This window comes from Pollicipes pollicipes, unplaced genomic scaffold (genome assembly GCF_011947565.3).
Source record: "Pollicipes pollicipes isolate AB1234 unplaced genomic scaffold, Ppol_2.1 Scaffold_6686;HRSCAF=7923_pilon_pilon_pilon, whole genome shotgun sequence".
In the NCBI taxonomy this organism is placed as follows: domain Eukaryota; kingdom Metazoa; phylum Arthropoda; class Thecostraca; order Pollicipedomorpha; family Pollicipedidae; genus Pollicipes; species Pollicipes pollicipes.
This window is the reverse complement of record NW_023596921.1, coordinates 47,672,960-47,745,048: the sequence shown is the minus strand read 5'-3', so window position 1 is coordinate 47,745,048 and position 72,089 is coordinate 47,672,960. Positions and strand designations below refer to the sequence as shown.

The 72,089-nt window shown below is 49.2% G+C and overlaps 1 protein-coding gene and 1 long non-coding RNA gene across 2 annotated transcripts; both read left to right on the top strand.

Annotated features, from left to right (window-relative positions):
* The first annotated feature begins 32,390 nt into the window (after positions 1-32,390).
* On the top strand, positions 32,391-41,454 carry LOC119107196 (uncharacterized). Its single transcript, XR_005095220.1, has 3 exons — positions 32,391-32,475; positions 33,068-33,216; positions 41,389-41,454. It is a non-coding gene; the product is annotated as an uncharacterized LOC119107196 (long non-coding RNA).
* Positions 41,455-42,355: 901 nt separating this feature from the next.
* Positions 42,356-66,326, top strand: LOC119108451 (tyrosine-protein phosphatase 99A). The gene is made up of 12 exons (XM_037232022.1): positions 42,356-42,361; positions 42,695-42,859; positions 44,308-44,496; positions 46,039-46,155; positions 46,723-46,774; positions 53,314-53,495; positions 53,723-53,894; positions 54,956-55,074; positions 55,348-55,488; positions 58,853-58,992; positions 64,889-65,024; positions 65,804-66,326. The coding sequence occupies exons 1-12, from the start codon at positions 42,356-42,358 to the stop codon at positions 65,954-65,956; spliced, it is 1,572 nt and encodes a 523-aa protein (XP_037087917.1). The 3' UTR covers positions 65,957-66,326.
* The last annotated feature ends 5,763 nt before the right edge of the window (positions 66,327-72,089 follow it).

Below are 72,089 nucleotides of genomic sequence, written 5' to 3'. Positions count from 1 at the left end.
GTCGATCTGGTGCCCGGAGGGGTGACTCAGTTTTGCATGCTAGAAGTAGATTTTCTTGACTTCTTCGAGAATTTCAAAGGCCCAAGTTTGTCATGATTTTAGACGTGCTTCTGAAATGTTGTTTAAATCTGACGAACAGCAATTTTTAAAATTTGTTTTACTTGACAACAGAAAATGTATCACTGCGATGTTTTATCTGATGAAAATGTGTATACTTGTCATAGTTTCATAATTTATGACGATTTTTCAACATATCATTTATGCTTTAGGCAACGAAAATACATTTTAAGTACGAAGGTCTGAACAGACGAGAAAAGGCTGATCGGGGCCAAAATGCCTTGACGTATTTCCAACCGTGCATGAAAGAAAATGTTATCGCTAAGTACGCAGTTATATATATATATATATATATATATATATATATATATATATATATATATATATATGTGTGTGTGTGTGTGTGTGTGTGTGTGTGTGTGCGTGTGTGTGTGTGCGTGTGTGTGTGTGTGTGTGTGTGTGTGTGTGTGTGTGTGTGTGTGTGTGTGTGTGTGTGGTGTGTGTGTGTGTGTGTGTGTGTGTGTGTGTGTGTGTGTGTGTGTGTGTGTGTGTGTGTGTGTGTGTGTGTGTGTGTGGTGTGTGTGTGTGTGTGTGTGTGTGTGTGTGTGTGTGTGTGTGTGTGTGTGTGTGTGTGTGTGTGTGTGTGTGTGTGTGTGTGTGTGTGTGTGTGTGTGTGTGTGTGTGTGTGTGTGTGTGTGTGTGTGGTGTGTGTGTGTGTGTGTGTGTGTGTGTGTGTGTGTGTGTGTGTGTGTGTGTGTGTGTGTGTGTGTGTGTGTGTGTGTGTGTGTGTGTGTGTGTGTGCTGAGCATAGCTGTTTTGACCCAGGCTTGGCAAGGCCAGGCCAGGTTTTGACCCAGGCCCAGGGCAATAGAGCATGTTTGTAACCGGAATATCGATGCACCACTCTCTCTTTCGTTCAGGCTGTTCAACAACGAGGAATAATGCGTCAGTGTTGTCATATCTGCATTCACATTGGCGTACACAGCTCATATATCTTTTTTTTTGTTAAACATGGAAAAACATACATGTCTTGTCGGTAAGCTTTGGGAAGTATTTATTCTAAGGGGGTAGGCGAATGAAAACTTTCTCTGAAGTTCCTCTGCTGCTCAAATTCCTACAAAATCGCGCAGCATGTAGGGTAAACCTACTTCTTCAGAGACGAGGATATGGTTCCAATAGCCTCTCCCCCATCCCACCCGCGCACAAACACACGCTCGCAAGCAAGCACACACGCACGCACGCATTTACACTGCTTTATCCTCAGTGTTGGGGCGCGCGTCGAATATGATGCTCTTCAGGCGCGTTTTTTTGCTACTCTTTAGACTGCGGCAGTCGGCTGGCAGCCTGCAGCACGTGCGCTGCAGGCTTCAGCTCGAGCCTTCGCATCGTTCCCCGAAATGAGTAGCATTCGTTTCGAGAACAGGCGAGGCAAGTTTATTGCACAGTTTGCGCAGAAACGTACTCAGTTGCTTGCCAAAATATCCTACACTTTCACCCGCGAAATTCTGACTGGTGTTGTTCCCACAAAGGACAAGGATGCCACGGATTGTTTCAAAGAACGCGAGGGGATGCAAAGCACGTGTTCCTATCGTCTGTGCGGCCATATCTTAACGTTTTGCGTGTGCTTGCCTGTCTGCACCACTATATTTGTGCCCGCTGTGACCCACATGCTTCAAAATGGTGTGTTTATCCTAAGCCAACACGCTCTGGAACCTGCCTGCCCGGCGTTTCATGGTGCAGGCCCTGGAGCAGCGCCGAGCTTTACGTACGCCCGGAACCGCTCGTCCACCTCTATAGAGGTGGGCTGGCGGCCACCAGCCAACCACACGATTCACGGCGAGTTCACCGGCTACCGTCTGACGTACCGGCGGGCGGAGCCGAGCCGCCGGCCGGGACCCGACAGCAGCGTCGAGCTGCACGACGTGTCGGACCGGGTAAGTTCACCACCCCCCCCCCCCCCCCCCCCCCCCCCTCTATCGCAGCAGGCTGTCGTCAGGATCGCCCATCTGCACGACGTCTTAGACCGGGTAAGATCACCGCTCCTCCCTCCCGTCACCGCAGCAAGCTGTCGTCAGTAGTGTCCAGCTGCACAACGTCTCAGACCGGGTAAGATCACCACTCCTCCCCCCTCCCGCCACCGCAGCAAGCTGTCGTCAATAGTGTCCAGCTGCACAACGTCTCAGACCGGGTAAGGCCACCACTCCCCCCCCCCCCCCTCCCGCCACCGCAGCAAGCTGTCGTCAGTAGTGTCCAGCTGCACAACGTCTCAGACCGGGTAAGGTCACCACTCCTCCTCCCTCCCGTCACCGCAGAAAGCTGTCGTCAGTAGTGTCCAGCTGCACAACGTCTCAGACCGGGTAAGGCCACCACTCCTCCTCCCTCCCGTCGCCGCAGCAGGCTGTCGTCAGTAGTGTCCAGCTGCACAACGTCTCAGACCAGGTAAGGTCACCACTCCCCCCCCCCCCCCCCTCTCGCCACCGCAGCAGGCTGTCGTCAGTAGTGTCCAGCTGCACAACGTCTCAGACCAGGTAAGGTCACCACTCCCCCCCCCTCTCGCCACCGCAGCAGGCTGTCGTCAGTAGTGTCCAGCTGCACAACGTCTCAGACCAGGTAAGGTCACCACTCCTCCTCCCTCTCGCCACCACAGCAAGCTGTCGTCAGTAGTGTCCAGCTGCACGACGCCTCAGACCGGATAAGGTCACTACTCTTCACCTCTACCATCGCAGCAGGCTCTCGTCAACAGTGTCCAGCCGCACGACGCCTTCGCCGTGCCATACCATTGCATCGTCTTAGATCAGCTGTCAGTCACACACCAGTCACATATAGCCTGGCGGTCGCCCTACACACGGTATCATGTTACGATGACCCCATCCATGTTAACCACACCCATGGCGGCCCCCTTTAGCGCAGGACCATGTATCCACGTATGATGACCCCATCTATGTCAACCACATCCCAACCACATTCAACACTTCATATCCTTTTGACCCCCCCCCCCCCCCACCGCCATGTCGGTATAACCCACCGCCCGGCTGCGTCGGCCAGCCAACAGCCATCGCATGCTGAGGCGCGGAGCTGCCACCAGCTGGGGTCGGTCTGAGTCCACGTCACAACAGGCCAGACCGCGCTTTATCGGAGAACTCCTCCGAGTCGGAGCTGGGTTTCATCGCGCAAGTCACCGCGCGATGCATCCGCTGTAACAGAAGAAGCGGCGCACTGAACTGGGCGGCGCTGTCGTTAAAACGGCGATGGTGCGATTGCCAGGGTGATGCGTCCCAACGGCATGATGGATTGGGTCGTGCTGCCCAACCGATTGGACATGGGGCTGATAAACGACAAACGGCCTGATATATTCGTCTGTGGAAGGAGAGGATAAGGAACGCTCGGGGACAAATCGGCGGCTTTATCACAGCAATGACCGTTCGGCAGACAGCTGGTAGCGTGAAGGTCATTCACCCCCAAACGGCACAATATGGAAACCCGTGCTAGAGTGTCTGTTTTGCCCCTTCGATGGTAGTGCTCCATTGAATACTGCCATGCTATGTATACTCTCTATGCTATGTTCTATGCCATACTATGTATACTCTCCGCTATGTGTACTCCCGTGCATGTCTCGTGACCATGGGCGTCAGTTTGTATGCACATTCTTTGTAAACTGAGGTTCCTCTCCAATACTGACTCTATCCTCTCAATGCTCTCAGGGGCCCTGCCCTGAGAGGGGCTGATGGGCCAATGAAATGCTGCCAATTTATCTGAACCGCTGGTACACTGGGTACCTTAACTCCTCCACATGTTAGGCCAACCTCCAAACGTTGACAGTTTTTTTTCGTTATATAACACAGGTAGATCAGGACAAATAGACTGCAGTATGCACAGGGTGGCCAGATGTAAGCTGACTGACACCTTCCTCAACAACAGCAAGTGTATTTGTCGCCCAGTTGTACATGCGATGGCATTTGGCTGCTTATCTAATGATAAAGCACGACCGGTGGCATTGAAAGCGACAGACTCCATCCCAGACAGTTGCCCATCCGTCGAAAAATGACTACGAAGGATGCTTCAGATGGCCCCACGGCAAACCAGGCTGGGCAACAGCTGAACCTTCAGCGGGGGGGGGGGGGGGGTGCGGCGTCCTGTCGATCTTAACAACCCGAATACATCCCATATCATGTCTGAAGGCGGGCTGGAGTTCTTGAAGATTCACCGGCTGGTCCATGTGGACGTGGTTCTTTAGTGTACCCCGCAGCATGACGTGCCGTGGCGACAGATCGGACAGGTGGTAAGCCACTCCAAGGTAGTCGTTGGCTGATGCCCGCTCCAGAGAACTGCTTCTCCAACGAATCTGGAGAAGCCCGTGTCATGTGCGGTGTCACCTCACCACCTCGCTCCATGAACAAATTTTGTCTCAACATTCTTATTGGATCGATTTTTGGAATAAGAGTTTACGCCAAGCACAGCTGGAGGTGTGAGCCGTGACGTCACCTCCGATCGTGAAATTCCAGTTCAGTGGCAAAATTTTGTTGTGGATGCTAAACGCGTCGCAATGCCCGGCACGGTCAAGCCCGCCCTCTGACCTTATACGACATTGAGCTGCCACCGGCAGCAGGCCATCCAACTCAAGCACCAACGGCGGGCGCCAATACGACCCCGATGCGCCGCCACGTGTAGGATGGGAGGCTGGCGCTCCTGCCCACTGAGCTAAGAGGGCAAAACAAAAAAAACGCATTAGCATACATTTGTAACTGTGAGTCCTATACTGTCCACAGAAGTACGTGATTTACGACTTGGAGCCGTATACGCGGTACGAAATCACGCTGCAAGTGAAGAACCCGCAGGCACTGGGTCCGCCGGACTCCATTGTCGCATTCACCGCGCAGGGGGGTGAGGAACGTTGTGGCGCTGCTTACATATCCGCCAGATATAGCTCCTCCTTATATCACAGTGAAACTTATGCGTTGAGTTGAGCAGGAGAGTTGAGCTTATGTGCTTTCGTTGTATACAAGCGTGCTCTGCAGATACGTCTGAGCCAGTTACCGTAAAAGGATGGACACTTGCCACTTGTCTGATATATTTATGGCTTGTGTATGATGTATATATATATATATATATATATATATATATATATATATATATATATATATATGTATATTAAATATCACACACACACACACACACACACACACAAACACACACACACACACACAAACACACACACACACACACACACACACGCCCGCAAGCCCGCCCGCACGCACGCACACATGGACATGCGTATTATATATATATATATATATATATATATATATATATATATACATATATATATATATGCATATATGTACATGCATACATATATATATATATATATATATATATATAAACATTGACATCTTGTGACAACCACATGGCAACAGGCTTACCGTCCCAGAACTGACCGGCTTTGTGCTCTGAAGGCTTCGCCATGTGAGCTGCTGCAATGGCTGGCTGTCTGTGTGGCAGTGCCGGTGCGCCCGGAGAACGTCACTCTCCTGTCAGTGGGGGACCGGAGCTTGACTCTGTGTGGCAGTGCCGGAGCGCCCGGAGAACGTCACTCTCCTGTCAGTGGGGGACCGGAGCTTGACTCTGTGTGGCAGTGCCGGAGCGCCCGGAGAACGTCACTCTCCTGTCAGTGGGGGACCGGAGCTTGACTCTGTGTGGCAGTGCCGGAGCGCCCGGAGAACGTCACTCTCCTGTCAGTGGGGGACCGGAGCTTGACTCCGTGTGGCAGTGCCGGAGCGCCCGGAGAACGTCACTCTCCTGTCAGTGGGGGACCGGAGCTTGACTCTGTGTGGCAGTGCCGGGGCGCCCGGAGAACGTCACTCTCCTGTCAGTGGGGGACCGGAGCTTGACTCTGTGTGGCAGTGCCGGAGCGCCCGGAGAACGTCCCTCTCCTGTCAGTGGGGGACCGGAGCTTGACTCTGTGTGGCAGTGCCGGAGCGCCAGGAGAACGTCACTCTCCTGTCAGTGGGGGACCGGAGCTTGACTCTGTGTGGCAGTGCCGGAGCGCCCGGAGAACGTCACTCTCCTGTCAGTGGGGGACCGGAGCTTGACGCTGACCTGGTCCCCGCCGCGACGACCCAACGGCCTGCTCCAGGGCTACAACGTCTACTGGAGCAGCGGCGGCCAGCCGGCGCACTCCCAGTCCATCGCAGCGCCTAATGCTCGCCAGTTCACGGTGAACATGCTGGGTATGTACGGTAATGGACAGCACCGCAAGCACCGTCCAACGGCTTAAACCGTTGCTCTGGTGTGAGGAAGGGAGGGGTCGATGCGAACCCTCTTCATAGCCTTACGTCTTCTGAGGGCATCTCTCCGGCATGTCGTGCAATGCTGCTGTGCAAGTGGTCGGCAGCCTGTCGGGTATCCACTGCTTGTGTTCTGACACCGAAAACGCATTTCTATCATTTCTGGCTTCCAATGCGGCGGTGTTTCATAAACACACCGCGCTCCACGACCGACGTGGGCAGAGGGCGGCAACTAGCGAACCTCCTGATCGTTCGCAGTGAGCCAGGACTTTTACATAAAATAGATGTTCCATATTTGAAGACATTGAAGGAAACACCAGACACTTTAAGAGAGACTCACTTATAAATATTAGTATGTTTTGAAATAACAAGATCGGTCTAAACAACAATTTTGTTTTTGTTTTTAGCAGAAATGCTTCTTATATGACATTGTTTGATTGCGTCATGGAACGTTTGCATGACGTTAGTGTGCTGACAACTAAGCGTGCGATATTGTCACCTAAACACTCACCTGTAACACTTCAAACTCGTCGAGAGATGGCAGTGGCGGTGCTAGAAGTGTCCATGTTGCCAAATATCGTTGCATTCTCGTGTTTTGGACATTTCTCGTGGTGTTATATCATATTCATCCGTGATCTTGAAACGTTTTCTGGCATTCACATACTTGCCTTTCTAGCAATCTCATTTTTAGCAATAAAGTCTCAAATCTCGTTTTTGTAATAACTAGCAACTTCATATATCATGCAGCACAAAACGTGGTTTTGATTGAAACTTGCACGGCTTGCCCATTGAGTATCAGCTGACGTCCATTATGTCTGAAAATTGTGCTCACAAACGTCAAACCTAACCGGCTCGACGGTAGTATTTTTAGTGGCCTTGAACGCTGCATGAGCTATGGAATGGCAGGCTTAGGATGACGTTTTTATGACGTCATGCATGCTAAATGGTCTTGAAATAGTTCACGCAAACATGATCTTAAAACAGATATTTTGGGTCAAAACTCCATACAAGTGTGAAACACTCACTTTAAAGGGAATGCTACACATGTAAGGCTTTGAGGCAGGCACCAGACGTAATGGAAAAGGTCACTTGCAACTTTTGGTGTGCTTAAGCCCAAAGTACTGCCCTAGATAGCAAATCGCTCTGTTGTAAATATGCTCCTCGATGGGCGATCGGTATCAAGGCCGGTGCCAGACTGACTGCGGCAGAATTATCACTTTAGCGGATACCCTGATTTACTTATGGTACTTCAACTCGCCGTTAGGTGGCCTGTTGATACGTGCGTTTAAAATAACCGACGATCGTTATGTGCGCGACCAGAAATGTTCGTTGTGTTCTCGTGGTATATTTTTGTGGTATATGTTCTGTTGTTTTGTTGTTGTGGTATATTTGTGGTATATTTGTTCTGTTCTGGTATATTTTGTTCTGTTCTGGTATATTTTGTTCTGTTCTGGTATAATGTTCTGGTATATTTTTTCTTGTGATTGCATGTTTTTACTTGCATTTGCACTTTTTGTTACAGCGCTATTTGAAGTTGTTCAATGCCCAGCCTCATGTCCATCATAAGGCCTAAGAACTGCCCAAATGTCTACATTTTGTATCATTGAACGAGGTTCGTGATCAAAGCTTACATTTAGCGCATTAAACTGTTCGACGACAAATTGCTGTCGGTTGTTGCAACGATCCGTGCTGACGCAGTCCAGACCCAAGTACATCAATGGCCATACTTTTCTTGACCTCGGACATAGTATAAATATTGAGGAAGCCGATTAGTGTAAAGCTTCTACACAGTCCTGCATCACTGGGTGATTTCTGATTAGTCGGTGAGAAAAAGTCTGTACAAGCTCGCTTGCACCTAGTTCACAAACAGTGGCTTTGGAGTCTTAAGAAACACTAACTGTAAAAGGTAGGAAGCCTTTGAAAATGGCTTTCTCAGTTCAAAACCCCATACACGTAGGGAACAGTACCTTGAACGAAAAACATATCCATGCAACTCATGTGCTACCACTTAGTGTGACTTCGTAAATATTGATACGTGAATCTGTAATAATGTGATTTGTAGGAAAAAAAACTAACCTTTTTGACCTGGCAAAGCAAGATCAAATATTAACCTAACCACACGAAACTCGTTGCCCATCGTGAGATCTCGTTGGGATCAATTAGTTTGAAAACGGCAGAGCCTCGCATCGAGCCCCCCTCTTCATCAGTCTGCCTTATGACGGAGTGCAAATTGAAATCAGGGTTAAGTCATGGCCTAAACTTATCATTATTGGCAGCGATTTACCGGCCGTTAACCGGGGGAAAATCCGCCTCCCACCCGGTTCAATATTCGCGATGGTTGAAAAAGGCCTTGAGACGTCGTCACAAAGCTTTCAGTACCTGTCAGCTGATGAGTTTTACATCTTGTACTTAAATCACAGCTGTAAGATTATAACAGATCAAGCGTGAGCAATGTCAGAATTACGTCATTTTTGCCGATGTTGGGGAAAAGCGCATAGCCGTAGATATTGACTCAGAACCCGAATGAAATAACATATGTTACATCTGGAAAGGATAATGTTAGACAATTAGACTATCATTCATATGCCGTGTCTTTTTGTTGTTTCAATTTTGCACATTGAAATATTGACATGTCAAATAACAAAAATATCGATGAATAATACACTCAGCATTTGTTGGTTTCACACTCAAAATTATGAAAACAGAGAATAAGGTGCCCTAGCCACGACTGTGAAGGATGCCTGTAGCACGTTTCAACCATTATCTGTAACAATGACTGAGTTATGGCTAGAAATGCATCACAGCGCATATTGGCCGCGCCCAGTTGGGTTCAGACCCGACCCGCGGCGGCGGCGGCGGGACTCAGGTCTGCCGCAGCAGCGCGATGACGGGGCGGCGGGACTCAGGTCTGCCGCAGCAGCGCGATGACGGGGCGGCGGGGCTCAGGTCTGCCGCAGCAGCGCGATGACGGGGCGGCGGGACTCAGGTCTGCCGCAGCAGCGCGATGACGGGGCGGCGGGGCTCAGGTCTGCCGCAGCAGCGCGATGACGGGGCGGCGGGACTCAGGTCTGCCGCAGCAGCGCGATGACGGGGCGGCGGGACTCAGGTCTGCCGCAGCAGCGCGATGACGGGGCGGCGGGACTCAGGTCTGCCGCAGCAGCGCGATGACGGGGCGGCGGGACTCAGGTCTGCCGCAGCAGCGCGATGACGGGGCGGCGGGACTCAGGTCTGCCGCAGCAGCGCGATGACGGGGCGGCGGGACTCAGGTCTGCCGCAGCAGCGCGATGACGGGGCGGCGGGACTCAGGTCTGCCGCAGCAGCGCGATGACGGGGCGGCGAGGCTCAGGTCTGCCGCAGCAGCGCGATGACGGGGCGGCGGGACTCAGGTCTGCCGCAGCAGCGCGATGACGGGGCGGCGAGGCTCAGGTCTGCCGCAGCAGCGCGATGACGGGGCGGCGGGACTCAGGTCTGCCGCAGCAGCGCGATGACGGGGCGGCGGAACTCAGGTCTGCCGCAGCAGCGCGATGACGGGGCGAAGGAAGCCGTTTGCCAGTTTCACACGCGAGCCGACGACTGGCGGCGGGGTTGAAGGGTATCAAGTTGCGCCGTCAGCAAACTGGGCCGTCGAGAGTAACGCGAAAATCGGTCCAACCGCTTATTTACCATTATTTACCATTTGGTCATCCATTTGACGTTGAACTCAGGCTGTTTACGAACAAGCAGTAGCTCTTGCTCACTTGTCTGATAGCCATAATTGCAGCTAAGCTCTTCACTTCGTGGTTAGATGGTTCAAATATGATGGAAATAGATGGACCAAAATCAACGTACAGACCAAGGTTTCAGCTCTCATTTGCACGGCACGTCACCTGGGCTCTAGGCCTGGTGCGGCGCACGTAACATTTGATACATTCCCAAGCAGCACATTTGATCAGGGCGTACTGATTACACACCGTGAGATACGCCTCTAAATGAAATACGTTGTGGGAGCGGTCATTTATTCCAAGCGACATTTTTAAAATTTGAGTCTGACCTTTGACCTTGATACACAATAAAACTTAAGTTGTTTTGTGGTCTGAGACCGCGCGCCACGGTGCTACCGACCACGATTTAATTTTTTTTAGCTCCGCCCGGCCGTTCTTGAAATAATCAGGGTGGGAGGTGAAATCTGCCCCCCCCCCCCTGGTCAATGGTGTGCCGCTGAAGAGCCCAGTCAATGATGGATTAAGACGCAAATATACTGAATATATAAAAATATATTGGGAACGAATTCCACCAAAAACCCTTAATGTTCTTATTATGTGTCCTGGATGGGAGATGCTGAATGTTATTAGATGTTTGTCAGACGAAGAGGGAAATATGAGCACATGTAGAATTAATTTGAATATCAGCCTTAGTCCAACGGAAAGACACTTTTGATTCGTCAAAACTAGCAGCAACTGAAAGATGCATCAGGTTTCTTGATCTGTCATCATTGTCTGCCTTGTTTAGGTTGGCAATATTCATCGTGAACGTCAATTGGCATTGTTTCTTTCCACATTTAACCAGCAAACGTGACCAGATTAGTGGTACCGACGGTGATTAAGGACTTATTTCGTGTATGTCGGAAGCATTATCAGCAATACACTGATGAAATAAGACCTGCCTGAAAGCGTGAGTGATTTCTTTTTATTTGTCAATGACCTTCTTCTAATCCAGTTCCTTATCCCAATCATGTTCCCTTCTCAACGACGCTTTGGGCTGTTCCTCTAAGGCAATGCGTCTTCCAACACCAATACCGTCGACGAATTGAGGAGACATTAAGTGCGGCTGCTTTTCATTGATCGTCGTTACGAAGTTGCTCCAAAGTTATCGGGTGCAAATTACCGATCAAGAAGTTGTCGTTCTGTAATGGATCTGGAGACATTCGCGGCCGCCGCAGCGTCTAAAACACGATGTCACATCTGCAGTTGTTAGCGGATTTCGCTGTTTGCGCCTTCCACGCGCTGTTTGCGGATGTCCAGTGTGCATCGCTGCGGTCTCTTTAAGTCAGACCGGGTTTGCCTTCACACCTACCACGCATTATGCAGTCACTCGCAGCCATCTGGCTGCAATGTAATTTAGGTGGATTGGAGGGAGCTCTTGATAGCGGTCAGGAGTCCCGAATGGAGCTGCTGGGAAGACAGACTTTGTCGCGCGCGCCACGCATGTCGAATCGGGCCGACGTGAGCTCCTTATCAGCGCTGCCCGGTCCGGGTCGAGGCCGTCGCTTGAGCCCCCCGGCAGCACCCGCTGGAGAGCATCACTGATGGTACGGACCATGCACAGATCCTGCCATTGGCGTACTTCAGGCCTACAGAGCCGGACTGGGGGCACAAGGTGTAAAAGGCGTCAATTTCGCCTACGGAGCGGGACGGCGAACAAGCTGCATTTCGTGAGGTCTATTTTCAGAAGGCATGGCTTACAAAGCTTACGTTCAGTTGGTCTATTCTCAGAATTCCAATTTTCGAGACGCCCATTTTCCGATGGTCTATTTTCAAGACGGCATATCGTTGAACCTTTTTAAAACCGTCCATGAATTGTGTTACTGATTAATGATTTTTGAACCATCTTCTTGGTTGCGCACTGATTACGCTGGGCGAAGCCCCCATTGCCGTCGTCATTACGGCTTTTCAACGCACTCAGCTGCTAAGACCGTAGCACGTCGCCTGTCTTTCACCCTGGCAAGAAAGACAGGCACCTCTGGCTTCCCCAGACGTGCAGCTGGACCATCACACCACCCGCACCCTACACCCCGCCCCTGGTTACGCTGTGTTGAGCTCAACATCGCAAAAACTAACAAACGCTTGGTCTCTCATTGAGGCAGACATGCGAACCAAATAACGGTGTGTTCCATGCGGTAAAGGGGAAGAAAACGTTGCAACTCGTCTTGCACGATGTAACGATCCGAAACTCGAAAAGCCACCTCGTGGATGCTAATCGAGCAAACAAAATGCAAACAAAATACTCTCAGGTTAGCAGACTTGAAGTAGGCTTTCTGATCCCATGCCCGTTGGTAACAAGCCCTCTGAACGTAAAGTCTTTGAAAGGCCTTTTGAACACAACCCTAAAGAAAATGTTTATCTTGAACGCAGGTCTCCCGTAATTAAGACTTTGCAGTTTACGCTTTCTGAACGAAGGCTTTTTGTATGTTGACCTGAAATGACACATTTCGAAGCTGTGCGTCGTTAATGTAGATCTTCAGAACAAAGGCCTTTACCAAACAAGCTCTGTGAACGAAGCCTCTCCAAAAAGGCTTTGTGGGAACATATGTTTTGAAAAGAGGCCGCTGAAAATAGGCTGCCGTAAATATGCGTCTCGAAAATCCCTTGCTAAAAGTAGAATTTTTCAAAATGAGCCCGAGCTGGCCACTGTGGACACGATGTGTATGAACAACTTCACTAAAAGCGACAGAGCCGGACCAATAGAGCGCGTTGTGGTAACGTCACCCACTCGTGCAGCGGGACCAAGGGTGTGACGTACGTCAGTGACGGCACCATAGCCCGGAGAGCCGGGTCGGTCGTGTAATTTGTTTCAGCGGTGCACACGTCCTGTCGATATTAAAAAGGCAAAAGTGGAAAAAATGTGTTGCAACGCTGCGAAGTGAGAGAAACGTTCGTGATGGGATGCTAGGGCCGCGAAATAACAAACTTAAACAACATGCGCTGCGGATGCGCGTCGAGTTGGCAGCGTAGTCGTAAGAGCTATTTAAGTAAACTTGAAGACCAATGGACAACGATATAGGGGAAGGTGAGCGAACCGCACGTAATCAAACTTTAACACGGGCCCGGGTGGCCGGCTAGATACCCTTTGCTCGGGTGGGGGGTGGGGGGTCATTTTGACCCCCCACCCGAGCGCGTGTTAAGCACTTTCAAGTGTGCGGCTCTGGTCAGATTTCCACCACTGGTCACCCTGAAACTAAGTGCTCTCAGTTTGAAATAAAAGACATTCTGTTTAGTCTATCACCGTCAATGACGAGCAACAGACAAAATAGTACACAATGAGCCCTAAATGACTTTTTAAAAAGAGTTTAGAATAAAATCTCGGTTTGAAATAAAAGGCATTCTGTTTAGTCTATCACCGTCAATGACGAGCCACAGACAAAATAATGCGCAATGAGCCCCAAATGACTTCTTAAAAAGAGACCATGCACAGACCATTGATCTAGTTCCAACAAAATGTGTCAGGGCAGAAGGTCTGAACTGTAAGATATTCCCACAATTATGCCAACAAGCAGGTTTCTCCAGGGATTTTGCCCATTGTCTCCCCAAATTTCGGGGGATGGGGGTAGAAACGGAAGAGTATGTGTGTATGAGTGAGAGGGGTTCATAATTTGTGCTCCTCGACTGCATGCTGCACCTCTTTGTGCCCCGCGACTGCCGCAGGTTGCCGGCCTGGTGCTGGTTCGAATCCAGTCGTGTCCATGGAATGCCCGTTATTCAGTACACAATAAACCTTGCGCGTGAGACCTTTGCGCTTGTGTTTGAGCGTGCCTAGTAGTAAGCATGCGCCACGAGACTTCACAACATTATTGACGCTGCGCAATGCAGACAACCAGAGGTAGTTTATTGCATGCATACCCAGTGCAGGTAAAATGACCGGTAGCGTGAACGAATGTACGCAAGCGATTAATCCTTGTCTTAATTCGCCGTTTTTCATAACGCGATCTGACAGAGGTATTGATGCGACCCCGTACCGTTTCCGAACTAAGAAAGATAGAGCCCAGAGGAAAACACCGATGGATTGGAAACAAATGAGGTCTAGCGACTGGTAATAAGTTTTTGGATGTTAGTAAAAATTCACCCACTATGTCGGGTTAAAGGTAAAGGTTTCCTGAAAATCAAACATTTTCAACTTAACATGCTCATACGTGCTAGACCACGCCCCATATCGGCACAAAACCTAAACCTAAAACCTACCACTGCTCGGCCCGCCGTCCGCGGTCCACAGCATCGTCGGTTGCCGCCCGCCGCCCGCGCCGGTCGTAGATCGTCGTGCAGTGCTCCCCCAAAACCGCCGTTATTCCAAAACGGAAATGCTAGGAATACGTCACTAGCGTCAAGACACGAACAATGAATTTCCCATCGGCCACTGAAAATTTGGGCACGACTGCGCGGCATGCCGCAGAGGTAACCTCAGAAAACTTTAAACGATATGAGCGGGAGGGGGAGGAACTCACATCGACGAACCAATTACACCGATGGTTAAGCTGTAGTAAAATGCGGTAAAACACAGAGCGCAAACCTATAGAAGCATTGCGCCCAGAGGGGCATGAACCTCACAACCAGGGGAATACAGGAATTGTTATGTGTGGAGAGAGGAAATCACTGGCCAGTGCTGGGTAAAAAGAGGAGGAAGAGGGAGTGCGTGCAAGAGGCGAGGCTCGTTCTGTAATTGGGCGAAAGCTGAATGAAGCATATCTGTCTGGAATTTTGTTCTTCGAGTTCTCGTTTTTCCTATCCCATCATGTGCAGTGCTGTGCTGTGCTTTTTTGAAAAAAAAACTGAAAAAAGAAAAATTGAGCCCCCTCAGTCATGACCTTCGGGTCAAATAAGGTCAAATAAGGTCAAACGCTAGATTGGTGTCAAAATGCCCCGGAGCTTCCCATGAAACCACCGTGAACCTGGACACCTGTTCAAGGCCTAGGGTTACTGGTGCTAATTTAGGGCTAGTGATTTTGTTGGACCTTTCGACGGTCATGGTGACCAAAATGATTCAAGACTGTTTTGATTTTTGCATTTGATTAAGTGTCAAGGATTACGCTTGGCAGTACGTTGCATTTTATGTTACGTAAAAACAATATGTTGACCTTGGTCGTTAGTTCAGGCCAGTGACCTGTTCTGACCTTTAGGAAATCCATGAAATGTATATACTGCAGCTTTTACAGGTGTAAATAAGTTAAAAACGAGTGCAATAAATTACGTCATGCAGCAAGCTCCAAAATAATTAAACATGTTGGTTTTTATCTTGCTCTGACATTTATACTTGGCCCTAGGTCAATATAATTTGTTAATTCAACTGTTGTGTTGCCTAAGCAACTATCTTAAAAATATACGGCTTCGTCTAACACTCCATTGTGTTATCAGATTGAGCGCTTCCCTAGAAATTGTCTTCAATTAAAAAATGGCCTGATTTTGACCTGCCGTAGGTCAGTGACTTTACAAGTTACATCTAAATTCTTGGCACCAAATAATTAAAACTTAATTTTCTACAGCTGTGCCGAATTTGGTGCGGGTACACTGCGTCGTTCGGAAATCATTCCCCAAAAAACCTGCGGTGGGTGGCTAATGTGACCCCCACCCGAGCGTGTGCTAATCAGGTTGATCAAGATTACTTGACATCATTTATTTTGCGACTCCCTGTCTTGTTCTGTTTCTGTTCTGTTTTGATGATATGTCTACAGCACGTACGTCTGTCATGCATGCCACTTCTTTGCTAAATGCGTATTTACTATGCGTGCCTACCTTGCGTTTGAGACAGTAGTTGTTTGGTAGCACCGAAAAATTTCCCTAATTTGGTAGCTCACAAACACATTTTTTCAGGAGTGTCGTAATGACATGCCCACGGATATATCCGTGCTTCAGTGCCGTCACTGTGGCCCACAGAAAACTATGTAACCGGGTGGGAGCACGGTGTAAATTAATGACGTCACTGTGACTGAGAGCCAGGTCGGGATTACAGTCAGCCAGATCGTAATAAGAGAGTCAGTGAATTCACTGTAAGCTATCAAGGGTGACCAGGAGTGCTACGTGAGACAATGGTGTCACTGAGGATCGCTGGTACAGGGCGATCGGAACTAAGCTATTAACGAAGTTACTTATGTTTTCAGAAAAGTGGTGTGCTCGGTGGGTATTATTGAGGTCATTACGACCTCCTTTGAGGCCATTGGAAATTACAGAGCCAAACTGAGGTGCACTGTGAACCAATGATATAAATTGGATCCAGAGCCCGACACGGAGTGCAGCGTGTCAGCGAGTTGACCTGGGCCCACAGAGCCCGACACGAAGTACAGCGTGTGGCTGAAGGCGGTGACATCGGCCGGCGAGAGCGACCGGTCTTTTCCCTGGATGGCTCGTACTGACGTGAGCGGTCCGGGAGCTCCCGTCATCACCAACATCACTTGTCCGACTGTGACGTCATTGGGTCTGCAGTGGCGTCGGCCCAAGCTGTTCTACGGGTAAGGGCTGTACTGCTGTGACTAATCGGTGTGATATTCAGTCACGAAACCCAAACTCAAGGGCGTTGTCAGAATTTTTTGTCCGTGGGTCTTGAGACTTGTACATGACTCTTTGAGAACGTATCACGCTGATTTTTTATTTCTGGCGGGAGCCTTCTTCAGTGAAAAACAAAATGTCCGGGCCAATGGGGAACCCGTACCCCCCAGCTGTGCCTCTTCTTTGACTAGTCCCCTGCTCAAAAGTTGCTATGGGCTCCCCCTTTTTTCAAACAGTTGTACTGAATATTCTGTACTGAGGCCCGCTGGCGATGAACGCTTCAAAACCAGTGTAACAGGTGAGCCAAGACCGATCGTTCGAAATATCAGCAAATGCGTCTGCTTAGATGTTGACAGCAATATCATAGGGCGCATGGGGGGGGAAAACTGGCCCAAAATTGTTGCAGTTTACTGGCACTTGTTATCTTTATTGTGCTGTTGCGTAACGTCCGTTATATTGCGAGAAAGGCGGTCCCTGGGGTGATATTCTACGCACATCTTACCTTCTGCCCACTCGGTGAAGCTGCTTTTTTCCCCAGCTCGGTCAATATGTACTACCTTCTCTACCGCTCTGAAGAAAGCCGTGGCTTCGTGGAGCGCATGGTGCCGGTGCGTTCCAGTCGCCTCCAGTTCTCGGTGAGACAGCGGACGGAGCGTACTGACACGGACTGAGATTGATGACACGGCTTGGGAAGCGAAAAACGTTCTTTTCGGTCATGGTGGGCCGTAGGAATTTTTACAGCGTTTAAAAATTTCGCGTGGATCCCACTGGGGGACCACAACAGCGCTGGGGAGAGCATAACCATCTCCAGCAGAGGTGGAGAGCTCCCCACGGGCACTGGAGGGAAAACGTGAACAAAGACATCATTGGAGCAAATCTTAACGATTGTTGAGGCACGGGAATGTGCGTTACACTTGTCCATACAGCACGCTAGGTGTGCCAGAATCATGCAATGACCTTTGTCGACATGTGGTAGCACTACACGCTGTTCAGGCAAGCTCTCTGTTGGCCCTATCCTGGACTGAGGGGAGGCAGATTCCTCCCCTCCTGAACTCTCGAAAACCACCGTCTCGATGAGATCTGCACTCTCCAATGTATTCATATGTTTGCCTTGAAAGCTACCGTGGTAAACATACATGACTCCAAAATATCACAGGTAATTTTAACCCAAGCAGGTTTTATGTACATGAGCTGATTTCGATGCAACCAACGTAGTTCTACGGGCAATAATTTCAAGATATGTATCATGTGCTGATGTTTTAAAATTGGAAATCATGACTTTAAACTGATCGTGCAAAACGGGATGATAACAAAAATTGTCAAAACAAGTTACAATTGGCATTCAGATGTAACGAAATTCGAAAGACGAGAGATATGAGACTAGCAGGGAAAAGGTCTAAGAATCCTTAACAACTTGATTGACAGAAATGGTTTGCTGATGAGTTTCAGACAATTAAGATGTGTTTATGGTATAAACGGTATGCTGTCGGATCCCTTGGGGCCTAAGAATAGAGAGCAGGGTCAATGGGCTCGTGCTAAGAAAGAAAAACTGCCAGCACCCATTATTCCTGCAGCAATTTCGTTCATTTCGTCACGCTCCAAAACGGTAAATTATGTACATATCGTACTTGTTAATAACAAATTTCAGGGGCCTGAACACGCGTGGGAAGACAAGTGGAGAGAACGATATGGCGACGATATGTGCTGTTATTATGCATACCGGAATATTTTCATACTGCATTAAGTTCATCGTACAGTGCGCTGCACTATTATAAAGTGACGAGGACCTATGCCAAGATGTGTGTGTAGCCATATCTGTGTCACATTGGTATTGCAGAAAGCAGTGGCTGTCTGCAGTGCAATGATATTAGGAAGACCACTGATCACACATTTTGGGACTGCCCGACAGTTCTACGATTTTTGCAAGAAATGAAATCCTGGTTATTAGAAAACAGTATCATCACGGGTAGACGAATCATTAGGCTTGCATCTCAATAGTGTTATATCTATTTGCTTGAAAGAGACAGACGGATGGAAAAGTTGGTCGCGACGCTTAATGGAACCTTCACACAGTATGAAAGGAAATGGACAAACCTGAGACGGCAAGGTGATGTATGAGATGGTTGTTGAGGCTTCTTTTCAACATGTTTGTAAAACGACGTAAAACGAACGACTTGAGGAACTGCAGCTGGTTCCTGAGCTGTATATATATATATATATATATATATATATATATATATATATATATGCATATATTGCGTATTGTAATGAGGTAGAATATGAGCCTAGATACATCATGATGCATGATATGACAGATATATGTATTGAGGTAAAATATGGGCCTAGATACATCGAACTGGCTACAAATCGCGAGATCTAGTTCAGACAAATTCGATAGACTTTCCGCGGGACTCTCATCTTTCTTAGGTCAGTAACGGTAGGGGATCACATTGACCCCTCCCCCATCTTCTGAAAAAACGGCGGATCGGGGAGAAGGTTAACCGTTGCAATACGCGGAGGCATTCAAAGTCTCCCCCTGCTTGCAAATGTCATTGCATGCAAATGTATAGGTTAGCTCGTGAAAACTGATGATGCCGCTAACTCGTAAGGATCGACATGATGAGACAACCATTGTCAGTTGGGAGCGCTGGCTCCATGCTTATTACAATGAGCAGACATAGCGTCCAATCGGATGCTGTCAGTAGCCGACTAGCCAATCACGCGATCCAACCAACAATGTCATGGACGGATTAGCTGTGCAAAAGATGATAGTCCTTTCAAACGGCTGATAACTGATATAGACAAGCTTAAAAACACCGTAACTACGTAGCAATAACAGTTTCAGTGTCAGAGGCCCGACATGGGCGACTCGGCTGTAAAGTTCAAGCATGACACTCTGGGCCTGGCGGTCCTTGAAAACCAAACAACTGAACAAAACTGCATCTGGTTAGCTACGTGCAGCCGCCAGACATTCCGACTAAGGTTATAGAGGTCAGTGGTTAACGGGATGCTCTACGCGGTCAGCCGCTGACCTCGGGGCCCCTGAATGGGTGCGAAACCCTTGCTCCTCACGGGAGACCCAACGGGCAACTGGTCAGATCCCAACGGGCAACTGGTCAGATCCCAGCGGGCAACTGGTCAGATCCCAGCGGGCAACTGGTCAGATCCCAGCGGGCGACCGGTCAGATCCCAGCGGGCAACTGGTCAGATCCCAGCGGGCAACTGGTCAGATCCCAGCGGGCAACTGGTCAGATCCCAGCGGGCAACTGGTCAGATCCCAACGGGCAACTGGTCAGATCCCAACGGGCGACCGGTCAGATCCCAACGGGCAACTGGTCAGATCCCAGCGGGCAACTGGTCAGATCCCAGCGGGCAACTGGTCAGATCCCAACGGGCAACTGGTCAGATCCCAGCGGGCGACCGGTCAGCGGGACCCCGTAGTTACCGGGCAAGCTAAAAACTCGACCAAAGATCCATCAGCCAGTGAAAGGTGAGTAGAGGGCTCACTCCATGACCTTAGCGCATACTCTTCCAACGGGGAATACACCAACTGCCTCAGGTGGCCACGGCAGCAAATCGGCTGAACGATACCCTGTCGCGGCCACTTGAGGCCACCACGTCCTACGTCGATTAACTAGGAGGAAGGAGAAAGAGATATTTCAATATTTCCTAATGTACTCGGCGTCGAAAATGAGCGCATTCAAACTTGAATCCAGGGAAGTATGGGTCCTATACCCTTTCCCGATCAAAAGTCATACCGATCAAGAGAAGTAAACTCAAAATTACCTGCTGGTGCTAAGTTGCAAGGCATTATTACGGCACAGCCTATATCTAACAACAAATTAAGATATCCAACTGCAGATAAATAAAATTCTACAATTTCTGTATTTTTATAATCTTGATTTTTTAATGCTAATTTTTTGAAAGGTTTTGTCACTAAAAAAGAATGAAAAACATAAGGCTTTTTAGTTAAAAACATGAAATTTTATCCTTTTTTACATTATTATTGTTCAATACAATTTCCTACCACAACACTTTTTTAAAGATCCTACAATTCTATAACAACAAAGTAATAAATATCTAACTGAAATTAATTCGTGTACATGGAAAATAATTTAAGCAAACAAGCACCAGGATTTTATTTTGTTTACACTGCTCACAAGGGTTTCGATAAAGGCATGTACTGAAATATTAATATATCTTTCTCTCCTTCCCCCTGGCTATTCAACAAGCAATATAGCTATCAGTACTGTCTCATGCAAAGCGTTTGAAACGCAACATTTATGCAACGGTTTGCCTAGTAGTTGAGTCCTTCCGTGCTGGTGATTGATATACAAGATGCCATATTAAATATACAGGCATGCACCACAATAAAGTGCATCCCGCAGGGACAAATGTTGCGGCCCACAGCCTGCAGGTAATCTCAGAATATTGTGTGAGAATTAATTATTTTGAACGACGTATTCTGATCTGGAGAAAATCGCTACCAAACTAAACTAAACTACAAAAATATGCATTTGCCCCGCGCCCCCCCCCCCCCCACTAGTCACTCATCGTCACGCTCATTACCCGTGATCTTGCCGGGCAGTATGCGTCATTCACTTTACAGTGAGCGTGCTCGATGCATTTCTAAATTACCTTATAAGAACTACAGAATGGCTTTGGTTTGTGATATTTGCGTCATGTCGCATACCAAATTGTAGCTCTAAACGCAATACAGCTGATAATTTCATCCATAACACATGTTGAACTTACGAACGCAATGCAATAAGTTAAAAACCGATTGTGCACGTGATTCCATTTACCTACCTTCCCCTATTCCCGGAACCTGTTCTTGTTCACCGGCCGCCACTAACGAGCCGGACCACCCGCCCTAATCTGTGCGTCGGGTCGGGTGACCCTTCAGGTTTTACGCCCTCCTCCCCGCAGGAGGCCACCTTTGTACTGGCTGATCGACTAAAAACGACTGCCTCCGACAACATCAGCGTGCATCATAGGGAATACACTGATTAAGGAAATATTAGTATATACCGTGCATGAGTCATGATGGAAATCAGATGGGAATAAGCAGGGAGATGTCAAGAGCAAAATCGGATGGAGTCATTTAAAGAGCGGTGAGAACCCGTGCAGAATTGGGTTAAAAATGAAGAAAGGGCAACCCGACGACAGGAATGAGGAAAGAGCACGGAGAGGCTGCTTACACTTAGCAGCTCGAGCGACTTAACACGACTTACTCGACGGTGAATCGGTGGAAGGTGGGTAGTTGAAAATAGGTAGGAAAACTGGAAGTTGAATGAAACATACCGTTTAAGAACTCCATGTTGCAGGTGACATAAAACCCTCTGTTTTTCTTTGGTGGCGCCTCTGCGCAAACAATGTATCGTTTCCTTCTTACAGCCTCACGTGTACACTACTCTTTCTCCTTTATCCCCAAACACACCTTTGCCACTGTGGACCTGCTTCATCTATTCGTACAAACATTTGCCTGAGTCCAATGCTCTGCATGCAGGCACAGAGAATCAGCCCTGATGAACCATGGTCCGTAGTATACACTTTGCACTGTTTCAAAACTCTCTCTCTTTCGGGCCTTAGAATGGTCTTTGCCAAATGTTTTTGTTGTGCTGCAGCAACGATTCTCATGCTTGAAACTGTCTTTTTCACTGTAGGCCTCGTTTAGTCCTGGAAATTCAATGTAGCGCTAGCAATCTCTGAGTCATCACCGTCTCAGAATATTCGCTAAATTACACCGTCGGTGCTCCGCAGTACTGGCCGTAGAGCCGACCCGGATCATGCCATGTAACCGAATTAGAACAAAAACAAAACATAACAGACATTAAACAACTTTCAAAAGTTTTAACGGCCTGCTCCAAATTGTTCCGAAAATATGTGTCAATGCCATATAGTTGTTGCTCCATTCATTGCACAACCTCCCTCCTTCCAACCAACCCTCTTTCCTCATTCCTGTCATCACCTTGTTTTTTCTTCATTCTTAAGCCAATGCTGCACGAGTTCCCACTGCTCGTTGAATGACCCGAATGCCCGATTTTGCTCTCGATATCTCCCCGCCTTCTGTAGTCAGCGTTTGTGGTGAAAAGGATATTACCATTGTCTTACGGCATAACGTTGTCGCTCATCACGGTCTCACACTAATTATGACTGTGCCCGGATGGTCCTGTCTTATCACGCTCACATCCACACAGCCCGCTGGGTATCACGTATCATGCGCAGACTCTCTACCCGACTCCCGTGCGACTCAAGTCAGTCGGCCTTGGTAAAGCTTGTGGGGCACTTCCGATTAAGCGCAGCAGGTAGAAATGCTCGCTTTGTCTTCCCTCACATTTACCAGAAGATTAAAGAGATGGGAGGGCTCATTATTACCCTTTAAGTGTGAAACATGTTTTGTGTAACGGGGAGGTCGGTATGCTCTGAACATCAGTCATTGCATGCTATGCAAACCTAAGCATGCGTTAGTTTCGCCCGGTGAACTACAGTTATACTCTTATTTTTGTTCTTTTACTCAGGAACCCACGTAATATAAATGCCGCGCTTTTAGAGAACAATCTTGAATGCGACACGTTGGGATCTAACGAGAGAAAGCCGGGCCATGAAATCGCCCCAGACGAAATGCTGGTCCGCGGTGACCAGCATGCACTCAAAGCATTTGTGTAATTGCACTGCTTCGATCGCAATCGCCTAAAAACCCCACCACTGGCAAGCTCTCCGTTTTCGTCGGTGCAGACTGCGCTGGCTTGCTGGCCTACCGCCTATCGCGTACCATCACTAAATTCACGAGTTTGTGCTCGCGGTCCTCTGCGCGGGAGACTTTAGTGTTGAAGATAATTTGTCTAATTTTGTCGGCCTCCTCTGTTGAGCGGCCATGTCGCGCAATGTTTGAGTGCTGTATGTGTGTATGGTCGGGTCACACTTTCTTTGCATCCATCTGGGCACTAAGACCGTTCAGGCAATAGTCAGTGCCTGTGGGTTTTCTAAATACTGAAGTTACATATCTTTCACCTGAGGTATTAGCAGTTCCGTGTATGAAGGGAATTTTGTGGTCAATGGATAGTTCTACTGAAAATGTCAGAACTGAGCCTTCAACGAATTTTAACTTAAGGCAGAAAAAGTAGCTGTTCGCTCGGTATATCGACGAAAATGCCGTAAGACTCTGGGTAGCCGCAGTGCTGAAATCGATACGTGTGAATGACCATATTGAGGGTTCATTTCGATGGATTCGTCAACTGGTACGTTCGTGAATAGTGGTGAAGCTTCAAGGGATGCTAAGATGCACTGCCTTTCTCTGACTTACATCACTTCCGAAATTCGTGGGAACGAACTTTTGTGATTACTTGAAAACAATCGCTAAAAGCAATCCTCAGAAGCGCTCTGAGTAAGAAAAAAGCGTAACATCTAAGCATCCCTTGGCGCTTCGTCAATATTCACGAACGTACCAGCTGATGAAACCGTTGAAATAATTCTTGTGTTTGTTTATTCACACTGTCTATTCCAGCGCTGCGCTTTGCCGCCAGAGTCGTGATAAAAGCTCTTCAGATTTGCACAAACGACAAATTTCTCTGGTGCCCAGAAGGTAAAGATTATCGCCAAGTCGATAGGATCGTCATAGGATCACCACTTGGTGTGCTATCTGCGGAAGCCTATATGGCGCATATCTAGTCACGTGCTGTCTGTCGGCAGTAAGCAAACGAAGCCGACCACATACTGTCCACATATCGACGACATTTTCGTCGATATATCGAGCGAGCGGTAGATTCTGTGCCTTGAGTCAAAACACGAGGGAAACCCAATTCTGAAATTTACAGTAGGGCTATCAGTTGACCACAAAATCATGGTCTTAGGCGTGTCTGTTGATGCTTCCGATATGAAACACGTAACTTAAGTATTGAGAAGACCCACAGACACTGGCCATGGCTTGCGCGACCTCAGTAAGTGTTCAGATAGACATAAAGAGGGCGTGATCCGATCATACAAACATGGGGAAGTCAAACATTGCGCGATATGGCCGCTCATGCATCAGGGGCTCTTAAATTAGACACATTTTCGTCAACAAGTATAGCCTCGCTGATATAGAAAATCAAATTTGTCGGCAGGTTCACAAACACATCCACTAACGCGGTGAACAAAGTAACGGAGAAGTGAGTACGGACGTTAAACTGCGTAACCAGAGCAGGATGTCAACTGCATGCAACAATCTAACTATTAACCGCAAAATCCCAGAATATTGTTTTAGAGAATAGCCTGTTTTAATGAGTTCACTACTGAAAATAACCAACGTTGCCTACAAGTTCAAAGGCCCCATCGACAACTGCGCGCGTCGATCAAACTCGTACATTGGCCGCAATACTACCACACTGTCAGGGCGGATAGCGATGCACCTTCAGGACGGTGCGCCAAAGCGGCACGCGACTTTAGCTCATAGAAGGACACTATCGAGATGCGAATTGGTATACAATGCCTCCATACTGGCTAAGTGTACACAAAAAGTGAAACTGAAAATACTTGAAGCTGCTTGTATCCGGAACGAAGATCCGGCAATCAACAGGCAGATGGATATGCGGGGCACACTGTGGTTGTAGGACGGGCAGCCTCTGACACCCAGAGATAGGTCGCAAAATGGGGGGTGGGGGTAGGGGGGTGTGTGTGTGAAAAAGCCGGGTAAAGGTCTCACCAGTGCTCGTCATTATACGACGTACCCGCTAGTACTGTGCATGTGGACAGCTTTTCATAAAGTCAAATGACCTTTTTTGAGTAAAATAATGCAGAAATGTTGTTCTGAACCGACGCAACCGCGACTATTTCGTATAATGTTGGCATGGGTACCTGTGCGTATGCTGTCTAATGATGTTGGCAGGATCAATGAAACGTTACAACATAAGAAAGACACCCTTTGCAGCTATTTTTTCGATGATGGAGACGATTCATGCGGAAAGATTAATTTGGATCTGAAAAAAGGCAGTGCCAGATATGCTGTCATTTTCGCTGGAATTCACACGCACGCACGCACGCACGCACGCACGCACGCATTGTTACTCCCTATCAATAAAGACAATATTCAGCAAAACAGAGCTTCCATACCATGAAAGACATATATATATATATATATATATATATATATATGTGTGTGTGTTTGTGTGTGTGTGTGTGTGAGTGTATGTGTGTTTGCATGTGTGTGTGAGTACGCATCCATGTGAAAACCCTTGCTTTATCCCAACGCACCTTCCACAACTCAGGCTTGGAGTCGTCTGTTTGTAATGCATCGTTCTCGTTAAGATATGTCACCTTGAAAGTCAGAACTCTACAAATGTCAGCACCTAAGTTGAAATGCTTTGGTGCAAAGATCCGATTAGCCAGGCCGATACCACCCAGAGGCATTTGCGAGTTTGATGAAGAACAAGGTAGCTCCGCCCGCGCGCCCAACACGTGTGTGCGAACCCCCTGTCCTCAGAGACGACCGCCGTTCCTTGCGGGCGCTCGCAAAGCTGGTGAACAATTATTTTATATAGTTCGGAACAGGATTCTAAATCATGTATGGTTATCACTGCAATGCCTATGACAGAACGTGGTGGAGGCAATAGCATGACCACTGATGTGGGAATGCGAAGCATAGTAATGTTTCCGACGCCGCATTGACAGTGCAGCATCAGAAACATAACCCAAAGAAATATCCGTTTGGTTGTATGTTCCGTACAATCCGTTTGACGCTTGCCAGTGGCATAGCTTGTGTTTATTGACTCGAGTCTTCACCTTCTCATCACTTCAGCAAAACAACGTCCGTTCTCACGGTAAATGTATTGGCTAATGCAAGGCGGATTACAACAGATCGGACTGAGAGGCAAGGTAGTGTGACAGAAGCCGGTCGATCAAGTGGCGGCACAGCGTGCACTGCTCCGGCAGGCGGCAGCTGAACCAGTTGTGCTGGTCCTTCTCGTAGGCGTCCGTTATGGCGTCGCAGATCAGGCAGCGGCACGTCTCCACGGTCTGACACGTGTGGTCGTACATAACGCGACCAACAGTGCGTCGCAGCGGCAGTCCGGACGCGGCCGTTCGATGCAGCAGCTCGCTGGCCTGCGGACGCAAAATACGCCCAATCAGACACGCTGCGCGCCGAGCCGCTGGCAGACAGGCTGGAGCACTACTGACTGACCGGAAACCAACAGCGATGTAGTTAGTTTATCCAGCAAGTGCGTGGTGAATTTACCTTGTTATTTGAATGCATTTTCATGTAAATCTTTGCAAATGTTAAAAGGTAAGTTCCCGTTGTTTTAGGGCTAAGCGAGGTTGGATATAATAACATTCGCCTGCAACACATTTACGGATATATGGAAGCATGCACCGTCGGAGATGTCTCGAAAGGAGGCACCAAAACATAATTTTAGCGAGATGCATTTGGTAGGATTAGTAGAAGAGTGCTGTGATCAAGCATTGCAGCAAAATGCGATGCGTAGCACCCAAAACTTACCGGACTAAAGCTAACGAAAACTTGCTCGTGCTGGGCCTGGTCACTCCTTCCGTGCTCCATAGTATGAACAGGTTGTCAGGGACCGTTCACCAGCAGCAGGACCGTCTGCGAGGCAGGCCAGGTCGTCAATAACCACCAGCACCACGCATCGTGGTTTTGAGCGAATATGTGAAGTGACGTCATTTGGTGGTAGCGGGGAAAGGACAGCAAATGGAGACCATGTAATTTTCAGAAGGGGATTTGATTGGTCGCCACAGGCAAATCCTTAGCAGGGTATTCACAGACTGCTGCTGACGATCCTCCTCTCATTTGCCGGCTCTCCAGTTCCCAGAAACGGCCGGCGTGACGTTCCCGTTAATCCTATAATGAAAGATCCACCAAAAAGCTGCAAATGCATACGGCAATGGCTCCATACCCATTGATAACGATGCCCCAGGCAATTAGCACTTCGTTATGGACACCCCTGGGTCAAACGCGAGGGCGGGAAAGGGAAGGATTATGGCTGGCATTCATTTCGGCTTAGCCTGGGCACTTCCCCACCCGAGACCACCGGGGGTGGGGTCAACTCGTTAGCCGTCGCGGATCTGCGAGCGTGTGGCGTGGCCCTGTCGCAGAGTTGGCTGGGCCAGGGACCTCAGCGGGGTGTCTTCACTGAACTGCCACTGATATCGAACGTCCTGAGCCCAATCGGGTCAATCCCTGCCACGTCGCCGATAACCGCCGACAGTTATGCTGCCTTCTGGGAGCGGTTCCTTTTATGCCACGTCTGCGGTCGGGGGGGGGGGGGGGGGGCAGGAGAGGGGCGAGCGGCCGGGAGCTTACCGGCAGTTTGGGCTTACCTGAGCCGTTGGTGGCAAGCGGGGGCTGACTTCATTCGAGCCGTGGTCCGACAACATGACAGCCATGGATGCACGCACACTATACTTGAAATGCGACGCATGTATGTAGCAGGTTAGCTTAATTATCATTAGGAAACCGTCCCTAAGATGTATCATCTTCATGCAAAATGAAAGAGAGCATCTCTTTCACCCTCACTCTTTCCCGTACTTTCTGGCATCTTCACGAATGCTCCGTCTGCTGTTTAAGTTATGTGTCCCATCGCAGCCACAGCAATAGTCCTTAGCTGTAGGTATCTATAAATTCTACCGACCGTTCAAATGTTGCTCGGATTAGTGGGCACAAAGAAACCGGAGATAAAAAGATGCTCGCATTTTGAGATCCGAATCCTTAGCTGCGTAGATTCGGACTCGTATTCCAGATTGGGTAAATGTACGTCGGGGAACTCTGACTTCTACACGTATGATCTGTCAGCTTGTTGGCTGGTTTGTACGCGGCTGCCAGCGGTGCGCTTTTTAAATCCGCCGAAACTGGAAGGGGGGGGGGTGTATGTGAAATAGCACACGTGACCAAAGACTTTGGCTGCAACGCCAACATGTGCGTGGTACATGTAGTTCTTGCAAGAAGAGTTGTGCCGAAAGATTGTTTAAATGCAATTTATTTCGATGTTGAAATGATGGTTTTTAATGTTCGGCTGTAGCTTTAAGGATTACAGTGCGGATTATTAGGGTTTGAATGTCGTTATCAGGGTACACCGACTGATTAAAAATTGCACGAGTCGTTCAAATTAGGATCTTCGGCTCTAATACATATCAATGATGCATTGCGTGTGCCCTATACATCTCGTTAACCAATATACGTTAGTGTATATGCGTTCTGACTCACATTTGGTTCTCCGCTTAATGCCCTGATGCGGGTTATTGCGAAAATCGCTCATCGTAAACAGCACATATAGGACTTTTATTTAGATATTCAGATGACACTGCTAAGTTTGCTTTTTCTTTTGAGTGCAATGCACTGAAATCTTGGGGAGAGAAAACTAAATGCCTCGAAATTGCGTATATATCTGGCCATGCCAGATATGTGCGTAATTGAAGATCGTGTGTTGGGGGGGGGGGGGAGAGTCTGTGGAGGGGGCATCTGAGCAGCTGCCCGGCTGCCGCTGTCACGCCTCCAAGAGATAAAATATAATGAGGAACCCATTGGTCAGCACACGAGCCAGATGATATTACACGCACGACTCGGCACTTTATGACTCCGGTACAAATGACATCAACGCACACGTGTGAGCCACGGGGCTAGGATGAAGCGGGTGACCGGCCTATTGGCGGGATACTGGGTCTGGTCAGGCACCATGAATGGCTATCTCCCCGTACATGGTTGTGCACCCTTAACCACGGAATCTCACCTTCACTGTATGGCTGCTAATATTATTGAAACGGAGCAAAAACGGATCCAGGTGCACCGAAAAAGTGAAACGTCCTAAATGTCATAGTACCCCTAAATTAACAGGGATCGCAGACCAACGGTGGATACACTGGCAATAGCCCGCTGGGTATCGACCCTAGGAGCCCCTTCGTCCTTAAGCAATCCACACAGACTGTATGCATTCGGCGCCCCAGCACATTCACGCGCCCGCGTCACACGGCCCACTCTTGGCTCGCATACAGGTAGCAACCCGTATCCAACGCCTTGGCATTATAATTGGCACGTCTGCGTGAGCCTCCGTTCAGCTAAGTTAGATTTAATTTGACACATCTCAAACACCCAAGGAAGCTACGCTTATGTCAGTTAAAGCACATTGGTTCGATTTGCTATCAGCTTGGCACAGATGCGGGAACTGGGTCGGCATCCGGCATACCAAAGCTGGACAACTCTTTGCGGGCTCCCTTTTTGGACATGGTTCCCTCGCGTCTTGTCCACGATGGGGCGGCCTACCGCTGCTTCGGCCACACCCACCGCTCGTAGCTTTCCGCTGCTGCGCGCACGCCTTATGCGGTGCCCCGTTCAGCAAGGAGACGCCGCCTCCGGCGCTTCTGTGTCCTGGTCTGCCGGAGCGAGGGTTGCGTCCTGGTGTCCTGGTTGTCCTGGTCTGCCGGAGCGGTTGGTTGGTACCGCCCCGCCCCGCGTCCCTCAGAGGCCTGGATGTAGGCAGAGCCACTGATGGGACGATGGAGCCCACCGGCAGAAAACAAGCGCCCGGCATAACGTGCGTTCACGCCTTACGGTCTCCACGGCCGGCGAACTCTGAAAACTCGGCCTGACCGGCCTGTCCGATGACCTGGTCGGTCCCTTGTCGCGCTTCCTATAAACGGTGATGGCGGGGGATATCTATCCGCACGGAGCATTCCGTTGCCAAGGGCTTACAAGGCCTGGCTTACACTACGTCGGAAGAGAACGGGCAGTGGCCTGGCTTCTCCCGAGGCGTTGTATACCATCGGATAGATCCCGTTTCCGTCGTACATAACCCTGTATCCTGAGTGATCCGAACTGATTCCTGACCATACTATGAGCTATGCATCTCCATGCCATCACGCCTGAGGTCGTGTGAGGAACAAACGAACGAGTCGACAGTCTCTTAGTTCAGAAATAGAACTGCGCCGTGCATTGGAGTCGCGCTACCCATCAAACATTTATCTACGTAAGAGCAGGACTGCAGTCGCCTGGCCCCTTCTCAATAGCCGAGACGTACTGCTCGGGCGCGTTCCGCACTTTCACTCGCGGCCACTTCTGCTACTTCGTGACTTGTCACTTGTTTATCGGACAGCTGGATGCGAATCGAAAAAAAATGTGATATGTCAGTCTGGCTGGAGCTTTGCGAGCTGGGGGGTAAGAGGCGTAATTGTAAGCGAAGTCCGCGTCCGAAAACTGGATAGGCTTACCTGAGAACTCTGCCGTTCCTAGCCGTCGGGAAAAACTACAGAAACCATAGACAGGCAAGCTGACAAGCTCACAAATAGACCCAATGTTCCAGCTCAAACAAGCTGTCACGGACATGCAGATACGACCGGTGCGCCGCGCCCGGCCACAACGCGGGATGGGCGAGGGGCGTGATGAGCCGATACGCCTCCGTGGGCCGTCTACAACGGCTCAGACAAGACAGCCTCTGCGCAGGCTAATGAACAAGCTGTCGCACCGAAGCGTGCTTCACCGGCCTCGGTCACTGTGCCCACCCACGCCAGGCGCGAGTGCCCTGCCGCCGCTAGACCAAATCTCCTCCAGCATCGCTGCAACGTTTAACAATTAAAACGCAGTCCGTCATCTGTATTTACAAAATCATTCACACGTATTGACCACACCAGCCTTCTTCTCTGACCTTTATTCGCCGCCTTGAGCATTGCATTCCATCGCTACACGCGGGCCCAGCGCCGGAACCGCGTGATGTGCTCCCCCTCATCCTTACTTATGTGCTCACACCTCTCGCCTCGAGACCCAGCACGGGACCGGGAGAACCGCTTCGTTAATTCCCTCCCTCTTCCCCAATTACACAGGAGGGAAAAGGTTGCCGTAGCCCGCGCCCGCTCGTTGGGGAGGGGTCAAGTGACACCTTCGTAGCGTGCAGCCGTTCATGGTCCGGTTGGGACGAGGAAAACAGCCCGAATACTCACATCGTACGTATCCCGTTGTCCCGTTGCTCGCGGAGCTAGAGGTCGTCGCTAGGTGTGCCGATGATGCAGCTGTGACGCAGCCCGGCACGCAGAGCGTGGTCAGGTGTCCCTGCGGAATGTGGACCACCGCGTATTTGGTGTCATCGACGACGGCGTTCTTGGGAGTAAGTTCGTCTCTGACTCCACGAACTGCCCATCTCCGCGCCTCTTGATGGATCGAGGAACAGTCAGTCGATGACAGAGGACAGGGTAGCCTCCATGATCAGCTACAGCGGCAGCTGCACGGTCCCGCCATCAGCTGCGGGTAGCAATCTGCTGCGGACCGGATGGGCGCGAAGTCTTTACAAACGTACTACGTCAAAGTAATGCGCGGGCACTCCGTACTCTGCACTGTCTCAGTCCGTCATCAAATAGCCCGAGCATAATATTCACAATAATATTCATAATATTCACCGAGCATAATAGCACTCGGGCATAATATTATGCCCGAGTGAGCCAGAGTCACATGCAACACTTCCATCCCATGCACCGAAAAGGTGGTATAAAGTGCTGAGCAAAAACTGATCAATGTGACTGGTTGGTTTTAGTATATTGGCAAATCATAGATTACCCGACTGCTGTTGAATTTTAATTCTTAATATACCGCTATGTTGAATCCCACGTGCAACAATGGTATATTAATATTTAATGGTCACTTAGAAGATTCTATCAAAGCTGGCGGCGAACGTTTCAACGTCGCCCAGGTCTCCGCGACGCATGCGGTGTCGTGCCGTGTGACGAGAGCTCGTTTTGCGTAAAATATCAAATGTTTACTACTCTTTTTGACGATCGCTTGATAACCTGTGCCGTCCCCTGGTTTCTCTCGACAGATTATTTTACCCAACTTGACAGCTAACACAATATACGAGGTGCGCGTGCAGGGTGCGACCGTGTCCAGACTGGATCACAACAAGGTCTACAAAGGCCAGCAGTCCGCCTCCAGAAAGGTCAGTCGAGAGATGCCGTCTGCTCTGATTATTACTCGACGAGTTCATGTCGAGAATGTCATGCCAGTTTGTTGCATTTGTCTAACAATTTTGAACGTGATGCTATGTTTTCGATCGCCTTAAGACGCATTTAACTTGCTCAGCCATTTAGCTTCGTTGCTACTCACGCACTCTGCGGCAAAAGACAAGGACGGCAAAACACCGCGATTGTATTGCGTTGCGGCAACATCCTGAATATTTTCCTCGTTTGCCCACGCACGGCTACCGGCGAGAGCCCGCTAACCGCACTACGCCTTGCCTAGCAGCATCACGCTCCAAGAACTCGCTGGGGTCGCTCGTGTCATTGACTTGTTGACAGCCAGAATACGCTTGATGTTCACTGCAGGTAGTTGTTACATCATCATAGAAGCTGCTTGCATACCAATTCATAATGATTTGTCTCCCAAATTGCAAAATTGTCTCGTGTCCGTCAATTGAGACGTGATGTTTTTGTTCTCAGGTCACGAGCATGCAAGCTCATGGTGCTTTACTGCACGTGCCTGCTCTGAATCCAGCTGTCTGAGTCTCCTATCTCTCTGAACGTCACCGGCAGGTGCGCTTGGGAGAAGGCTGTGAGGAGGTGCAGCACATTAACACGTGGAAGCTGCAGCCGCACACGACGCTTGCCAGCTCGGAGGTGGCCGGCATCTTCTTCGTCTGCCTACTGCTCCTCTCCGCTATTCTTGTCGTTTTCATCTGGAGGTTGGTCCGTCGGCCTGCTTTTCATCGGTATGAGCGCACAGTGCGTTGAAGGCATGTGATTCGAAGGCTGGGTGTTTACAAGGTTTCGACGCCTGTTCATAAGTATAATTTGGCTGAAGTTTGTTTTAATATAAACCTGTGGCTTCCACAAGCCACATAAATGACTACCCCACTTCTAATACAAAATGTCGAGTTTCAGGATCCATGGCCACAGCAAAGTGTATGCTATATTCAGAATTTAACAACAGTTTGTGACCATGCGTAACTTAGCATTACTGTGTATTAGTTGGGACTCAAGGTATAGTATTCTCGTCGACTTTAATTACCGTTTGCGGAGGTGAAGAAGTGCACTTTTTGTCACCGACAAAATTTAGAAGAGTCTTAGTTGTCACCTGAAGCCAAATCTATCAGAAACCGTTGCATTATGCCTCTAACTACCACGAACCACGCAACACGAGTGTAAAAAAAAAATGCAGTTGGTTATGAACATAAAGCATTTTTGTTTCGGAAGTTTCATTTGCATAGTATAATTTTCTGGCCATGCCAAAAGTCCCGGTGGTTAGGACACAACTCTTTGTACACGAGTGGTCGGGGCAGCGGGCTTAAGGTCGATGAGCACCTTAGTTTTACAGGGTGTAAACCTTGGCCAATAAATAATCACTCTCCACCGCTTTGCTATCAGCCTGTACGTTCATTTCGATGTTCAAACTACACCACCGTAAGTCGAGAATTGCTGTGATGTTTTATATCACAGCTCTGTACTGTGTCTATAACTACAGTGTCTGCGATACAATTTCATAGTTTTCCTTAGTTCCCAAAATTCATATGTTTAAGCCTTTACAATCCACGATTTGGAAATATTTACCCCTAAGCTAGAACCACCAACCATAACTCCAGCAATGGACAACCCTCTTCATGGCCTGGGCTACAGGGATGGCGGATCAATGTCCGCGTAACGAACGAGTCGTGCGTGGCGGAGTCGGTTGATTGTTTCGGATTTTGGGCACTGAGACTATTCTTCATACGACGACATTGTTTAGTGTCCTGCAACAATTCTTATTTCAGCGCCGCTCATGGAACAGGATCGAGACTTTTTGAAGCATCTTTTGAATAACGTGCATACCACATTCGCCCATAGCATTTGCCCCGCCGTACCGTCACGGATGTATTCACATACAGGGCACCACGTGTTCCAGCTGTGGGCTTAGGACCTAATGAGCACATATCACGAACTCGTAAAAGTATAACAAGACGTAAAATATTTACTACATTAACCCGCACTGTGTCATTATACTGTTTTGTATCTTAGCACGGCGTGCGGCGTCAATATCTCACAGCGGCTGCGGTATGCCGCTCACTGGGGCGTCCCTGTTTCGAACACTGGGACTGTCAAATGTCCGGCACAGGAGTGGCCGCGTGCCCGGCACAGGAGTAGTCGTTCACTGGGGCGTCCCTGTTTCGAACACTGGGACTGTCGAATGTCCGGCACAGGAGCAGTCGTTCACTGGGGCGTCCCTGTTTCGAACACTGGGACTGTCGGATGTCCGGCACAGGAGCGGCCGCAAGCCCGGCACAGGAGTAAACGTTCACTGGGGCGTCCCTGTTTCGAACACTGGGACTGTCGAATGTCCGGCACGGGAGCGGCCGCAAGCCCGGCACAGGAGTAAACGTTCACTGGGGCGTCCCTGTTTCGAACACTGGGACTGTCGAATGTCCGGCACAGGAGTGGCCGCGTGCCCGGCGCAGGAGTACTCGTTCACTGGGGCGGCCGTGTGTCCGCCACGGATAGGCCGCGTGCCGGCGCAGGAGCCGCCGTTCAGCACTAGGGCGGCCTCGTTTTCAGAACAAGAGAGGATGCATGTCCTGCACAGGAGAGGACGCGTGTCCGTCACAGGAGAGGCCGCGTGTTTGGCTCAGGAGCAGCCATCCAGCACTGAAGCGGGCACACGCTCGGCGCTGGAGCTGCCGCATGTCTGGAGAAGAGAGGCAGCAGGAGAGGCGGCATGTCCGGTGCAGGAGAGGCTGCATGTCCGACACAGGAGAGGCCGCGTGTCCGGCACTTGAGTGGGTGCGTGTTCGGCATTAGGGTGTGCACACGTTCGGCACTGGAGCGGCCGCATGTTCGACAGAGGAGAGGCCGCGTGTCCAGCACCTGAGTGGGTGCGTGTTCGGCACTAGGGTGTGCACACGTTCGGCACTGGAGCGGCCACATGTTCGACACAGGAGAGGACGCGTGTCCAGCACCTGAGTGGGTGCGTGTTCGGCACTAGGGTGTGCACACGCTCGGCACTGGAGCGGCCGCGTGTTCGACACAGGAGAGGCCGCGTGTCCGACGCAGGGCTGGAAAGCGCTGGTGCCGGGCTGCGCAGCGCTTAACCCTGGCTCTGATTTGGCCGTTTTTCATGACGAGGACTGATGGTGGTTGGGGGGGGGGGGGGGGGGGGGGGGGGAGGGGGGGGGAAGGAAACGTCGATGCGACCCCCGTGTCGTTTCCGATCTGAAAAAGATAAGGTCTTCCGGAAAAAAAACAATGCTTTGGACGCCGGAAGTTTGGGCGCGATTGCACGATCTTGAACAGGAGAGGTATCTTCCGGAAACCTTAAGGGGTTGCATGCCAAGCTGAGGGCTAGGCGAGGGCAATCAGGGCGAGGGCTGATAAATTAAACATGGCCAAACATCACGTTTGACGCGTTCATCATGCAGTTATTAGTATTACTTGTGTAGGCTTAATGGCCAGTTTCCCAGAGATTTAACATCACCATTAGCTGGGGCTTAATTGGATGTAATTGTTGAGACAACAGGACAGGTTTTGCATGACTTTGATGACACCAACTACACACCAACAATTTGACTACCATTCAGCAATAGTTTTGCCCCTGGATCAATGATTGGCTTCCTGAGTGATGCAACAGGGTGATTATCCTCCACCCTGAAATGCAGCTGTCTGTTAACCTACTGCCTTCACAAATGCACATAATTTATTTTGCGTTTGTAATTTATCACGTGTATAACCGATGTAGGCCTCGCACACCGCCTACCGCACCTCAGATTTAGCGAATTGACCGGTTGACAGGCTTGAGATAACATCTTTTATATCGTCACGATATCGTGCATGGAGCTAAATGAAGGGACAATGTTAGCAGCAAACGCACAAGATACTTTTACACGCCTTAGCACTTTCATTTGTTCGTCCCGGCTCGGCTGGTTAGAGTGCCTGCCTTCTGATTCACCACCCATGGCGGAGTGGGTTCGAATCGCTTAGATGCTCGCTTTTTGCCCTTGACAGGCCTGGCCTACGGCCGGTGGCAGCGGTCGCGGTAAAAGTCAGTTGACATGGCAGGACGGATCGTGCCGAACATCGTAGCACGTTAAACTTTTACCATTGAAGTCTGCGTTGCCTAGAATTGCGCGGTCGGATGGTTAAGATCAGGGATCACACAACAGCAATAGCGTGAATTCAGATCCCTGAAATGCATCCATTCAAAGAGTTTGGATCAAGTCTTTGAAAAAAGGTGCTGAAGGTGTGCAAAGATATACACACAACGACACACACATACACACACACACACACATACACACACACACACACACACACACACACACACACACACACACACACACATACACACACACACACACACACACACACACACACACACACACACACACACACACACACACACACACACACACACACACACACACACACATATATATATATATATATATATATATATATATATATATATATATATATATATATATATATATATATATATATAAGATATCTATCTATCTATCTATCTATCTATCTATCTATCTATCTATCTATCTATATATATATATATATATATATATATGTATGTATATACACAACAAACACTCCTTAACGTGAACTCTGATCCCTGAAATGCATCCATTCAAAGAGTTCGGATCAAGTCTTTGAAAAAAGGTGGTAAAGGTGTGCAAAGATATCTTGTGCATCTGCTGATGCCATTGTTGCATGGGTTTTGCACCAGATTAGGTTATGGAGAGCATGGTAGAAAGTGCGAGGGCTAAACCGGTAAAATACCTGCGATTTTGCGAGGATAGTAAAGACCGCCAACGGTTCTGGTTGCTGGGATGATGACGCCACCTGGCCAAAAGGGATATTATTTTCAGGTGCTTGTAGCATCCTGCCAATCTGTAGATCTAGGGCTACACGGATGCATCTTTGCCATATACATAGGGTTGAGTGAGGGGGTTTGGGGACTCAGTACAAAATGACTGAGCGACCTCCAAAATGCCATTAAAACAGATTTTCTCCACATTTGACCCACATCCCTTTCAGAGTTGGGAGCAGGGGTGTAGTTTCTCGAAAATCTTCTTTCTTTTTTTGCAGATCTGAGCTCTAAACCGTGCTTAATGATGAAAACATATGAATACAATTTTTGTCAACTACCAAATCCGGTAGATCGGAAGCTTTTCCATCCCTGACCTCATGTGCGAACGTCACTAAAATTCTACCCATGGTTTGCTCTTATGTTAATAAACCAGAAGCTACTAATTATAAGTTGATCCTAAGAGAACAAGACAGTCCCAATTTAGAGCGAACAATTAACAACCGAGTGGAAGGACCTGGCTCACGTCACTTGCCCTTATCGAGACCAAGTACGCGGAACCTCCAAATCCTTAACAGAGGGCAGCTGTTCGAGCAAACGTGACTGAGCTGGAACATCACTGAGGCAAGCTAATTATTTTACCGGGTCAAAGACAACACAATTCATGTGTCCCGCCCAGCGTTACCGATGTCCCGGGTCCAAGACTACGGCGACCAGTTGCCACCCAGCATCATCACATCAAGAAACAAGGACTTCCTCCGGTCCCCTAACCGGTATTTAAGGCTCCGGGGACAGGCGTTTTTGCACCTGAGAGCGGTAGGTATGCTGATGATATTTATGCACAGAGACGCCGGGGCGAACTGATCCAGTTCTCCCTTAACAAAAAGGTTAGGTAATGATTAAATAGTGTCGTACGTTATGCGTTATGCGTGATATGCAACCTGCTTTCTCCCCGGGTGGGTAAATTACTGATGTATGACCGCCTGGCTCATCATGCTGATCAGCTGTTCGGACTTGGTCGAGGGCAGCGCTGATTCGGTCAGTGGAGCTTGCTGCGTTAACATCAGCTTCTGATGCCGCCCGAGACCATCCGGACCCGGTCCTCCCTCCCGTCTGCGTGGTCTCGAGGGCTCCTGCACGGACTCAGTCGCATAGCTTTCTCGGGCTAGAGAGGATCAATTCCATAATGGCTCAAGGGGCGACTTCAGTTTTCTGCAATGTTTGGCAAGCATGCCTGAGTGGTGGATGAATACAGTGTAATTGAGGTCGAAGCGAAGGCATTTCAGCAATAAATTTGGCATTCATCCAAAACAAGTTTCGAAGCTAAAAAGGACAACTGGAAACTGTCGGGCGCTGCTCCGAGTCAGCGTGACTAATAACCAGCCTCACGCGCAATGATTCCGCCTAAATTGAGTCATTCAAAAGACTAAACTCACCAGCAATCTGTTTGACATGTTGAACAAATCATAAATCGTACCTTGAGGGCAGCCTCCGCCAACTTTTTCAGTAAAGTAGCGCCAGAGCTGAAAGACGGTGGGTGCAGCACGGGGAGCGATCCACAGTTACCGCACGCTGTTAAGACCACTCAACTCATAAGTGCCATTCTCCGCAGCAACGCGCTCGTCACGAAGTCTGAATGGTTTCTGCAGACAGCACCAGCCTCGGCTTTCTGTGCTGTTCGATTGCAGTACGGCGCTATCGAGCGCTCGGGCCTGGCAGCCATTGTTTTCTGACCGCCTCGCTGTTGAGCGCGACTGCCATGCCATGACTTGGTAATATGAGCATGATGTGGCCCGCGATGTCAGCCTCAGTCCATCTGACTGACAGCGATAGGTTGTACCCACGCTGCTGCATCCGGAGAAAGCTTGGCCCAATATGCAATGCAAGAAACATGGTCATGTACGACATATGGAAGAATGCGAGCTCACAGCATGCTTACAATACGTGCCATCAAAAGTGATAGCAAATTTTTTCCTATGTGTCAGCTTCTTGAAACCGCGAAGGTCGGTCGCTAAGGTATGAGCATAAAACTTGCTGTTCAGGTAGAACCTTAGGCTGGATCTTCAGACTTCAGCATTCCAACACATCCGTTGGCTTCATGCTTAGCTATCGCCATAGGCACTTTAACCAACGCCTACTTCGCAGTTCACCTTTTGTAAATGCTATGTTGCCGCATTATTGAAAAAGAAGCACGCTTGACCGGGCAGCGGCTTTGCGTTCTGCCAGATCTCGCGGATTAAAAACGTGTGCTGATCGAAACGATAAGATAATGGTGGCTTGTGGTCGTATATTGATTACCTAATTTGCTTGATATAGTTAATTATACTCGGTACCAGATGGGATGCCCGAAAATGCATAGGAAATCAGGAAAGGTGCACTAAAAAATAATTATATCGGATACAGTTGCACTGAGGTTATGATTCCGACATGGCTCGGCTTTCTCATTGGTGTTGTTTTTCATTGGTGTTGTATTGTATTCGTGCTTGCACTCAGTAGTCAGACGGGTTCCAACAATAATGCCGGCCAGACACCGTTCGCTGGATCGTGGCGGTTTATGCAATCTTAAAAGTTCAGCAGCACACGATAGTCAACTTACCAGAAACCATGGATTTCCGGTAGTATGCAATCGTCCAAAGTCACGCACCAGTCTCAGATGATCCATTAAGGATTTCTGACACAACACAGATCGCCCCGTCGTACTGAATCGTTGTTGAGCAGCTAACCGGTCAGTGAAGTCATATGCCTCTCCGAGGTACCGCGTTACGGTCCGCTGCCCGGCTCAGCCACAGCCACCGGCTCTGCCAGCGATTGGCCTTGGCTCTGTCTCATTGTCGCCGTGTAGCTAAGCTTGACAGGATACTGTGTCTGTTTGAACTTGAAGGGAATGTCAAGTAATGTGAGTGCGATTTATAAGGAGGAACATGATGAACGCGCATTACTTTACGGAAGCGTTGGTTCACATTTAGAGATATTGAGACAAACATCAGATATGATGGAAAACGTTCTCTTATAACTAAAAGTATGATTTTGATTGCATAAGTATGTTCTAAATTACGTGTTTACACAATTTTAGAAGTTCTTCTCAATGCGTTATCGCTTGTTTCCGTCATGGAACGTTTTTATGACGTCAGAGTCGCTTCCAACTTGACCGTGTGAGATTTGCCACTAGCGTTCGGTGGGCTCACTTACGGCACTTGAAACGCCGCAATATTATATTTGTGTCCGTCCATGTAAGGTTATCCTCCCAACCGAAATCCAAACCTTTTGAGTGCGACCAATCTGCATGGCGGCAGTCAGCATTCGGCCAACGACCAGTTAAGCCATTGATTTCGTTTCTCAATCGCGAATCGCGTTTTGTGATATATAAACCCAGACATATGGGCAGTCCTTCTAGTTATGACCGACATGAGGCTGAGGATGGAATGATGTAAGGATAGCGTCGTAACCGAGAATGCAAATGTAAGTAATAAAAGAGCATGACACCACGGAAAATATGCAAGAACACCACGAGAAAAGGCAACAACACGCGCACATGCCGCTAATAAGTTACAAGAACGCGCTCAGATACCAACACCATTCTTGCGGCGCTTGGAGGACCGCAAGTGAGCTTACCGTCCGCTATCGCGACAACTCTCACACGGCCAGTCTGGCAGTGTCTCTGTCGTGAAAACGTTCCATGACGTGAGCAATGAGGTATAGCGGGGCGCATTTGCTAAATAGCGCTAAATAGCGAAAGTTTGTTATTAAGGGCAACGTTTTGCACGTTAATCAGACTAAGAGTTACAAAAGAGCTATTTCCATTACATCTGAGATTTGCCTCAACGGTTTCAAATGTGGAACACTCCTGATGTAGTGCAATGCTCGGCAGGGTCCCTCCTGCCTTCTGACGGTACCCGGCTTTTAGTGTGGCCGTTGCCACCGGCCACAGGCCATCCCAGCCAAGCGCAAACAGCAAGCGCTTAAAGCGACACAGATCCGTCCTGCCACGAGTGGGAGGACCGGGAGACTCCGTGTTCCTGAGCTATCGGGATGGGCAAAGGTGGTACAGTTTATCACACGTTTGTGTCCTCAGACGGCGGCGGACGCTGTGCCCGAACAAGACGAGCGACAAGCCGGCGGGCAGCCAGGCCGGCTGGCCGGCGCCCTCTCAGGAGTCGGTGCCCGCTCCCCTGTTCGCGCAGCACGTGAGCCAGCTGCGAGCTGACGCCGACGAGGGACTCAGACGGGAGTGGCAGCTGCTGCAGATGGCAGCGCCCCTGGCGGACGGCACTTCAACTAGTGGCACGACCGCGGTCCCGACGGCAGGGACGGGGGCGGCAGCCTGTAAGTCACTGCCGTGTTGGCAGCTCAGAGCTGCAGACAAGGAGCTGTTGTTCACTTGCAAATTAAACAACGCTTGTCGCGATTTGACAAACGCGACAGTAAATGGCATTGCATCGCATTACCCCCGCGCCAGAATTAGGTACAACCCAGAAAGGACGACTATTGTTACGTTTTTTCTTAAACCGTGATTTCTCACTTCATCGACATTTTCTCCAGTCGTTTTTCCGAGAACCAGCCACAGCATAGCATCAAGACTCCACATCCACATCCACCTGGCATCCAAGACATCCACAACAGTCGGGACGTTGTTTCGTTCCGAAACAATGCCCTTTGTGATTCCTTTGAGTAAGGGGTTTGCTTCTTGGCCGCTTCGTAAATTTTCCGCTAAAAAGGTCATTCGTGCAAAGCGTTAATGATTTCTACCATCCCTTAGCACTGCCATGTGACCGCTTAAGGTGCTGCCCAGCATATGCACCTCCATGCATAGTGCACAAGCGTCCCACGTGCTTGGAGAAGGGATATCACAGCAACTTAGGCTTCCACTTTCACCGCACCGATATAAATTGTGAGAAATAACATTTAGTATCTAGGCCGATCCTACTCCGGAGCTGTCCGCCACCCGCCTCCCGGAGAGCTATGGATGTGTCGTGTCGACGGCCGTCCTCGGCAGCTCGTGTGAACTGTCGGCTCCCATGCCGCCTCTCAGGAATCACGCAATGGGGGTGGGAGGGGAGGGGGGATGACGGTTTTGTTCCCGGTGCATGCTTATTGGCTGGTGGCTGCGTGCGACGCACACGCAGGAAGTACAAGCATGTATTGTGAACGACGTGTGGACTGCTGTGAGCCACGCGACCCAAACGACATGAACCACTGACATTCAAACCCCTAATGACAGCGACTAGAGCTGCTGAATCAATGTCATATTATGCACGCATGATTTCCTCTCAAAGACGCATAATTCATGAGGAGGCACCCTGGAATTAATATCGACCGTAGATCCAGCCCGCGTTCTGTACGTCCTAGGGCAGCCGACGTGGGTACCAATCGCCTCGCAGCGGTACCGCAACCGGCCAGTACCGGCGGCGTACTTCGTGGACGGGTACCAGAGGTCGCGTGCCTTCATCGTGACGGAGCGGCCGGGCGCAGCTGCGTGCGACGCCCTCTGGCGCCTGGCTTGGGAGCAGGGCGTCACCACGGTCGTGCTCATCGGAGTACTACAGGTGGGATCCATCAGACAGCTGACGCTGCAGGCTCCGACGATGTGATGGCACCCCGAGTCTCGGGGTCCCAGAAATGTTTCCGTTTCACAGTCAGCTCGGTTAGGGGTCCTGCAGTCAGATCTTGGCGATTCATTTCGCGTGCTGCACTTGCACGTAAACCAAGGCTCGTTGACTTGTTCAGGGCGAAATGTGTAGCTGTATTTTGGAATACATATGCTGCTTCAATGCGTAGGCTAAGAGATTTACAATCGATGTCCCAGCTCAAGTGTCTTTGCGCAAATGTTGTCAACACTTGAACGTGACTGGTCCGGGGAGACAAGGCTCGGCCTTTAACTCACGCTTTGTGCAAGGTACCTGATATCTTTGCAGGTAATGACTGCAGGTCTGACGTTGTCAGCAGCAGTAATTGATAGGTCTTAAGAAACTGTGTCGTGTAAGCAGTTAAGCACTTGTTTGCCAGATGTTTGATCATCTCCGCCTTTTCGCAGCATGACCATTATTTCATCTCCCCAATCGATTGACAGAAGTTGATAGTCCCAAATTTCGACACACGTGAAGAACACCGGTTGGCATGGGGTCTAGGTTTCGATGACGCGACGTTGACACCATGCCAGCCAATGCGGTAAATTATACGGGCAGAAACGTGGGGTCGATGTGTGCGTGCCAGCAAGCCTATTGTTCGCAAACCACGGATTTTCTTTTTTTAGGGTGATATCTAGGATTTACGTGGCTGAGATCTCAACACCATGATATCTCTTGTATATAAGATTTCAACATCCAGAACAGATGATGAGCGTGAGAGCACCTGCGCGATGTAGGCGACTGTATCGGCTGCGACTTTCTAGGGTACCTCAAAGCCGCGTCCGGCTCTTAAGTACTCCAGTAATCAACCAGAAGGCTGTTAATGCCGCTTCTTCCGGCGCCGACCCTAGGCGCAAGACGCTGTCGCCTTGGCCGCGAGTGGTTGCATCATAGATGTAACACGTCTGTGTATCCTCATTCATCGCGATCAACACCCACTCTGAATATGCCCATTTTGTATTTTACGATGCTTTGTTCGCGATTGCTAAACGCAAGAGACAGCGCACTGATATCGGTCGCCGAAGGCCTCTGTCTCCACACGAACTTACTTTCTGGCACCATCTACCTGATAACAGCTGACAAGGCTTCTACACCTTTAGTCGTCCCCCCCGCCCCCCCCCCCCTTTGACGTACACTGCACAAGCCGTCTTATTGGTTCAATGCGGGAGTTATATGGTTCCCCTGCAGCTCCATGCACATGGACTTGTAGGTATATAAGGATGGTAGCACTTGTGGCATATTACACACGTGTTATGCTAGTGGTGAACAATTGATTGGTGACAGCCATGCGTGCATAGAACCCCACAACCATTTCACACGACAGCATGGAAGTCTCGGAAAATGCTAACAGTGTCTTCTTTTGGCAGGGCATGGAGGAATGGTTCCTGCCTAAGCTGGGTCGTGTTCGATCATTCCGTGACCTCAGTGTCAGAGGTCACACAGAGCGAGCCCTGGTGGGCTGCGTCGTCCGAGAAACGATCGTGTCCAAGCTGAAGGTGCTTAAGCTCGTGGGGATGATGATCATGTTCGTGCCGTACCAGGAAAGGTTGCTGAAGGTGCCTTAGCTCATGGGAATGATGATTATGTTCGTGCCATATCAGGAAAGGTTGCAATGTGCTCCCCATTGCCTAAAAGGAATTTTCCGATTGGTAACAAATTGCTGAAAAAAATTGGTAAAAAAATGGCTGATTAATCTCTTGTGGTAAACACTTCGGCAACAAATATTTGAACTAAAATAAAAAGGCAATAACAGTATTTTGGAAATGCCCCAGGGTGCTGAAATTAGAATTCAAGATGGGTTCTTGATCACAATATAAGAAACACCTAGCGGTCCAAATGGTTCTAGAGACTGCGATAGACAAACCGGATAAACTACGGTTAATCACTTACAAATTTGGCAAGAATGATGATGATGATTGGGGTTTTAGGGCGCGTCGACTTCTAGGGTCATTTTACACCCAATTTGGCAGGAATGAGTTGCCCGCTAGGCAATCAACCATTGAACCAAAATCCTTTGGGCTTCTCATTTCTTTTCAAAAATAATGTTCAACGTTACTGGATGGGAGATGAAAATAAAAAAAAACACACATTCTGTGTGCGACGGCTACAGCCGTGGAAAATGATGAGGAGATGAGAATAGAAAAGGCATTCCGTGTGCGACGGCTACAGTTGTGAAAAATGATGAGGAGATGCGAATAAAAAAGACATTCCGTGTGCGACGGCTACAGCTGCGGAAAATTATGAGGAGATGAAAATAAGAAAACAATTTCTATGTGCGACGGCTACAGCTGTAGAAAATTATGACGCAACTGACAAAAGCATGGCGCAGGTAGGTGCGCGGTTTTTGCGCTTAGGGTTTGTACGCGTGGCCGACGTGCATACAGAAACACATGTGTGTAAAGATCAATACGCCAGCCAGTCATGGATGATCTTGGAGGCAACATGAGTTGTCATCAAGGCTGCACACTAGTGAAACGCCAGCGGCGCGGTGCTGTGGTCACAGCAAACGCTACGCCGTGGACTGCCGAAGCCTCCTCTGCACGATACACTTTATGGTGTATCGTTATCGTTCTTGCTTGCGGCTGTGTTGATTTTTATTGGGATGATTTTCGTCTCGGTCCATTGACACATTGCCATTGATGAACTTCTCTGAGGATTCAGTTTCATTAGCGAGAAAGCCAGTGCCGTACCTCTCGGTACAGTGCAGCCAAACTTATCGCTTGTAATTCGTTCCGTCTTCTTTTCCTTAGTGCTTGCAGCATACGGGTAGCAATCCGCGCTTAGCCTGCTCGGTGCCGTTTTGATCAAGGTGGGAGCTCTGAATTAAGTGGAGCGGTGTTGGTCGCGGGTGGCCCGTGGGGTTCAAGGTGTGCGGACACGGGTGGCCCGTGGGTCTGAGGGGTGATGGAGAGGTGCTGGGCACGGGTGGTCCCTCGGGCTCAAGGTGATATGGAGCACACAGGTGGCCCGTGGGGTTCAGGAGTGATGGAGCAGTGCTGGACGCGGGTGGCTCGTATGGTTCAGGTTGACATGGTGCGGTGCTAGACAGGGGTGGCCCGTGGGGCTCAGCGTGATGCCGGCCTCGGTGTTGCCGACAGGGCCGGTCCCGCCGGTGCGGCGAGCGGCGCCTCCAGCTGTGGCAGTACACCGACTGGCCAGAGCTGGGGATGCCCGACAGTCCCCTGCAGCTGCTGCACTTCACTCGGCGCATCATCGTCAGCGAACACTGCACTGGCTCACCCACGCTGGTCGTCTCGGGGTAAACAGAGCTGTCGTGATGTGGGGGAGACCAGGAGGCGAAGGTCGCACCGGGGTGACCCGCGCTGGGGGTGTCGGGGCACCAGCGCTGATTGGCTCCATGCAGCCAGCATTAGTGACCGGTGGGTAGCCGGTGCCAACAACTCCGGGTGAGTGGTGCCGGTTGTCATGGCATGGCTAGCGCCACGGTTTTGCAGTAGCCATCTCTTCAGGCGTAAAAGGCCTGAGCAGTTGAAGCGCCATGAAACAACAATCAACGCCTTGCTAGGTGGCATGGGCACTTCTCTCAGCGGTTGGTCACAAAACTCGTATGTCTTATCGTATTATCGATACGGCTTGGTTCCAAATAACGTGCCACCCATGCTTGTTGGGGTGTTTTTTTACCAGTTAAAAGCGGCACATGTTTATTCGTAATCTAGCCATCTTAAACTTTGCTCTGGTAGTCTAACCATCCATGGTCCGTTCTCAGCTCACCATCCTGCAGTGCAGGGCTGTTTGTGGGACTCGCCACTCTTCTCACTCAGCTCAAGCACAAACAGGAGCTGGGCGTATTCTCCTACTGGCAGCATGCGATAGGTCAGTGACGCTCGTGAACGCTATCGGTCAGCTCAAAACAAAAGCTGCTCGAGTGAACCAGGATTGCGTCAGGGAAGGGACTATGCTTCACTGTGGTGTCCCGTGGAAGGTGGTGCCCCCCCCCCTCCCCTGATGGAAGTCCTCTGATTTCGGCCGCTCGATATTAAGATTTTTGGTTTGTTTCGGCTAACTATTCTGTTATGTGCGCTAGATTTACCCCACTCTATTTCAAAAGATCTATTTTCTTCTCTTCATGTTGTGCTTGACTCTTTTGACTGAAAGAGAAGGCAGATCATCTTGGGTTCAGCTGTAAATAAAGTGAAATTAACCTGATATTAAATGATTGCACCGAATAAACCGCTGGCGCTTTTCACCTTATAGCGATCCATTGGAAGCTTTCCATTGGAAAAGAGCACCGACACCGACGCCCGGCGTTGCAGTCTCCAAGGGCCGGGCGGCGACGGCCTTTCAGCTAATGCTTGGCGGTCAAGGGGGAGAGGGGGGGGGGGGGGGTTGAGCACGTGTCGAAAGTGATATTTTAGGACACCTTATATAGGTACAGGTGTAAAAGGTAGCAAGCTCTTTTCCGTCCCCGTCCCTGTCCCTGTCCCCGTCCCTGTCCCCTCTTAGTCTCCATCCGTAGATTTCAACTTTATTTCTTAAACACGCGCTCAGGTGGGGGTAAAAAAAGTCCCGAAGGTTTTTCAAAAATGGTTTACGAACGGCAAGGCGTAGCCACGCAAAATTTTGCATAACTATAGATTATTGAATAGCGGATCGTTGGATACCAACAATTTAGATGTATCTTGTAAGGTCGCTGACCTATGGTAGGTCAAAATCAGGTCATGGTTTCAGCAAAGGCAATATCCGGGGAATCGTCCAATCTGATACAATACGGAGTGTTTGACAAAGCCATACATCTCTGAGGTGCTCTCTTAGGCACCACAAATATTGAATAAGCAAATTACGTTGACCTAAAGTCAGTTATGAAGGTTAGACCAAGGTCAAAACCAACCTGATTCATTACTCTAGGGCTTGCTGCATGGGATAGTTTGTGGTGCTCATTCCAAATTTATTGACAGCAGGAACCGCATTCTGCATCTTTCATTGACCTCTTAGAGGTCAGAACGGGTCATGTATCTAAGATGACCCGGGCCGACATTTTGTTTTAGGAACAAACTGCCAAGTGTAATCTTTGTCGCTTATTCAAATGCAAAACTCAGAGCAGTCTCGTATAATTTTGGTCACCACGCCCTTCAAAAGTTCAAATAAAGTCACTGGCCTAAAATGGGCTTGTGACCTTTTGCCTAGAAACAGTTGCCTAGGTTCTGGGGGCACTTAAGAGACCAACCTGGAACTTGACCTCGTTTGACCTTGTTTGACCTGAAAATTATGACATAGGAAGCTCAAAATTTGATCTAAGTGAGTTAGCGTACGGGTCCAAACACTCTGTGAATTTGGTGTCTCTAGCTTTCTTAGTTCCCGAGATCTCAGGGGGGGGGGGATCAAAATGACTTCCCACCGGAGCGAAGGATACCTAGCCGGCCACCCGGACGCGTGTTAATTTTGGATTTCCGGATTGCTTTTCGGGACGGATTAGCACGTGCAGCAACACTAATTCATGACGCATTTGCGCAATCCATATTGTTTGTGTTGCTGAAGCTGTTAATTCCATTCTACGAATCAAAATTGACATTGCACGAGTAAAATATTCTGGCCAGTAGATGGAGAGCATTTTGTGTCAGTTTCGGAGTCCCTGCGCCCGTCTTTCTGCTGATACGGGGACGGTGGCCTCGGGTTAATAATGAAACCCTCAGAGGGCTACATTATACATTGGTCCCCTCCGTGATGCGGCAGGGCCTCTAACCTTGACATATGGCACTGGTTCGAAGCATGAGCCGCCACTAATGCAAAAGGATCCCGTACCGGCGCAGGGAGTCCAGTAATTGGCACCGGGACACCAGTTAGGCACATCAGCCCCTGGATGGAACGGTGTAGAGGTTCCAGTACGTAATTTTTCCTATTCCACCCTCGCTGTAGCGATCGACAGCTCGTACGCGGAGCTAGGCGGCACACTTGATAACGCAAAGGATGTTACGGAATATCGTATGCAATTTCTTGAGCAACTGGCGGCATCATAGACATTGCCGCACGACCATTACGAATGATGGAAAAGAGAGCGGGAGGATTATTTCAACGTCAAAATTTAACACAAGAACTTAACACAACTGTTCGTGATGTGGCTTCACGTTTTTACTGGGTCCTATAATGCGATCTGTGTGCCCCTCTGGCTACACCCGGGCTGCAACGACTGAATACACAATACAGTCCAGTGCAGAAGTAAAGACACATCGGCACATGACCACCATAAGGCTAACTTCGCATCGCCATACCCGCTTCACCCCGTTCTGTGGCCACCTCGTCCACCTTCTCATCCGTCGCGTGCGTAGAAAAAGCGGCCTCCGTTTGGACCATAAATCTCCGACGGCCCATAACCGCGCTGACGGTCCACTGATTTAGCGGCCGGCCCCGTTATCCATTAGCGGCGGTGGCTCTGAACGCTCCCCCGGTCACAGGGGCTATGGCCTGCGTCGGCTCGTTAAGGGGCGGAAGGTGGAGGGGGGGGGGGGGAGCACAGCACGCGATGGGGGGGGGGGGGGCGTGTGCAGGCGGCAGGAAAACGTGGTGAGATGTGTGAATGACGTAGTGAACCCGGTTAATAAAGAAAAGTTGTCACGCTAATGAGTTAAGGAACTTTTATATTGCAGCATGTTTACATAGCATGCATCACGATGTGAGTATGAAAGGAAAATGTCAAAGATTGCAACATGCAGAATGAAAATGGCAGGCTAGAGATGTTGGACTTAGGCACGTTTTTAAACTAGGCCTTTAATTTAAACCAATCAGTTATTTTTGTAGAGTGCTGTCTCGGTTAAGGCACAGGCCTTCAGGGTAGGGCTAAACAAAGCATGCACTTTTGCTCAGGTTTAAAAGCAGTGGATGTCGCTGACTTGAGGAGTCCCAATAGAACAAAGAGAGAGAGAGAGAGTTTGACAGAAATGATGTTCCTGAGTCTCTGATTTGGAGATAAAGTGTTATGGCTAGTATTATACTTCATTTAGTTGTAATAGATGCATATATTGCCGTTATGGTTAGCAGTGTAATATATTTGCAGCATTGCAGTTGGTAGTGTAATATATTTGCGGCGTTGCAGTTGACAGTGTAATGTATGATATGATATGAGTATGTATTATATACTTAGGTATGATATTATATGAGCATGTATTATACTCAATACTCTCCGATTTTGAGCAGTAGTTTTCTGACTACAATAAGGTAAGGAACCTACATTGCATCGCACTATGTCGTACTTGAATCGTACTTGTGTGATTCAGACAACTTATCTTTATGCATGCATGCTTCTCTCAATTTTGTTTTTCGTGTTATGACCATGTCCTTGCTATTCGCGTTGCGATTGTCTTCAAGGCTGGTCAAGTGTGGAACATTGCACGGGACTCTGCTGCATTAATGTAATGATGGCCATCGTCCCTGATTATTCATCTTACACGCATCGGTCGTCTTTCCGGTCGTTGTCAGGAAAGGCACGGTCCCCAGTTACTGCCACAAACTGTGTGCAAGCGATAACTGCAGCGTCGTAGAGAACAGCGCCAAGACTTGTTCCTTGGGTCATATCGGTCAGTCGTATAACGATGCTGCCACATGGTGCCACCAATACCAGACGGTTAATGCTCACACTCGGCACGAATCATCACGTTAAACTACAAGTAGGTGCTCTCCCACAATGTTGTGGTGGTAGAAATTGCCGTAAACAAGCAACCAGCTTTCACTTCCTGCGTCTGGTTGCTGATAATGAATCGTGTGTTGACTTAAAAGAAATGTTCCGCCTTTGAAAGATATTGAAGGAAGCATGAAATATGATGAAAAAGCTTACTTACAACCGTTGGTACACTTCTAAGTGTAATAGACCGCCCTAGACAGCACAGTTTCTGTATTTAGTAAATGTGCTCTTCAATACGTCATTGTTTGATTACGCCATTAAATCTTGAACAACATTGATTGAGAGCCAATTGACGGCCGTTATATCTGGAAATTGTGCTCACAAGCGCCGGATGTGAACGACCCGACAATCACATTTTTATTAACCTTGATCGTCGCATGGCTACTGAAATAGTCGGAGTGAATGACGTTATCGCGACGTCATGGATGCCTGGGTGACCTTGACATAGCCTCGCCGAAACAGTCTGCACATCTTCGCGGGCTCGTAGCTCGGAAACTAAGGGGGGGCTTAGGTCCTAAGACGGCAAGACTGTGAACTGCTCCAAATGATCTTCAAGATGGCTATTTCAGTTCAAAACCCCATACAAATGTGAGACTCAATTTAAAGTCTATGCCGGCACTTGTCCTATCAGACTTTGGAGCTCTACGCCATCAGTTGGGCCTAGTTTAGCCAGCCACACTCTATTGCTGGCTATAGGATGGAGTCCAGACAGCTGAATTGGCCGCCGCTCGAATCACCATTATTCACCGGACACAAATTGAATGGATTTCCCAGCACTCACAAGCTGATGGAGCTGATCAGCACGTGTGTCAAACTGAGTGCGGCTGTGAATTGCCCGATGGGTCGATCCCATGCAGCATCGCCGCAGTTTTTGGAGGGCTAGGGAGCTCAGAAACCAATCGTTGCAAACGAGGATTGTTTGCCATGCATTACCATAAGATCATTGCTAAATATATCTTGGTGGAATTAGCACTAACTAGCTCATTATAAACGTTATAGCTCATAACACATTTGTGCATTCCTGCCGCTGTATTTTAGAGCTGGAATGTCCACGGGACCATGCCTTCCCTAGCCTATTTTATTCGCTCTTAAGTGACATATCCAGCGTTTCTGCCGGTGATGGTGACAAATCCGAGCAAGCGGCCGCTAACAGCCAAGAGGTCCCTCCTTACCGGCTATCCTCTTTTCTATTCGGGACCATTCTCATACTCCATGGTCCTGCTTTGGTGATCACTGTCGGCCAGTTTTGTGAGCTAAGGCTTTAGTTCTTGACAGTATAATCAACCTTACCGTCGTGCACGAGGAGGCTTCGATTACATGCCCTCATCTCCGGGAGGCTGTCATCGACGCCACTGCCACTGCCACTGCCAAAACTGGTGCAGGGTCCCTTCCGTTCTGGAAGCTATTTGGGGGCGTTGGAGATTTCATAAAACACAACTCTCCCCTATTCTTGGCAGCCCAAGGCGCCTGTTGAGTGCCTAAAATACATAAAACAGCTCTATGGACACCAAAACACAACAAATCAAGACAGGGTCCTCAAGTCTTAACAAAGACATTCGCCCTTCTTGCTTCATCCATGCTTCATGCTTCCGACATTATGCTTTCCATGCCCTGATATACTGCCTCTTCATGCCTCCTGATTACTTTTGCCTCCGACATGACTTGGGCCTTTGGACCTAGAGAGGGCGTGCCACTTCTAGGGCGGGCGAGCGGTGCTCGGTGCTAGTTCCCTGGCTTGGTACACTGTGGCTTCTACAGGTTCCCTGTTGGTGTGCCTATCCCTCAATGGTTTCAGGTATAAATAATAACCCTTCATCGATGCATGATGTCAATGGGTTAAAATTTGCAACACTTCACATATTCAAACTATGTAAAATGCACATTTGCAAAGTAATAAAACCACCTGCAAATTTCAACACCACCTGAGGGCTTTGACGAAGCTTTGGGAACTAAAAATGTTCAAATTCTGAAGTGCGGGCATGATCTCCTGTGACTTCACAAGTCTATGGAAGTAATGAGCGTACTATTGCAGCGTGCGAAAAATATCCATATCGACGCTATCGTTATACGCGTGTGCATCGCAGAACGCCGGTCGCCTTAACGCGTCCCTTGATAGCGCATCCCTTGATGATATGGTTTTGGGTGCGAGGCAAGGGTCTTCGTGCATTGCCACTATATCCACTTGGAACGCGTACGATGTTGAGGCAAGCACACACCTTATTCTGATCCCACCCTTGGAAGAAGTAGACAGTCACTGAAGGATATATGTACCTTGACATTCGTTTGCGTATGCACATATGTGTGTTTATGCAGTGCAGCATTGGGAATGCCTTTGCAAAATATATGACATTGAGGGGGCATCTGGAGGCGCCACAGTACACGCCATTTTGGACGCCTCCGTCAACAGTTGGGAAAGAGGGCCACGGTCAAAGCAGAAATAGTTTGATAGTTACATTTAAACGTTTATAAGAAGCGCAGCGGGATGTCTCTCTTAAAGAGCTCACCAATAGCCAACCGACCCGAAGTTATAGGCAGCTGCGCAACTGGCATATGGACAAGCACGTGTTCCTGCGCGGCCGTCTCGAAAGCACTTGTCCATGGCCGGTCATGGTCTACACCGCCAGTCACTTCCGAGCGAGTGCCCGCTCCCACACAGTCCGCTGGATCCGCTGCCTGGTGTCCGTGCTGTTTGACAGCGTTGGGCATATTCCCGTTAATCGACAGCTGCCTTGGTCTTCAGGCCAGTGTCCGCACCTCCTGACGACGCTGGCCGAGTACGCGTTCCTGCACGACTGCCTGCTGGAGCGGGTGACGGCCGGGGAGACGCTCGTGCCCCGTGACGGGGCTCGCCGGTACCTGGAGCAGCTGCAGAGCAGCTGCGGCACCGGCTTCCCGCACTCGACCGCCGAGAAACAGTACAACGTGCGTGCTGTTTTACGCTGCGTTACTATGTACTTTACCGCTTCTGTGCTGCATTGTGGCTTATCACTGAAGTCAGCTAGTCGTGTTTCCTAGACCAATTCATCGTTAAGCCTAAGCGCAAACGGCTTCCAACGATGACGTACACATAGTGTGTAGAAATCATCTGACATGCGCTCCAGCTCACTTTTGACATAAGAGGCAGCTGTCGCACACCTGACCGATTTCAGAGCGCCACGGACCTGAAGGTGCGTCATTTCACTGTGTCGTCGGGGAACCGGCCCTGCAACGAGGGCAAACGCCGCGGTAGCAGCTTTATCCAGATGGAGGACTCGCGCGTGCGGCTGGCGCCGACGTTCGGACTCGACGGCACCGACTACGTCAACGCCTCCTGGCTGCCAGGCACGTGACGCTGCAAACCCGGCGCCCCGCTGGGCCTGACCTCGGAGACCTATTGCCTATTGCAATATACATTGCATATATATTGCCTGACCTATTGCCGGAGAACCGCTGTGGCGAAGTGATGTTGATGAAAAGGGAAAGCCATGGAAATCAGGGGCTTGGAATACGCGATGCAATGTTTGTTTTGCCATGCGAGATACCTGTGCTGTGTATAATCATGTGTATAGCTACCCTTGGCTGCAGTTTTTGGTGTTGGTGTTTCCAATTTATCGCGCGGCTCATGACGTGTGTCCGGTGCGGCTTCCACGTCTGCCGCTATCAAGCTTTATTTAAAACGGGCTGAGCGTTTCCTCCCATTTCCTGCGCTTTCCTGCGCTCTGGGATTTGCACCATGTATGTGGTTGAGTGGAAACCTATACATTCTATGGCGCCCCTTCATTCTGCAAATGGGTTGAGCAGGCGTTCGCTGTGGAAACACCACGCAGCTGAGGAGCGAACACCCAATAACCAGGTCACAGGGAGAGAGAGAGAGAGAGAGAGAGAGAGAGGAGGAGATAGAGAGAGAGAGAGAGAGAGAGAGAGAGAGAGAGAGAGAGAGAGAGAGAGAGGGAGAGAGAGAGAGAGAGAGAGAGAGAGAGAGGGAAGAGGGAAGAGAGAGAGAGAGAGAGAGAGAGAGAGAGAGAGAGAGAGAAGAGGGAGAGAGAGAGAGGGAGAGAGAGATGCATATATATATATATATATATATATATATATATATATATATATATGTATCTCTCTCTCTCTCTCCTCTCTCTCTCTCTATATATATATATGACTGGTGAAATGCCCTCCCGCAGTTATTCGGTGTTAGAGGTCTAACATATTTATGAACAGAAAATATAATTTTTAAGTTTTGTAGATTTCTAGCCTAGTTTTCTGCTCTCTTTCCCAAACCTATTCTCGCTTTGAAAACGCACACAATCGGGTTCTGAAGGGCATTCAATGGATGAAGGGCATTCCCGTGGCTCTAGTCTAAAAGCGATGTTTTCCTTTCTGCGCCTGGTATTACCTTCTATTTACAGGCTATCGACTGGCAAAGGAGTACATTCTGACCCAACACCCGCCGCCCAGCACTGTGCTGAGCTTCTGGCAGATGGTGTGGGAGCACCGCGTGACCACGGTCGCCTGTCTGTCACCCGAGGTCGGTGGCCCTGTCTCAGGCCGGTCCGCATGTCCCCTTGTAGGATGCGAAACTGTAGAATCCCAACTTGATTACTGCTACGAAGGCCATGTTAACATATCTGAAGTGCGGGCGAATGTATCTGTGACATTCAAACGTGTTGAAAACGAATGCGCTCTAACTCGAGCCGTAAAGCGGTGCTCAAGCGTGTGTGGCATGACTAGTGTTTAGTGTTATGTGATCGAAATGTCAATGCACTATTCCATAACTCCAGCAGATCGAGCTGTCTTGCAGGAATGTGGTGTGTTCTGGCCACTCGCGCAGCCCATTTACTGTCCACAATTTATCATCCGTTACGTGTCCGAGAGTGCCGACTGCAGCGCCACCTATAAGACCTCGTGGATCGTGCGTTCCTTCCGGATGGACTCCGCGGAGGTGAGATGGGGCTATCGTCACCCCTGTGGGCATCAATGACCATGACATCCCGGAGTAAATATCGCGTGTCTTTCACGGCAACCGTGGCGCTGGGATAGATTTGTTGGAAATTAAAGAATGTTCCGATGTCTATTGCATATTGCTTGATTGAACACCTATACTTAAAATAATTCAAGTAACAGCTTATCTTCCAATACATGACATTTCCCTGGAATGGAGTACGCCACTGATTGGGTCGTAAGGGCGAGCCCACTCTCAGGGTCAATTCAAACGCTGTGTGCAAAGCTCAGGCCCAGGGCTGGCTAACTGTCATGTATCGCATTCGCACCACGGACATTTTACTCAGGAACACATTAATGTAATCTCACTAAGTCCTGCATTACGAGCGGATGTAAACGCATGTCCATCACTGCGCACGCAGAAAAGGAGTGAGCTTATGGTAAAGCCGGCCTCAGTTGCATGCTTGGCCAGCTGTCGTGTCTGGTCCTGATTTATTCGGGACCTCCTTCGCCCGTAGTCTACTCTTAATACTGAAATCAATATGCAGAGCTTCAGCGCCGAGACTGACGGTGTGTGAGGTGCGGGTCTCACATTGGCACTCTTTATTATGGACCTGTCCGGGTCTTCAGCCTTAAGGCGGGAGGCAAAGCGTGAAGTGGTAGGCTTTCGGTCGCTCAATATTTGTCGGCGTTTGTTGGTTGCCCGTAGCTGGTTTTATAAATCGGAATGGTCAGCACAGCCCAGGAAGAATGAAATGGAGATAGTTATAATTTTACCAATGTTTGGCCTTTCAATCTAGTTGGTTCAAAGGGGGGATTATCGCAGCACCTAATGTTCGTAACCCCTAATGTATCACAACACCTAATGTTCGAAACATCTAATGTATCACAAGGCCTAATGTTCATAACCTCTAATATATCATAACCCCTAATGTATCATGACCCCTAATGTTCGTAACTCCTAACGTATCACATGGCCTAATGTTCATAACCTCTAATATATCATAACCCCTAATGTGTCACTACACCTAAGGTATCATTAGGCCTAGTGTATCAAAACACCTAATGCTTCACAACTCCTAATGTATTGCAACTCCTAATATATCACAACACCTAATGTATCGGAACGCCTAGTGTATCATAACCACTAATGTTTCATAGCGCCTAACGTATCGTAACGCCTAACGTTCATAACCTCTAATGTATCGCAACTCCTAATGTATCATAACGCCTAATGTGTCAAAACACCTAGTGTATCATAACCCCTAACGTATCGTAACTCCTAATATCAGCTGACGACGCTGGCGAGGGCGGGCGATTTTCAACCCCTTCGACCGCATCTGAACTTCCACTGAAGTCTACCAGATTATGTGGGCGTTTGTGCCGCATACAGTACTGGAAGGCCAGGCAAGGTGGGCGGTGTCCGAAAACTCATTCTTGATTCTTGTCATAAGACTAAGTCAAGTCTGCTTTCAGGCAAGCACCCCATGCAAGAGGCCTCACGTAAACGTTTCCCAAACAAGTACCAAGAGAAAGTGCGTGTGTAGTGCATTTCTGCGCTGCTATTCGGCATAGCTGCGTTCGTTTTTATCAACCTCGGCAGATGACTTAACATGAAATCAGTTACTTTTAGTAGTAAACTCTGTTCACATGAAAAATCATCGTCGCTCACGTTGTGGAGCAGTAACTTAAGGAATCAAATATCGCCATTTTCACGGGCCATCCTGCGCAGCACACCGCGCTACGGTGTCTCCCACAACAACACGAAATAGGTATCAGGAAAATGGTTTGCGCTGCAGAGACTGCGACGACGGCACGAAACACCGCGCTGACGACTGCAACAACGGCAACGCATAGCATTCGTTGAATGGTTTGGTGATTATTGCATTGGGCATGACAACAGAAGAGTGTAAGTTTTGTGCAATGGGCGACTCTGGACATGGTGTCCGACAATCCGCACTTGCGTTGCAGCAAGTTAGCGGCAAGCGACAAGCAGGTGATGTGCGGTCAGTGGGTCACAGCATCGACCGCAAGGCGGTCTGTCGCCAGCCAATGCTATGGCGGTGTGTAACATATGTGTGTCATATGCGTTGTTGACAAAGGGCAAGTTCCTCCTTCGTATTGTTGCGGAAACACGACTGCAACTTCCGATACGAGGTTTCACTGAGTTCAGCCCCCTCCCACTCGCTTGGGTTCAATCCATGACGAACTTCGAGAAGAGAGGCCCAAAGCCGGAGAAAAAGTCGTTTGCTGGTGTTTTTTCGTGGTAGGTTGAGTCAGTTTTTGCTGCTCGGGCCCTCCTCCCAATTCACTTTCGAAACCACGGCCGCTGTGCGCGTTGATTACCCTGCTTGAGAGCCGGCGATGGTTTTACGGTTCTATTTGACCGATCGGACTCGCCATTACGGTATTTTCGGGCGGCCATGCTGTGTGAGAATGTTCCAATATACGATACCACCCTAGCACTCGCCGAGAGATGGCAGCACGATGATGTTCGGTACACTTTAGTAGACTGCACATCGCCCAGCTGTGCGGGTCAGAATCGTGTGCGACGAACCCACAGCAGTCAGCTGATTTAGGAGTTACGAACATTAGGGGTTATGATACACTAGGTCTTACGATACATTAGGTGTAATGATATATTAGGAGTTGTATTACATTAGAGGTTACGATCGTTAGGAATTACGATGCGTTGGGTCTTACGACACATTAGGTGTTATGATACACTAGATATTATGATACATTAGGGAATATGATATATTGGGAGCTGTGTTACATTAGAGGCTACGAGCATTAGGGATTACAATACGTTAGACCTTATGACACATTGGGAGTTACGATGCATTAGGGGTTGCGATACCTTAGGTGTTGTGATACATTAGGAGTTACGATACCTTAGGGGTTATGACACATTAGGTGCTACGTACATTAGGCGTTATGAAGTACTAGCGGTTTGGATACATTAGGTGCTGCGATACATGAGTGGTTACAAACATTAGGGGTTTCGATACCGACCCGTTCAAAGCCGCCTTGCGCTCCCCGTTGCGGTCCGGCTTCATGAGCGGCTGCTGACGTGCGGCGGCAGGGTGCAGGGGCGCTGACCGTGCGGCTGTGTGAGCGGCTGCTGACGTGCGGCGGCAGGGTGCAGGGGCGCTGACCGTGCGGCTGTGTGAGCGGCTGCTGACGTGCGGCGGCAGGGTGCAGGGGCCCTGACCGTGCGGCTGTGTTAGCAGCTGCTGACGTGCGGCGGCAGGGTGCAGGGGCGCTGACCGTGTGGCTGTGTGAGCGGCTGCTGACGTGCGGCGGCAGGGTGCGGGAGCGCTGACCGTGCGGCTGTGTGAGCGGCTGCTGACGTGCGGCGGCAGGGCGCAGGGGCGCTGACCGTGCGGCTGGTGTCACTGCCCATGTGGCCGGAGGAGGCCTCCATAGACTCGGCCATGGAGGGCGTGCAGGCCGTGCAGGAGGTGCACGGCGAGAGGCAGACACCGCTGCTCGTCGTCGACAGGTCAGTCGTCCGTCCGCCGCCGATTGCCGTCAGTACGGCTCGTATGGGCGGCAAGTGGTGCGTCGCATCTCTCACCGCTGTGTGGTTCGTGTCTCGTTAACGTTCCCTTAAATTGCGTTGTATGCCTTAGTTTCACGCCAAGCCCGTTTTTACCCTCATGGTTGTATCTGTGTTAAGTCACTACCCTTGCGGCTAACGTCTTGACTACCACCGTGGCATGCCCAGCTCCAATGGCTGAGTCATGAGACTGATGACGATCGATGCTGGGCTCAAATCTGAAAGCAAGAGTCGGGAATCTGACGGCAGATATGCTCTGTATTGTACCCATCTGCAATGATGGTACGTGAGAGGTTCCAGTGCAACCGACAGCGGGCCGCCACAGAACGTAACAGCTACCGTGTACCTTGCAAACTATCACAGGTATTTATACGCGATAGCGTACAACAGTTCTGACATTTTGTGACCTGCGGCCGAGGCAGAGGACTGATGTCATCGCAATTCATTCATCACACTCCACTAAAGACGTGTGCCAACCGAATTGTTTTTTTGACAGATCACAGGAGAAAACCGGTCACTTTTTGGACAACGTTTTGAAGAATGTTGCGTATTTTGATGCATCGCACTTGCGCAAAAATGTAGAAGTAAGCCACAGGACCACCACGTTGTGTTACAACCAAAAAACGTTGATATCGATGGCGTGTATGCCTTCGAGTAACCCGCTAAAAGTTTAAAGCACAATCAGGAAACGGTTATTGGTAAATTGTGACTTGCGCCTTCCTGTTTCTTGAGAACTGTACATATTTCGAATGGTCAAAAAACAAGCTATCAACAGGCATGCGGCTGGATCGCAAGAAAAAGCCTAAAAGTGAAAAAAGACCCCAAAAATGCTTTGACAAGTTTCTTATAACTATTACAAATGCTATGTCAAAATTTGAGGAAAGATCTTAGACCCCCCTGAAAGATCCCTTCACTAAAGAAAATGGATCCAGCATGCCAGAAAATCACCCAACAAAATTTAGCGATGGATCCTGGGTCCTGGAATGTCTTAGATCCAGAACTGCGATAGCTGACCCCATCAATAGCCTGCATACCGGCGCATGACCGAGGTACACTCGCATCAGCACCAAACATCTTATTGGCACGGGACACCAATCCGTATTCCGGCATTCACTGAGGCGCACATCCCATTCATAAACCAAAGTACATCCCACTTCTGCTTTGGTGTAGAAGTGCTTAAAATTTTGATCGACGTGGTCACAGGCTTTAGAAAAAACGCGCCTCCAATAATAATAAGTAAGTTAATTAATTAATTCTGATGTTGACTACTTGGAGTCGCGGTGAATTTGAGTAAGCAATAGAAAATCATTAACTCAAATTAAAAAAGGACAAAACCGTTCTTACTACCGAAGATTCACCATACTAGAATACCATCACACTCACACCAGAAGAAAAACGTTTATGTCAATTTCGACCAGACCCACAGTTTCATGCATGATGCAACGCGTAATCATTCATTTTAAAAACAAAACCGGGAATTTTCATGTTCATAACCATGTCAGCTACAGCTCTGGCCATATAGGTGTCATACGCTCTGTGGCTTGCCCTATCCACATGGCCTGAATCTTTTGCATGTTTGGTTTTAATCCTGAGAGCTTGGCAAATATCCCCAATTCGTTAAATAGGACTGGTATACTGTTGCTATCACCGTTTAATAGGCACAGGGCGTCGCCTACATGCAATGCAATTTTGTATTCCCCGTCCTTGATATGGCTTCCTCTGATAGTGGCATTGTTCGTAATCCTTTCAGCTAGATTTTTCGTTGTCCATGAAACAGATAACAACTCAACTGGTCCCACTGCCAGTCAGAACGCTCTTAAGAAATTTTATCGGAAAAAATGTCCGTTGTATAATAATCTGGGAAACGCGTGAACATACGAAGCAATGAACCACATCGCACAAAAAGCCGGAAATCCCGTGTCATCAGATTTTGTCAAACGGAGTCCCATGAAATCGAATTAAGCACGCGTTTAATATCCAAGCTGATGAACAACTCATATTTCTGTGCTTATTTCAACTTGTGGAGTATGTCAGACTTTTATATGTTCTCCAATAAGCTTTCCTTTTATAATATGCTATCTGTTCTGTAACTATAAATTTTGACAGTATTTTTTTACCCATTTGCTAAAGCTATTGCTAGCATTTTATAGCATGCGTTCAGTAACGTTCAGACCAGTAAAAACTGATTTTGTCCCTGGGCTTGCTGCTCTCCGGAATGACCAGCTGTATGTTTTCGTTCAAGGAAGGAGGTACATCGTCATTATTGTCGCTTTCGGTATATGTCCTAAACAAGAAATGCTTAATATCTTCCCAAAATAGCTTGTAAAATTCAGCCAGGAGTCCGTCACTTCCGGGTATTTTGCTGTTTTTCATGTTTCGCAGTACTGTATGGGGCTCACTGAACTCAAGAGGCCTATCCGCGTACTCGCTATCGCTGTCGGACAGTGTCTTCGTTTCATGTGCTGGTATAGATATGCTATGGTAATCCATTTCATTTCATTCTTTTAAGCAGCTTCGTGAAGTACCTTTTTAGCTTAGAGGAAATATTTTGTTGGTCTGTCACAATACCCTGTGGTGTTTTCATTGCGCGGAAATAATTTGCTTGCTTACTGTCGCTTCTGCAATGCTAATAAGTTATTACATGGCTCATCAGCAAATTCGTGCCGCATGGCGCTGGACCGAGTCATGATTCCATTTAGCCTGATTTGCCTGCATTCCTGTAGTAACGTCACTTTCTCTGCTAGTCTGTTTGCCAACTACGGCGTGGCTGCTGTTATCGCTAGGTTTAAAGTTATCATCGTGCGGTCTGTTCTAAATCCGGCTAATGTTCCTGCATCAAGAATGTCCGCCTCTCAGCCAATGTCCGCCTTAAGAGCATAAGACGAAGTCGGGGCGTGCCTGTTTTAGGACCGGGCTTCTGACTTTCTGTGCCTATCTTTGAACATGCTCATGTCTTGTACGGAAAATATTTTCAGTTGGAAATGTCCATTCAACCCAAGACTTTTCAGCACCAATGTTATTTTCGCGGGCGTAATCGCACGTATCGTTGTTTTAAAAAGAACCAAGTTGGAGTCCCCTCTAGATTGAAATGCTATCCGTACCCCAAAACTATATCTTTCTTGCCTGAGACCATCAAAGAATCGGGGACTATCTCGAGGTGAGCTATACAAATTTACCAACGACAGCTCTCATAAGTTTTCTGTTATTACTTTAGGGAGAATATATCTCCCATTCTGTCAGTTTTCTTGTTCAGAAATTCGGTATGTGTTTTATAAGTATTAGTCGCGACCATTACCCATGTAGACGTATGAGAAAAGGGAGCGACTGATGTATCCTTACTCCATGCGTTTCTGGACATGTTTTCTTTCCCTCTTACAATGAACATCTTAAAGACATGAAATGTGAAGATTAGAGTTGCGCAGAAAGTAGAATACATCCAGACACTTTTTGTAATAGGCAATCCGCGACAATTCATCGAACAGATGAATCATGGTCACACGTGGCCATGAGCGTAGCTTCGAAACGTCAAGCTTTCGTTATATAACTATAGCTTGATTGGCAACGGCATTCAAGCAGTGCCTTCTGATGCATTGAATGTCTATTCTTTTCAGAATGTGAACTCCCAGTTCATAAAGCAGTGCCTACACGCAAATCAGCTTCGGTTTGTATGCATTTTTAACTTGCTAAAATCTGACAGCACCAGGGTCTTAAAAAACAAAACAGAAGCGCCGCAGTGCGTTTTCTACGGTGGCGACCAGATGTGGGAATGGTGGGACAGACCGATGACTTTCTGCTGTACTGCCGGCGCAGAGCACGATCATACTTCAGGGACGCCATCACGGTCAGCACCCTGTTGAAGACCTGAGCCTCGGCTTTACCATTCGGGTTGCGATACCCGGGACTCCTCACGGCTTTTTGTCTTCTCTGAAATTTATTCTGAGGATGAGAAAAAACATCGGAAATTCACTTCACCAGCTGAGGCCCGAGTCGTTATCAGCATAGCAATGGGATGCGCCCAGCTCCCGGGAGAATGCTGATATGAGCGACAGCACACGAAATCCGTACAGCGTGCGGCATTACCAAACCATTGACGCTTTCTCACTTAAACCTAAGGCGGTTCACGACCGCGGCTGACAGTGCTGCCTTCTGCTGCCCACTGCTGTCGCACGGTATCAACCAATCGGCGTGGAGCAGTGGGCATCAGAATGCGAGAGAGCGGCGCGTGACGTCATACTTCTGCTGGCTCTGCTGCGGAAAACTCACTGCTGCCGGGCAGCAAAGCGTGTGAATCAGCGCTGCGACGCTCACTTGAAACACTGAGGGCCGATCGCTCTGCTCGCTGGCCGTGAATAACGGGCACACTGACGATCACTAATTTACTTCAAGGTGCAATTCCTGGCGCGTGGTCAATTTGTGTTCAAACTTCTTTCCATGCACCCGCAGTTTGGAACACCATTAGCAAAGCTTTTATGCTTGGAATTTATCTGGACATTAAAATAGCACTTCCCAGCTCTTTTGCTCTGGCCTAAGCGCTGCCAGCTTGTTGCTTCGTCTAAGTCTTTTGCTCTGGAAATGTTACATTCCCTCCACATTGGTGTTCAACCAAGGGAAAAAGAGAAACATACAGAGGCAGCAGAAGTCATACAATTCACACACAAATAACACTAGTACTGTATGGCGCAGTACCGATATCGGAACAGACGCACCACACACACGCACACACACATACACACACACACACACACACACACACACACACACACACACACACACACACACACACACACACACACACACACACACACACACACACACACACACACACACACACACACACACACACGCGCGCGCGCGCGCGCGCGCGCGCATGCACGCACGAGATAGGTAGATAGATATAGATATGGATATATTAATATCTCTCCCTCTTTCTTTCTCCCTCTCTTTTCCTCTCTCTGTTTTTTTCTCTCTCTCTTTTCCTCCCCATCGTTGTCCTAGTGGCCCCGGATAGGGAGAATAGGTCCTCTAACTGACATATGAGGGCCCGCCAGTCCCAGCTGGGGTGCCCTGATATGATATCCCGGTTCCATCTGGATAAAACGGCGGGGTGCCGGTGACTCCTGCCTTTCTCCCTCCCGCATGCGCACCTGAAGTTTACCATTAAGACAGCTGCTGTCGACAGCAAGACTGATGTGTATTTGTTGATCACGTCTTTCAATAGTTCACTTTGTTGTAATCTCGAGGGGTAACTTGTGTGTACTTTCACTTACATTCTTTTTTACGCGCACTTGATGTTTCCTCCGACTCTGCCTGCTATTGGTAACAACCCGTTGGTGATTATTTTTCCATAAGTATTAACCGGTCTTCTGTCCAGGTACTGGACCATAGAGCGTCTCCTGACAGATGATGCGTGGTAACCTTGGACGTTACGTATAGAAACAAAAAAAGGACGTCTGTCACCCTGTTACATGCGAATATCGTCATGACGTCTGAAAGCTGTATTGTTGTTCCGAATATAAATGTGCCTTACATACCTCAAAATGAGCCACATAAGCCTCAAATTACGTCATAGAAAGCGATACGACATCTAGCAAATGCTCAGATACTGGCGTTGGGTGCGGACTTGTCCCAAGCGCGCTGTAACCCCGAGACGGCGCGTCCTCGGTGTACCTGAGCCGACTGGAATGGACGGCTCCATTTCGGAGTGGATGTACAAGAATGTTAACATCTGGGCCACTGGCCTTCCCTCACCTGAGCGGCAACGAAGCGGCAACGGTGTTACTGCTGCCAGGCTGACTGGAGGCTGCACACTCCGAGCCACATGTTAGTGCCGTTGTTGCAGGTACGGTGGCACGGAAGGAGCCAGCTTTTGTCTTCTGGGCACGGCGCTTCGGCAGCTGCAGCATGAGGCGTGCTTTGATGTATTCACGTACGCCAAGCTCTACCATCAGAGACGTCCAGGCATCTGGAAAAGCATGGTGCGACTCAGTCTCGACGTCATTTCGCCTTACCAGCCTCCTCACGCCCCCCCCCCCCCCCCTGTTCACCTCACTCGCTAACGTCGGTTTGAAAACCATCCATCTCTGTTTGTTTCTCCGACAGCTCTCCATCGAATTGGTCGGTGAGTGACGCTTCTGACACAGCCCCTCTCACATCCTTTCCGGGCACTGCCCCACACCCACGTGCCTATCGGCTCTTCGTGACCTTGTTGTAGTCATCGGCAGAGTTCATTCCCGCCCCGCTTCGACTATAGCATCACCATAATGTCTGCTGGCCGCTGCAGCGATGATGCGCCGGGTACGTTCGTATGACGTCATTTGAAACCATGTGGCCTTCACTTTGTATCCTTTGAGTCATAAAATCCTGCGTCCATAACGATGTACTGCAGCACACGCCTGTTTTGGGGCATTGAGGTGTGCCTCCTTATTTCCCACAGATGTCATTAAACGCCTGTCTTATGGCCGGAAGACAGTCAGCTTGGTGTTTATTACTGTCTTCGTTACTGTTGCCTGGCGAAATACCGTGATTGATCGCTGCACTAGTATCCACGGCAGTCACATGCGCCGCAGAGCAATCAAAAGATGCGCAAACATGATTCCGAGTACGGGGCAGCCTGAGCTGCCGGCCGTGTCACACGTGGCCGGCCGTGGCCGTGTCACCTGCGGAACGCACCCGCTCTCCCGCAGTGCCACCCGTTCAGACCGGGACCGGTTTTGACGCCCGCACCGCACCTGTGATGGCACGACACCACTTTCAGAGGGAATATCTTTACCTGTACCACGCGGTGTCAGCGTGGCTGGCGACGCGCGGAAACGGCGTCCTGTACCGAGGAGCCTCCTGCACCAGCCTCTGCGAGAGCCGCACCCCGACAGAAGCGACTCGGGACGCAGCTCACGGCGTCATGGTGTGACGCTCGCCAAAGTGACAATGTGATGTTCGACGGGGTGAGTGTGTGACGCTCGGAAGGGTGATGGTGTGTCGCTGGAGAGGTGGTCAACGAGGTGATGGTGTGACGCTGGAGAGGTGATCGGCGAGGTGATGGTGTGACGCTGGAGAAGTGATCAGCGGGGTGATGGTGTGACGCTGGTTGAGATGATTGTGTGATGCTAGGTGGATGATTGTGTTATGCTGGGTGGGTGATGGTGTAGTTTCGGGTGAAATGGTAGTGTGACGCTTGACTGGATGATGACGTCAAGGTGGGAGGGATGAGAGTTGGCTGCTGCTGGGAGGCGTCATGTGCGACAACGGAAGGGGATATTGTGATACCGGTCGGGGTGATAGTGTGGTGCTGGTCGGGGTGATAGTGTGATGCTGGTCGGGGTGATGGTGTAACGCTGCGTGGGGTGGTGGTGTGACTGGGTGTGCTAGGAGTGTGCTGCTAGGCGGAGTGAGGGTGTGATGTTGGGTGGGGTGGTGGTGTGACCCTGAACAAGATGGGGTAGATGAGAAGACGAGCGGAAGTAGAACTCCATGGGTGAACTCTGGATGAAAATCCGTGGTACCGTGAACGGAGTGCGATGCAACGTTTTAAAGTGCGGTCATCACATTTTGTAAAACAGTTATCTAAATTTATGTTTTGTATGAAGTAACAGAGGTTTTGAAATGGTCTTTGGTGTTAAGCCCTGCGCACGTGACTCGCTGTGTAATGTAATCGTGCATTGACTTTAATTTGTTTTGAGGACAGTGACCGAGAATCTTTTCGTGCTAACTTTCGACGCCGAAGTGATCTCATCACTGGAGCGGTGTTGACATCATGCGGACCAACATTCACGTGCTCCTCATGTTGTCAGCGCCTGTTTGTGCTATCATTTCACAACCCAACGTTTGCTCCGCTCCGTGTTTTATTTTGGCATCATATGGGGCATATCGAACTGATGAATGTTGTGCGCATCAGACGTTTTAATGAAGGCAGCTTTGGTGTTTTTCAAAACTGCCTCGGAAGCTTTTGTTGGCTTTGCTGTAACCCCATCTCACAAACAGAACTAGTGACAGAAGGAACGCGCCAAATGGCTGCCGTGGAGAAAACAAGAGCTTAGGGGTGGACTTGGCTGAATATCCTGTCAGCCCTAATAAATTAGACTGTTTGCAGTGCGAGCTACGATTCCTCCTTGTTGTTAGCGTGTCTGCTTCAGACCTTAGCGCCAGGCCTATGTGCCCGTTGGTATCTTTACCCCCAAACATACAGGTCCTGCTTTTGTGCCAAATAAAGTTGGAAAAAGCGCGTATGATGATGGGATACCTTGTGTCGGGGCGTCCCACAGAATCAACACTAGCTGAGCACAGAAAAACACGACTTGAACGATGCCTCCAATTCGCTAACCAGCGGAGGATACTCCCACTCCATTCCAGTTCTGATGCACGTTCGCATTGGTAGACAACCAGCAAACCATTTGGCTGTTGCCAACGATGATGTACCATAGTGCGCACTGGCTTCAAAGAGGAACTGAATCTAGACATGTCCCGAATTCGTAGTGCTGTTTCACATCCCCACCCACCACCTTTCGCCCGCCTTCAGAGCTGTGCGGAGTGCTGTTTCACATCCCCACCCACCACCCTTCGCCCGCCTTCAGGGCTGTGCGGTGTGCTGTTCCACATCGCCACCCACCACCCTTCGCTCGCATTCAGGGCTGTACGGAGTGCCGTTTCACATCCCCACCCGTCACCCCTCGCCTGCCTTCGCGATTCATCGCTGTGTTACATCCTGTGACAGCAACCGGAGACGGAGCACGTTAATGACCCGGCTCGGCATTGTCTCCTAACTGGTGGGTCTAATGAGCCGTACTCCGCGCGAGCTGCCGTCCGCCTGACATACGACCTCGCCGAGAACAGGCACGTCAAAAGAACCGAGCGGCCATGCAGCTAGCTGGGACGGCAGCACCCACGGAGGGACGCTACAATGCAGGTATGTACCCGCATGACTTTGTATAATGATGCGCGTAAATGCGTATTATAAATATCAATGCCTGCCCCAGTGTAGACTGGGTACGGTAAAAGTGCGTAGGTTCGCGCTGGTTATGATGACATTGTGCACACTACAAAGCACGCTTGGATCACTCCAGATATCCATCGGACGGCTCGGCGGTTTCCGAATGCTCTGCGAGGATATCCATGGGACTCCTTCCGAGATATTGGCACGCAACATTTTCTTTGCGTAATTAGTCGCAAGATGCCGATACAACTACCCCAATCAGCCCATCCCAGTTCAAAGACAATCACATAAAAAAGTCTTGGCCAGTGCCGTAGCGCATCGGACCCCGTTTCAGTTAAGCTCTTCTAACCGGTTGCCACCTGTCAATTGTTGGCTCATGAGGGTGGTTTCTGTGACGCAAAGTCGCATACCTGCATTTCATTGGTCACAGCCCCACGCTCCATAACATGAGTTGCAGGGACCTCTCTAATACCAGTTGAGCAAAGCACTGACGCTGTCTTAAGTACGTCTGCCTGCAGAATCGGATCCCGAACTCATTTACGCGCACTAGAATTGCTTTTTATCGGGTCACTCGGCCTGAAACGAGTATTATCATGCGATGACACAGGAGCATGCTGCGGCACAGCGGGCCCTCGTTGGCCAGTTTGCCTTAACGAGCACCGTGGCTTCAACTCAGGCACGGTGCTCGTTACGTGGGTTGAACTCCCAAAAGTCTGCACCACTCGGTAGTTTTAACGGAGCCCGCGATAGTAGATGTTTCGATTCGGAGAACTCCGTCGCCAAATTCACCATGAAGGCCGTGTACCACGTGTGTACTGATATGATTGTCTTGCAATGGCTCATAACGCACACGTGGTGGTTTAGATGGACAAGTGCTATAAAGATCAGGAGCAGTTCGTTTGAATTTGAACGTTATGGTGTTCGCATCAGTCGCCACTTCCCGTGCTGCTCGCATTAGTCGGACACTTCCATGAGGATCGTGTTGTTCATGATGAAGGTAACGTCCCGCTCAGTATGACCCTGTGGTAGTCGTTTCAGCAAGTACAGTAATAAAAACACATGCTGAAATGTTGCTGCCGGCATAATTTCGTTGCTCTTAAAGCACCCCGACATCATGCCATATCCCATATCCCAGCAGACGCCATTTGATCAAACAAAGGCTTTTATTCTCTCCTTCTCCTTCTCTATTTTTCTCTCCCTTTGTCTTCCTTCCCCCTCTCCCTCTCACCCACTTTCCCTCTCTCCCTCTCGCTCTCCTCTTTCCCTGCCTCTCGCTCTCCTCTTTTCCCCCTCACCCTCATCTCCTTATTTCTCCCGTGAGCCGCCACTCCCAGTTATCTTAGTCAGTCCCTCCCCTGCCTGCCTCCCACTCCCGTTCCCGCTCTGCCCGCCGTCTCAGGCCTCCGCCTCCATATTCGGCGAATCATCGCTGGTCATTACGGAGCAGCACCTGAGCCGCGACGGACCACGCGCCCTGTTTGCTCTCATCGACTGCGCCGCGGCGTCACCCTCCGTTTATTCATGCTCAACGCCTCCCTCTTTCTCCACTTTCCTTGCACTCGTCTCCCGCGCAGAGACGGCAAACAAGGGGGACGAGGACACGCTGAGGACGGTTAATGACCGCCGCCCGCTGGTAATCCCCTGCTGGGTGGTCGCCGGGGCTGGAAACAATCACAAAGTTGGCGATGTGGTCTACACAGTTATCTGGCTGAACGGGAACAAAGTCATGTGGCCGGCGGCCAAGCGCAGGGCTTAGGACGAGAATCGTAGGATGAAGGAAATGCTTTGCGGTTGAAGATAATGAGGCGAACATCAGATACGATGGAAAAAGCTCACTTGTAACTATTTATATCCTTTAAGGACTGCCCTAGACAGCATCATTTCACTTTTTGGTAAATATGCTCCTCAACGCGTATTTGTTTGATCAGGCCACGGAACTTTTTATGATGTCAGGGTCGCTGCCAGACTGGCCGTGTCAAAATTGCCACTGTAGCGGACGGGCTGACTCACTTATATCCCCTCAGCTCGCCACAGAGTTGTCTGCTAACTTGTGTGTGAATACTAAACATGCGATCGTTACGTGCGCGTGTTTTGGCTCTTTCCCGTAGTGCCCTCGTTTACTCGTGCGTAACGTCATGCCATTTTTAATGCATTTGTATTCTCGGTCGCGACGCTTTTATCAAGCTAATTCCCAGCTCCCAGTAATTCCCAGTAATTCCCAGCCCCACTCCCGTCATAACTAGGAGAACTTCCCGAATGCGTGCATTATGTGCCACAAAACGTAGTCTGTCTTCGAAACATGCGTTTGACGCTGGTTGAGAGTCGATTACCTGTTTGTACTGCCGTACTCCAGACACGAATAAAGCAGTGGTGACATTTTCCCGGCTTTGACACGATCTTATCATCGATGAGGAGGAAATCGTGTGATGTTTCTTTGACGTCACAATCTCTGGGAAGCTTCAAAGTAGGCGGCATGGAAAAGTCGCACAAGTTCATGTGCGCCTAGCTCAGAAACGAGGGAATTCAAGACTTTAAAAGAGCTGACTCTAAACTACGGGGAATGATCTTGAAAACGTTCAGTTCAAAAAAATGCTTAGCTCTAAAATCCCAGTTCAAAGCCCCAGACTAATGTGGAACGTACCCACGTCAAATGCGAACGAATAAACTTACCTGCAAGTATTCCTCGTGGTGTTCTTACATATTTATGCACGAATTAACTGTCTTTACTTGCATTCGCATACTCGGCCCTGGCACGGTTCTTGATTTGTTCGAGTGCAAGGTTTATTTCATGTGTTCGCACTCATGTGCACTTTTTAATATTATGTGTCACGATCGAAACTCGCAAGCTTGCACAGCATTGGTTGAGAGCCAATAGGCGTCCGTTATATCTGGAAATCGTGCACAAAAACGCCAGATATGAAAGACTCGATGATCATTTTCTTCTTAGCCTTCAACGCCGCATGTTCAGTGGTGTGGCAGGATTTGAATGACGTTTCTACGGAGTCATGCATGCCAGAAGGGCCTTAAAGCGGTCCGCACAAAAAAGAGTGCGCATTTTTGCGGGTATGTAGCTCAGAAACTAGACGGCTTCAAACAAGGCCTTAACAAGGACAGCGCTGTGAACTGTACTGAGTGATGTTCAAAATGACTATTTCAGTTCAAAACCCCACGTAAATGTGATGCACTTCCTTTGAGTAACAAGTCGTCACAGAAGATTCAGCGATAAACAGTACCTTTGTCACAAGTCACAGATTACACCCAAGCTGCCTGATGTATGCTGGTCTACGCTTCGCGATGGATGAAACCTAGGGATAGTGCAAAGTTCAGAACAGTGGTACCATCGCGGCAATGCTATACATGTACCGTCGGAAAAGACAACGCGTGTAAACAGCGTGCGCTACCACATTTTGGGGCTGGAAGGCGTGTCGGATCCCTGCCAGGGGGTGAAGTTCCTTTTCAGCTGGGGTGAGGGCGGGGGCGATGTTCCAGCGCCCCATCACAACTTCGAGAAGAGAGTGGCTCAAACACGTAGATAAACCCATTTTGGTGTATTTTAGGGTTAGCAGTCAACAGTTTCTCCTGCCTAGCCCTCTAACTTATTTTGCGGAACTACGCCCCCGACTCTTGTTGACAAGACCTTGCAAGCTCGTGCGTCGACTGATGTTCCGGATGTGAGGCTGTCGGGGCTGTACTCTATCGGATCCCCATGTCTGGGTTTAAATCCCGCCCATTGTGTTTCCTGGTTCTCTGTTTTCATCGCTACAGCTGATGTGAGAAGGAATAGCGTTAACGTCCATGCAAAAAGAGATGTATCTGGCTCCTGTACTGGTCCCTGGTTCCCACCGGTCCTTTCGACATAACAAAACCCTGGATTCTTGTGCTTTCTAGTGCTGTCGCCAAAACTAAACCCTCGGTCCTGGTTTCCAATATTTCTCTTGACATAATAAGGCCGTGGATACTGGCTCCCATGAGATCTTGCAGCCAAACAAAACCCCAGATTCTGCCTCCCATCGGTTCTTTAGCAGACCATGGGCATGACTTCCTGGTTCTTGGTTCTTATTAGTTCGTTTGAGAGCATTAGACCTCGGATACTAGTTGTCGCTGCTTTTTTCAT

Excerpts from the sequence above, each read along its gene's own strand:
- LOC119108451 (XM_037232022.1), top strand. Across the intron at positions 46,775-53,313 it reads CTACTGGCAGCATGCGATAG|GCCAGTGTCCGCACCTCCTG; the intron begins GTCAGTGACGCT and ends CTTGGTCTTCAG. Across the intron at positions 55,489-58,852 it reads TCCGGATGGACTCCGCGGAG|GGCGCAGGGGCGCTGACCGT; the intron begins GTGAGATGGGGC and ends GTGCGGCGGCAG.